This window comes from Perca fluviatilis, chromosome 13, assembly GCF_010015445.1.
Source record: "Perca fluviatilis chromosome 13, GENO_Pfluv_1.0, whole genome shotgun sequence".
Classification (NCBI taxonomy): domain Eukaryota; kingdom Metazoa; phylum Chordata; class Actinopteri; order Perciformes; family Percidae; genus Perca; species Perca fluviatilis.
The window spans coordinates 13859158-13931246 of NC_053124.1; the positions used below are offsets into that span (position 1 = coordinate 13859158).

Below are 72089 nucleotides of genomic sequence, written 5' to 3' on the forward strand. Positions count from 1 at the left end.
TAGGACTCTTTGAGTGTGCTTTTGTTAGGACGGCATCTAAATACAGAACAATCTAAGACAAATATGGATATTGTTTGTATTTTATTCTTTTTTGTTATCAATATGGACATACCAAGTAACTGACTAACCCACACTTGTTAACTAAGTGACCTGAAATGACAAGCAAAAGCCTGTCAATGCATCTCTGAGTTTAGCCTACGGGCAGATCAGACAAGGATCTTTGAAATCTAGAAGCCTGATACACTATTTTTACTATAACTCCCTCTAGTGTTCATTCCTTTACCTGCAACAGATTTCCACACTAAATATACTATTAATATAACTACTACTACTATACTACTACTAATGATACAAATAATTAAGATATGGCAGTGACTCCTATGTGTTCCAGTGACTTTACATTTTCTTCATAATGTCCACATGCAGATACAGTAGACTGAAAGAAAGGACGTGACACCAATATACAAGAAGGTTTTTTATTGATGTGGTATCAATACAATCAAGTACTGTAGATTTTGTATAAGCAGACAAACATTTTCAATCAAAAAGAGTGCATTTTATACCCAAATTCTATTGCATAGAGTGCACGCAATAGCCTTATATGAAAACAATCCTATAAGTTGATACATTGTACATTACGCAAATAGAAAATAAAAGTCCACAAATAATCCTTCACAAACAACTCTAGAATGCTAACTATATGTTGTAAATGCTCTTAACTCATCAATGCTGTTAAATACCATTTATACGTTCTAGGCTTCGGCGGTCAGTTTTGGCATCCCTATTAAATTATCATAAATGTATAAATACATCTTCATTAATTTCATGTGCAAATGGGAATGGCCGTTTGTATTTATTGAAACTAAAACAAACAAATATCCCTTAAGAACGGAAGCAAGGCTTTTTAAAATCTTTTTTTTTTTTTTTTTTTTTTAAGATTTGCACACAGGGCAAACTCTGCAAGCAAGTGACATTGCGTATGAAAACACAAGGACAGAGACTTATAGCCACATGTAACTCACATCACTATTTCCAAATGTCCAAAAATAGAAGGCAACAAAAAAAGGCAACATACAGTACATAACAAGCCTTGGACTGTCTCGAAGACTTACATAACAATAATGCTACGCAGCAGTTGTAGGTGTCTTTATGTTATGAGACGGAAAGGGCAAGAGCAAGTGCACTGATTGCATTGCATAGATTTAAAAAATACTGATTAGGCCTTATCCTAGCACTGCTTTTTCGGAAGAGTTACTGTTTATGTATAGTGACACAGCATGGTAGATGACTTATAGAAACTAGTGTAAATCAGTCCAACAGTATACATTCATTCTGATTGCAAAGCTCAATATTTGGCACAATCCTCCTGTACACTGACATCCCTCCATCAAGGTGTAAGGCTGGCTACACACTGGCTGCGTGGCGTGAGCGTGGCGTTTCTGTTGCGTGGCGTTTTCTATGTCTTTGCACACCAGAAACATTTCTGACGCGGCGCTGCTGCTGCTAGCCTTATCTGTAGACATGTATGTTTCCCATTGATAAAATGCACTCAAGCAGTGGTATACTTCATGTTAAACCTAAATATATACTGATTTGATTACAGCAAAGACAACGTCGGCAGTATTGACGGCAAAATAGGCTACAGAATATTGCGTGCAATATTTGAAAATCAATAATTATTTATTCACGCCACGCAGCCAGTGTGTAGCCGGCCTAAGGTAGTCCTAAATTCAGTGTAATGATAGCGTTTGGGTGTCATTAGTAAAGGCACAGAATCGGTAATATAAGCTAAGTTTCTCAATTTTGCCCAAACCTCCTCTTTTCTGCAACTGCAACCATTGATTAAAGATTGTGCACACTTCACCAGAATGTAACTTTTTGTTCATGACTTGGTGCAACACAAACGTTATTGCACTCCATTATTCCACTCATTGAACCAATATGCAAAATTGTCCAAAGTATTCAGTGTCAACCAGTAATTTGTGTAGTAAACGTTGTTTTCTTATCTCATGTACATTTTATTTCATTTTTCTCTGTCTACCATCTTAACATTTACCTGATTTATAACTTGTCTCCTTACTTTGCAAAGGCAACATTTGAGTATGTGAATTTCTCTTAAAAACCCAAAGCAGGCTAAAAGATTTTGAAGTCAGATTACTTGTGGAACATTAACAGGACTGTGTGGCAGCTCTTCCTAAGGTTTTGTAACTTCATTCAACTTTGGTATTATCCTCACAGAAGTTTTCATGACCTGAATTCCAGGGCGACAATGTGAACCACACACACACACACACACACACACACACACACACACACACACACACACACACACACACACACACACACACACACACACACACACACACACACACAGACACAGTGACAACAGAAGGGTACACCTACATACATACACATGCATACAGCATGTATTTTTAATGCCTCATCCAACAGAAATGAGTAAATACACCACTCTCACCTCTAGCCCAACACCTCTTCCAGAAATCTGGCATTTGTTAAATGTTACACAACCTGTATTTCACAACCCGTGGGCCTCAGTCAGTCCCTTTACTTATTCATGGAGTATATGCAGATTGATTCTCATTTCCGGCTGTATACTTCTGACATTATTCAGTTCTGAAACTTCTTGTCCTTGTAGCCACGAATGTTCCATTAGGCAAAACAATAATTCAGCTATTTTACAATGGTTTGGGGAATTAATAGAAACTCGTTTCATTCACAAATGATACAGAATTGCTCTTATTTCCACAGCAAAAAAAGTAACAAAGAAACTGGCATTGAAGAAAGAAGTGGATGTATTTTGTTTGTCATCCCTATTCTCCAAAACAATTATAGCATCTTCACAGCAATATGTGGTCAAAATGGGGCCTATTGTATGTAAGTACAGATTGCTTACTTGAAATGTTATTGTGATACATATTTGTTAATAGGTAGTATATCATTAGAAAGCAGTAATGTCATTGTTAGAGCATCTAAAGATAATTAATGTGACACTGTGATGAAATTTGCAGTGCACATGGGAAAAATCAGATTAATACAAGTAAACAGGCCATTGATCCAGCTAGAGTTGCGTCCTTACTGTCCATTTTGCAGTTGTTCTCAGTATCTATGTAAACATCAACTGTATGCATACATATCATCCTTAATTATTATTGTCCTAAAAGTAAAAAAAAAAAAAAAAGAAGGCATTTTCCTCTTTAAAAGGGTAGTTACATTTTAAAATGATAATACTGTGAGGTCATGTTTATTCTTGGATTGTATTTCTTGGATTGCATTTATGGACAGTTCAATAAATTATAAGAAAGATAAAGATCAGTTTTAATGGTCGCCTACTAAATTCAAAAAGAAGCAGAGAAATAAACATCCTACAGATGCCAACTAGTTGTCAAATCTAAAAACAAAGACTTTTGACAAGAAATTGCTAAGATAACCAAAAAGGCCAAACAAAAGAAACATGAAAATGAATGGTATTACAGCACAAAATGCCTTGTTTTGCTATTGTTTGTCTCTATTTTCTATGTTTTATTGTTGCTCAGTATTGCCATTCGGTTTAAATAAGAACACATTGGGGATGTGACTGCAGCCAGAGGAACCAATCACTCCCAAGGGTCTGGTGATGTCAGAGCATGTGGGCAGGATGTGCAGTCACATGGGAAGGTCTGTTACTAGCACATTACAAAGTAAGGCACTTAATAGTCTGAATCTGATAAACAACAACAACATTAATGACAAGGACCAAATAATAAAATTATGACAATATAATAATTAAAATAATATAAGCTAAAAACACCAACATAAAATACAACCCAAAACACACATTTAAAGTACATTGAAACAAAGAACACAGTATGAAATTCCTTCCCCTGCCTTTTAAAACTTTCCATATTTCATTCACAAAGTTTTATTTTTTTTCTGCTGATTGCTGAGGGTGAGACAGATAAAGATGATGGCAATAATATTGAGAATCCTATGGGTTTTGTGTTTCTGTTATGGCTGCAGGTATTTTAGGTTAAGGGCTCCTCTGAGGTGCCTATACAGGAACATGTTTGAATAAAAAGACAGGGTTATGTTGGACAGAGCAGGAATCCTGAGAAGGAGGAGTGGATGTACTCGGTAGAATAGAGGCCATTTGCCTGATCCGAGGGCATCTGAACCCATACCTGGTCACCCTCCTTCAGCTCTAGGACAGCACTACCAGATGCCTGGTCCATGTAGCCTTTCTTGTATTCATCATAGGTGTAAGTGGCTGGTACATTGTTCTTGTACAATGCCACCCACAGGCTTGTTCCCTTTACATGCATGTGGTACGCAAAATAGTAGACACCAGATAAAGGAGCAGTGAACATGCCAGTAGCAGTGCTGTAGGCATTTTGCCCATTGTACAGGGTCCTGTCAAATTTGATTGGCATGGCAGAGGGAGGGAACGGTGTGGTGAGGATGGCCGTGAAGGCTGGTGCCATATAGGCAGAGAGTGGGACTTGACTGTATACAGGCCCTTTCCTGTCCCCTGGTACTTCATCCCCTTCCAACTGTGAATCTGTTGGTCCTGCAACAACTGTTTGACCATTTCCTGGAGGACCGGGGGGCCCTGGAGGACCAGGAACACCGGGGTTACCATTAAGCCCAGGAGTGCCTGGTTTCCCTGGAGGACCCTGGGGACCTATTGTTCCCTTCTCTCCAAACTTACCCAGTCCTGGAGCCCCTGGAAGTCCGGGTTCACCCTTTAGGCCAGGGACACCCTGTGGCCCCATGGGACCCATAGGACCCTGTAGACCAGGAATGCCTGACTGGCCCCTGGGGCCTGGAGTCCCTATAAACCCTGTCTCACCTTTACACCCTGGAGCACCTGTTGCCCCTGGATTGCCAGGTAGGCCAATATGCCCTGCCTCACCTTTGGGTCCAGTTTTTCCAATAGGACCATTAAGCCCAGGGATGCCTTTCTCTCCAGGGATGCCAGGTTTTCCAAAGGATCCACTCGGTCCTTGGTCACCTCTGAGACCAGGCAGTCCTGGAGGGCCCTGGGGCCCCAGCTCTCCCTTCTGTCCTAGCATTCCATGTTTTCCAGGAAGTCCCATTGGGCCTTGAAGTCCTGGTGGTCCTTGTTGTCCATCAAGGCCTGGTTCCCCAATTGGGCCCACCATTCCTTGCTCTCCTTTGTCCCCTGGGACACCAGGCAACCCATCATAGCCCTTTTCTCCTTTTGGGCCACTCAGACCGGGTTTTCCATAGCCAGGAGTCCCAGGAAATCCAGGAGAACCCCTGGGCCCTGGCTCACCTTTTGGACCTAGTGGACCTGGTCCGCCAGGCAGTCCATCTAGCCCAGGCTTCCCTAACCCAACTGGCCCTGGTAGACCTTGTAGACCTGGAGCCCCAGCCTCTCCTGGTTCGCCTTGTTCCCCTGAGAGTCCTTGATCACCTTTAGGACCAGGCAGTCCAGGTAAACCTTTTAGTCCTGGTTTGCCTATACCTGGAAGACCAGGTGATCCTGAACCGCCTTTTAGCCCAGGAGGACCCCTTATACCTGAAGGCCCTGGCTTCCCGTTTCCATTCTCGCCTTTCAGCCCACGTTCACCTGGTGGGCCAGGAAGACCCTTTAGTCCCGGTTCACCCCGAGCCCCAGAGGGGCCTCTGATGCCTGGAAGTCCAGGTTTCCCATTCAGAGACAGGCCTGCTGGGCCAGGGAGGCCTGGCTGCCCTGGAGAACCTCTGGAACCTGGTTCACCACAAGGGCCAACCTCGCCATTAAGCCCTGGCATCCCCTTTGGGCCAATCTTTCCTGGGAGACCTGGAAGTCCAGGCTTACCCATTCCTGGAAAGCCAGGAGGCCCCTGAGGACCTGGCTGGCCATTGAGACCTGGCTTTCCCAGTCCAGGTTTACCTGGAAGTCCTGCTGGCCCAGGAGGGCCTCTTGGTCCAGGTTTCCCTTGGGGGCCTGGTTCCCCCTTCACTTCAACCATGGGTGGCATATCTAGAAAAAGAGAAGATCATGCTGTTAGTATAGTAATGTATTTTAAAACAAACAAAAAAGTAGAAAATTGAACAATACCAAGGTGTTTGTGTGTAGTGTACTGAATGCAGTATTAGCGAAACTAAAACAAATCTTTCAAACTGCTATAAAAAATAAATAGAGGATACAAGTCCTATCTACACTGCAGCCAACTGCATCCCGCACTGCTGCACTATTAGCGGTACATTCAGGTAACCACCTGTTTTCTACTCAGAATGCAACTACTTCATCCTCATGTATGAATGGGTGGAACACTGGACTTTACACATTACTGCCACTTAATGGTAAGGGTGTCATATGTATAGTGTCAGGCTTGTAAAATAAAAAAAATAAAAAAAAATAACCCTTCATGTGTTGTAGAAAATCATCAGTCATTTAAAGTCTGCACTAAGTTAAGCTATAGCGATCCAGACTGTTAAAAAGAATGTCTTTGTCAAGCAAGTTGATTAGATTAGCAGCAGAGCATGCACCAATGAACAGATTGACAGAGTAGATCCTAAAGATTTTTTTTTATTTTGTTTTGATATCAGTCATTTTAAAGCCACTGAAGTTTAAAATGTCATTGTCAATATAGAGACAGTACATTTAGCAGCTACAAAGGCACTAAAAGGGAAATATATAAAAATATACTTGGGGGTGTCTGCATTTCCATTGTCAAGGAAAAACAACAATGCATGGCAGAATAATAATGAATTAAGTTACATACAAGAAACATCTGACATCACAACATCATTGCCTGGGAAATTAAATAAAACAAAAACCTAGAAATTGTTGACACTTTGAATTTGAAAACATTATGTCAGAGGGCATCTAGTCTGTTGGAAAGACTCCTCTGAATTCACTTTTATATCTTTTTGTGATCTGATGGCCTTTTCTATCCATCAAAGGCATGTCATTTTCTGACTATTCAGGTCATTAATCAGTTATTTTTTTTAACTGCTTGTTCAGTGTCATGAAGGGCTAAAGCCTATCCTGGCTCAGATTGAGCAGACGGCCCAGGACACTCTGGACAGGTCTCTGATCCACATATAAAAGAGTATTCTATATATGCTCCTGAGTTTAGCTGTTATTGTGTAAAAGTACAATTGCACTTTTTTGTTTTCCAGCTGACTGACTTAGGGTTTAATATTGGGTTTGAGAGTGTCTGGAAAATATTCTGGTACAACCTCTAAATACAATTATGAACCTGAAAATGAGCATAATCTGAGCACTTACTTACCATCACTTACCAACCATATCTAAAGAAAGTGTTATGTGAAGCATGGCCTTCCAAATCTGGGATTTGTTAATACACCTGCCGCTTAAACAGCAATAAATGAGATAGGGGGAAACATACGCTTTCCCCTTCCTTGTAACAAGTATGCAAGGCACTTGGAATTCCATATGCTGTACATCCACTAATGTAACCATCGACCACTCCTTCCCCCTGCTGGCAGTTAACAAGAATGCAGCTTTTTAAGGTCAGTATTTGAAATAAAACACAATGATGAGAAAAAGCTTAATGATGCAAATAAGCATGGGTTATAGTATTGTATGATTCCAGTTATGCGTGTTGTAACAGTCATGTACATGGTGATTGTTCCAATGTTCAGCATATCATGCAATAGGCCTGCATCAACTAGTTTGTAGCCTGGGAAAGAGGTGTGTGTGTGTGTGTGTGTGTGTGTGTGTGTGTGTGTGTGTGTGTGTGTGTGTGTGTGTGTGTGTGTGTGTGTGTGTGTGTGTGTGTGTGTGTGTGTGTGTGTGTGTGTGTGTGTGTGTGTGTGTGTGTGTGCTAGAAGTCGCCCCAATGCTATGATATTGCTTACTGTCTGACTTCCAGGTATTTACCACACTGTACAGGTTTTGTACAACAGGAAGCTTTCAGGTGTGGTCAGTTTAGGTTTCAACCCCAAATAAATGGTTTAGATAATATCTCTAGTCTTGAGGTTTGTCAATGTCGGTAAGGGTGCCACCCCGTTCGGAACATTGCGTTCAGGTGTGTAATGAGCATTATAGCCCCAGCTTTGTTTGTTTAGCTACAGCTCTACTGTAGACGACCTTAATATATCACCCGGATAGATGAAATAAGGTGCTTCACGCTATAATGGCTTCTTCATTACTTGTTGCGATGTTTTCCAAGTTGTGCTTTCAAATACATTTGAACTGACAGAGTCAAGAAATGTATTGAACTCTGCTCTCGTAAGAGCAAACCTAAAGGAATATCCAACCAAGCTCGAGAGCAGTATAGACTCCTGTCCAGCTAAGATTGATACATAACCCAAAGCTCAATGCTTGTGAATGCACCAGATACTGTACATAACTGGTAGCCCCTTTGCACATTACATGTTTTGCATAGAAACATGACAAGTTCGTCTTTAACCTTATTTCTTTTACCTGAGCATCTATTTTTAATTCATTCTCCTCGCTGACCTACAGAAAGGACTCTTTTTTATTACACTCATGCTTAGTTGTGGGAATTTGTAGCTGTGGTCAGTTTTTTCTTGATATATTTAGTACTAAACCTTTATGTAATCTGTATAACAACATTGAAATTATTTTTAATTTCTTCACTATGATAATTATAGTATTTAGTTAATTAGTAATTGATACATTTTTACAATGGTGAGGCATTGTGGATGTATGACCACTGGGTGGCAGTAGAGGCATTGTATTCATGTGAGCAACAGGGAGCATTAGTTTCACTCCTCCAAATCTAAATCTTGTTTCTACTACTCTGTGAAAATTTCCATTTATAGAAAGCATAACCTCTTTTAGAAAGTCTTTGATGTTTCTGTCAGGGATTTAAATGCAACATTTCAACATGAAATTTGCTCTGAATCCAACTTCTGGAGTCTGTCTTTGTCGAACATTATATTATGGAACTGAAATGAAAATGTGCTCGGCATTTGCTTTGAAATTTACTTTGAAGAAGGGGCCTCTGTTAACACAAGGCACGTCTTATGTGATCCAGAACTTGTATTGGTAGTTCAATTCAAATGTGATAATGGTGGCAATGACAGCATGCACATTTTTTCAGGATGATTATCTCCCCCTCCCTTCCCAGTTCCCCTTGCCTGAGCCTTTTATATAATCTATTTTTATTTCCTTAACACTCTCTCCTTCATCCCACTGCTGGAGAATCTGTGATAAACAGTGGGGTAACAGCATCCAGATGGCAGGAGAAACAACTGGCCAGTGGAGCTCAGCAAACAGTGGGCAATCAGGCCTCCATTAGGCCCCAACTGAGGACCTGCCAAATGCTGCAGGACCCGCAGGGCAAGGAGACACACACACACACACACACACACACACACACACACACACACACACACACACACACACACACACACACACACACACACACACACACACACACACACACACACACACACACACACACACACACACACACACACACACACACACACGCACACACACACACTTCACTGAGCCCTTTAACTGCCTGAAGAGAGCCACTAAACAAGTGGCTTTAGTATACAGGTCTGTTCTGGGAGGGTCTCCATATCAATCACAGCTTTAACTGCAATGTTGGAGACTTGTTTTGTTTTGAGGGAGTTGTTGTTTATGTGTATGTCTCTGTTCTTTACGTGTGGGTTAGCTAGGCATGAAAAAAGTTCAAATTCTTAGTGCCAAGGAGATGTTGTAAAGGAAGTATACAGTCTGTAGAAAATAAGACTGAGTCAGGAACTATTTAATTTGAAACAACTGACACAAACATCAAGACTTTCCTAATGTTTTCATATTTGTGTAGGAGAATCATCTTTTCTGTTGCTAATTTGCAGTTTTAAACTGGCCTACCTGAGGAGTGTATATCAGTAATATAGAGTTACATCATGTCAAATCAGTTTAAAATTACCTATAGACCTGCTGAGTTGGTGAACAGCTTATTTACATACAAGTAAAAGAGACACACATATACCACACACACAGGGATTACTCACCAACGTAATGTCCCTTGCCTTCTCTGAATGGGGGTCCAATAGGCCCTTTCATCATGGGCTGCATGTACTTCATGTTGTGCATGGGGGGATAGCCTCCAGCAAGAGCATGCGTCCCCAGCATCAGTAGCACACAGGCAGGACCCAACAGCATGGTCACCAGCATCCCAGGCTTCAGACGTCACACACAAAGAACTGGAGGCATAAACAGAAGAGGAAAGAGGACAGAGTTCACAGCAACTCAAGAAGACATGGCAGTGCAATGATTTATTTTTATATTTTTATTTAAATCAATGAGCAGCATCATCACAAGATAATCATAAAGCAAAGGTGGTTTTACACCTACAGTGATAATGAGCAGACTCAAACGGAAGCTGTAGATTTTGTTTTACAGTTTTCAGCGGCGATGCAGAATGCGTTAAGTTTTATATTCATTTTTTGTCAAAAATCTGCAGGGAAATTCTGCGTAATTCTGCGTCTGCTGATTATGTGTTAGTGAGTTATGGAACTATACTGGTGTAAATGGGGAAATATTGCCATTACGCGTTACGCATCACAGCCTAATTTACTTAACACCTCACAGAAATACACATTTGAAATACTTGAAAGTCGCATGACACAGTAATTTACTATTGTGAAACATGCATTTACTGCTTATTGGCTGAAATTAGCAAATCACTCTATTACAAGCAAATTGAAGTAATGCACTGATATTAAATCGATTTTGCTGTGAAGATTAGTTTTTTGTCTGTCTACAAGCATCGTATGTCATGGTCAAGCCAGCCACAGACATTTTAGCCAAAGGAAACCAAGGAAGCCAGGGAAACATGTGTCTTGCTTAGAATTACAGAAAGCAGAGAGATACTAATGGCCAAATACAAACAGGGTAAAGGTTGGCTAACACCTACGAAAGCATACATTACTTTAGGTGCAGCTATGCACAAATATATTAAAGACAGACACTATCTCCAGCACTGGTAAAGGATAAGTTACACTAGAATGGTCCTATATATAAATGCACAAACATGAGGTTCAAACACGTACACATTTACTGTACCTTGTACGCATATGTTGCTTTCAGCTGCTGAACTATATGCGGTCAGTATTTGGTTGGGTTCATATTTGGCCTAGATGGCCCTCAGAACATGGGACAGGCAGATTTGTTGACTTTAATTCACTTCAGGAAGAAATGACCACATCGCCTTCTGCCAAATATTTTTACAACCGTGGTCAGGTGCGAACAGGAAACCACCAGAGGATGGTTAGTGTGTTTGTATGTCATAAGTGAGCAACTGCAGGGGTCCAGAACTGGTTAAATGATGTGTGATATGATCTATTTCCGTCAGCTATCTTTGGACTGATGACTGTCAGGGGTTATTTTGTGATAATGTAAGATGCAAAATGTAGTCTCAGGTTCATGCCAAATGCCAAAAATGCCACGTTTATAACAAGCATGGAAATTGTGTGAAGATGAGAGAAAATGGTGTGTAGTTGTGAAAAGCATTCTGCAAGTTTCTCTCTATTAGCCTGCCAGGATTTTGTTTTGATTTAATTAACATACAGTATTACACACTTCCAGGACCCTGCAGCAAAGCCACATCAGTAACAGGCATAGGTGACATTTGGCAAACCAAATGACACACAAGAGAGACACACTGCGGGCCCTATCTTGCACTCAGCGCAATTGCCTTTGGCGGAGGTTCAGCAAAAAGAGAAGGCGTGTTCAGGCGCAAAAGTTCCCTGGTGCTATTTTGCAGTTTCAGAAAACAATTCCGCCACTGACCAGGAAAAACCTGGTCTAAAGTCAGTGGCGTGTTATTCAGATGCTATTTTAGGGGCGCATGCTTGGCCATAATGTAGCGTGAAAAAGAAAAATATTACTGAAAATGCGCTTTAGGTGTTTGGATAGATCAGGAGGCACTTTACAGTACAGTCCTCAAAAAGCCGCAGCATTCTTTGTGGCTTGTTGTGTTTTACACATTTCCATGAATCATGGATGTGTTGATGACATAAATGAGGAAATATTAGAGGAATTAAGGAGACGTGATGTTGAACTACGGTGGGATTGGACACTCAATGCACTCCTGGTGGGGCGGGTGGACGGAGATGGAGTGGGGGGGGAGGAAGGGGCACAACAGGACCAGGTGGTGCGTTTGGAGGCCAACGCTCCATGGCTGCAGCAATCCTCTCCAGACTTGAGGAGACGCGCCCGAGAGGCCGCAGCAACATCGCCACCCGGCCAAGACGGGCATTTATTACTTTGCCGCATCTTGGACAGCTCCCGCTGGCGTGCGCCAGGCAAATCCACCGTTACAATAGCAATCCGCCATGGAACAAGCGCGCCTGCTCTTAAAGGGAATGTGAGATGACGCTCTGATTGGTTATTTTCACGTTATGCCCAAACCACACCTAGCTACTTCAGACCAACCCATTTAAGATTTGCGTCGGGCGCAAGAGTCATTTATCCCGCCGGTATAATAGCAACAGCGCCCGAGATCCGCCCACAAAGCTACTTGCGTTTCACGTTTGATACTTGCGTTTCAGATCGTTAAAATAGGACCCTTCATCACTCTGGCAAATGTAATTTGTGATTATCACTTCTTACTTATTTTGGGTCCTTAATATAAAGCAGCATTAGGTGCCACTCTTCAGTGCCAAAAGGGGTGGAAGAGGCTGTTGCAGTAGGTCTCCAGTTCCTCATATCTCTCCCAACATTATGCTGCTTCATATAATACTCATTTTAGCATTGTGGGTGTGTGAACGCTTGCTTTTCTCTGCAGACATGGACTCAGTTTACAGCGAGTAACAGCAGTTATTCAAACATGAGTTGACATTTTCTAATTCGAAAATGATCTGACATTTTTCTAATTTGGAAATTACATTCAATTATACACTGCAGTTAATTGGAAGCAGGGACTGGGAGTAATCTGGGAGTTCACAGCAGACTTCAACTCACACATACTTAGAAAAAGGCATGTTGCAGAGAGATGAGGTCTGTTTTACAGCTTTGCTTTAACCGACGTCTGTGATTGTTTAGCCACCACATAGCTGTGTAGTCAAATTCCTGTTTTACAGTCATTTACCAAAGTGTTTCTCTGGGTTTTTGAGGAAGTTTTTTTGTTATTAGTCATAAGTGCGTGTGTGTCTGCGGTATGTGTTTATGCTTGTTTATGGTGCCGTCGTGTGTCGTTGGAGTCTTTGCCAGGAAAAATCAAAGATCACCTCTCAAATATTCACACCAAAGCTTAATCTTTGAAAAATAAAGAAAGCGAAAAAGGCATACACAGGAGAAAGAGAGAGCAGTATTGGTAGGGCAGTGTTTGGTCGTTGGCTGACTTGCTGGCTGACTTGCTGGCTGGCTGGCAGCGAAGCTCGTCTGGTATGGGGGTCTGTGGTTTTGGTGCCATTCTACAGGCGTCAAACTCTCTCAAGAACCAGAGCGACACACCAGCAAACCCAGAATCCGTGCATGAACAGGGATCAGACACAGACAGGCAGGTCACAGACCTCCACAATCTGTTCATCAAATGTTTTTGTTCAAAAAGCTCTGCAGACGTTGTTAAAAAATCTCACGCAATCCTCTCTGGCTGGCCACCATGAGCCACTGCTGGACCGAGACTCGTGCATGCTCTCGCACACAAGAGCACCCACATAACAAAACACACACTCTTGGTATGCATGAGAACACAATATAGCTCTGGTAAGTGGTTACGCCGGGTGTCTTGAAATTGCAAAAACTCGTTAACTTTCCCCCATTTTCACATAAAATCGGTCCATTCAAAACAAACCATAACAAAACCCCGGAGTTTGAGAGGAGAGGAGAGGAGAGCTAATGGTGAATCAAAGCCTCCGTCATTAAACATGAGCAGCATCCAGAGTTACAGCAAAAAAACCTTGTCTGGCAGCCCGAGTGACACTTTATATAAAACAGATTTAGCCGAGAAAAGAAATCACCACACACATTACGGTTAAAAGATCCGAAAATACACAAAGAAAGAAAGAGCAGAACAGAAAAGTAGCATTATTGAGGAAGTAAGGGAGAGTCTGACCCTCAGGTGTAAAAGGGCACCGCCAACTCCATCATGATGTTCTTATTGTCATCACTATGCGGTTTCCACTTCCACACAGCTGTTAAATAACTGTGCTATGTCTGACAGCCACGTCCATGGACAGATGATGGTAAAATGGGCCCCTGGACAAAGACATGTAAGGCCCCCCACCCCTCCTACATAAGAACAAGACACCCAGACTGAAAGAAAGTCTCTCCTTGGACGTTTTGTCTGCTTAAAAGACAAGTTTTGTCTTGCTTATAAAAACATAAGCAAAACAAGTTGCTTATGTTTTTGGTCATTTTGCATCTTGTTGTAGTTGTTTTGTGTCTCTGTAGTCGTTTGTTATGATTTTGTGTCTCTTTTGGGTTGTTTTGCGTCTCTTTTGGGTTGTATTGTGTCTCTTTTGGGTTGTTTTGTAGTCAGCGTGTCTATGTACTTGCTTTGTGTCTCTTTTTGGTCACTTTGCGTGTCTTTGTAGTGATTTTGTGTCACTTTGTAGTCATTTAGTGCCTCTTTGTAGTTGTTTTGTGTCTCTTTGTAGTAATTTTGTGTCACTTTGAAGTTGTTTTTTGTCTCTTTGTAGTTGTTTTGCATCTCTTTCTTGCCGGTGAACCATATTCTCAGATACTGCTGTTGGTTAAAACGCTGCACCTGAACATCAGTATTTTATTCACACAGCACTTGAAGGCTGTCTTACACAAAGTGTCCTGCCACAAGAATTCCACAATGACACTACTCTGCACAGATATTTCACAAAATACTACAGCCCATTAAAGAAAATATTATAGGAAACCATCAAATACGGCCTGAGATGCAGGTTCTATTTTCTTAAAGCAGAGCTATTCTTCTAAAAAATGATTAAAATTGTTTACTGTATTTTAAAAACAAACACTAGATTGTATTTGATTTGCAGATACTCAATACTAAAAGACCCTGATGAAGATCTGGAGCAAAAAGGCCTACTGGTCCCATTCAGAGATGCATCCATTCCCACATCAAAGACAAATGTTGGCAAGTGAACATAGACAGACATCCCACTTTGCCATAACCAGTACACCTCACAGATCTGTCTCCAAACCACCTGGTAATCTGAGTCACAAACACATGCCCGAAGCTTTCAGTCTTTCTCAAACATATGCTGGATGCCAGTTTAACAGAGACAAAATGCTAATCTGCGAAGGCTTCGGGCCGCCAAAGCAGACTCAACAGCCTCCAAACCCAAACTCAGCAGCCTCTCAAGTGGCCCGCACAGACAGGCAGAAGAGACACAGACACCGCGGCTGAGTTCAAGCCAAGCACACACTTCCCTAACTGCTCCGTTTACCTGCTAATGCAATCAACAGCGCTGGGGAGGTGAAGTTGAAGGTGCTCTGCCTCCACTTCCCTTAAGCAGTACATGTGTGGATCCAGACTGCCAGGCATTTCCTAAACCATGTGCCACAGAGAGATTATAGGTACACCAATTGTGAGGATTCTGTGTCATGGAGAGAAGAGGGGGCGGTTGTTTTTCTGGTGAACATTTGAGCCGCTCCCTAAGTAAATTAATCATCACCTGAACATCATGTACCAGCTTTTATAAAAACACCAAATGGTTCAACAAAAAAACCCAAGGTCCATAATAGTTTGGTTAAGACCACAGGTCTCGCAGGGAACTGCACTTAAAACCTAAACCACATATTTTCGCTGATTCATACAATTCTGACAAACCTTAGCCACAACCATGACCATAACCATTCCTGACTGTTACCATGAACCCACATGGGTGGTCAGCTTTTATTTTTTATTTTATTCAACCACAAGCATCTTCCTTTATCAAACTCTCCTCTTGTAAATCCAACAAGCAAATGTTGGAAACTTCCCTTTCACAGCAAGAATGAATTTCCAGCATTAGAGAGGAAGAAAGGCACACTAAAAATGAAATAAATTTACACATCTGTGGTCTATTATTCAATCTGTAGTCTAGACATATGAGTATTAACGGATTTTACAGATTTGCAGTGAAAACACATGCACCTGCAAACATAAAGCAAACTCTTAAAACACACACAAACAGGTCCAAATGAGGCTAAGGTATCACTTCCAGACAACACAGAGGTCCATTGACCACTGACCTGTGTGAACGCCCTGTTCTATACCTACATAAGAGATGGAGGGAAAGACAGAGAAGAGGGAAAGTGAGCACAGCCGTGACACAACATGCTGGCGGCCAAAGCAACCCAGCTCTTACTGAGCCTGAGGGTGTGTGTGTGTGTGTGTGTGTGTGTGTGTGTGTGTGTGTGTGTGTGTGAGAGAGGGGGAGAGGACATTGAGTGTGTGGGGTTTTATTTAAAAGAAATCACCTTCTTTTGAATGAGGTAATCCCTCATTCAGTGGCACTTTGACCATTACGCCTTTCCGATGTCAGCTCACTGCGTAATATTTGAGAAGTGGTCACAGTTTTAGGTAGCTTTGAATGCACCCTGTATTACTCGACACTGTGCAAATAAGCACTGGGGAAACAGTATGGCTGTTGACATAACGTGTATGTGTGTGTGTGTGTGTGTATGTGTGTGTGTGTGTATATAAAAGTGGCCACAACGCTAATGCATATATAATGAGATGTTAACATCTGTTACTTCAGTTGCAACCAGCTGGAAAGTGTTTGTTGAAGGTTTTGTTTGGTTGCTTCTCAGGAAAATATTGTCACTTCTGCGCCGCCACAATAAAAGCCCCTGTGTTCTCTCAGTAGTGTTTGCACTGAGTCATTAGTCAATTATAGAACAGTCACTAGGAATACTGTAAATTATTATTTTTAATGCCGAGACGTGATGTACACTGTTTATATTTCTACTGTAACATGTTGACGCATACACGTTTGTGATTTACTCACATACAAATATACTATACGGTATATTAACTCACTTATATAGTATACACACCAAAATTTCCTAATTTTTTATTCAACTTCAAATGGGCTCTTACCACAAGTGTGACTCCAGCGTCTGAATTCAGTTGTTAAAAAAGTTTTTGTTTTGGTGGGGGGGGTTTTTTTTTTAATTAAAAAAAAAAAAAAAAAAAAAACGGGAAAGGTGTAGTGGGTGAAGAAAGGGCTGAGAGACAGTCGGAGAGGGGTGAGTTTATGCTGATGGAGTGATTTAACAGGAATCGAATGAGAGTAAAAAGGAAATTGGGGATGTAGGTAAGTGTGTGGGGGGGCTGAGACAGGTTGTGAAGAAAACATGGGGAGGGGAAATGAGTGAAGAGGTCAGCGGAGGGTTTCCATTTCTTGATGACTTCCTTCAGAGGAACACGTTTAATACCCCTGGGCACTTATCTAAGTGCAGAAGCAGACGTGCTAATCATAAGATGGGGGTTATGTATCGTGCATGTGGAAGCGTGTGTGTGTGTGTGTAGTCAGGGGCAAAGCGTAAAGCAGTGAGGCTAATTAGTCACAGAATTATTAACCTGTAGGACCTCACACATGTACAGTTGCATGTGAGTTTTAGATAGGACCTTTATTTGCTCTTGAGCCCCTAGCAGGAATAGTTTCAGGACAGAGAGAGGGCATTCATTAAAATATATTAGCCAGTCTGGCTCCCCAGCTGTTTTACAGAGTCATGCTCTATCACCTCATCTTTCAGTGAAGCATTTCAGATCAAGATATAGCCAAGGAAGATGGACTGAAAGTCATCAAAACATTCAGAGTAACCCCTGATCTGCCAAGAAGCCAGTTACAGTATGGGGAGGGGGAGCTGAGAAAGAGAGAGCGTCTAGGCAGACAGACACAGCTATACCTTTCCCGGCTGACCCTTCGGTGCACCTAACCTCAATATGAGTGGCTGACTAGGTAATCGAAAAGAAAGAGTAAAAAAAGTAATCTCATAAAAGGCGATCTGCTTCCACCTTTCCAGAGCAATACATGTTCAGCAAGACAGGTCATTGAAAGCACACATCTCAAAAAACTGACATTGCTGACTATCATTTACTCATCATGTGAAAAATGAGAAATTCAAACAAAGATAGAGATTTATGGATTGGAATATATAACCATAAGGGCACTCTGGAGATGACCTTTCCACAGAAGGAAAACTTTGAGGACACCCAGTAATAGAATCTCCTGCAAATCAGAACGATCACTCTGTCTCTCCCTGCCTCGTAGGGCTCCCCTGGCAACCTCGGCTCTTCTCTCTCCCTCTCCGGTTCCTCTTACTCTCTACTCCTTAAGCCTCCCGCTCTCCGCACTGCTCATTGCTGATGTGAATACTTTTATTGTGTGCTGCCAAGGCCTGACCAAGCAAGGCGTTTCTTTTTTCCCTGTAAGTCCACCAGTACTGACATATACTCAAGTCTCTGATATTCTTAATTAATATAACAGCAAATGTCTAGGGAGACGAACAGGAAAGAAAAAAATGGGAGAAAGGAGAAGTGAGGTACAGCAAAGGCAACAGGAAGTAAAACCTGACGCTTCGGTTTCCACGCTATCACAGTCAGAGGCGTAGCACAAAAATTCTGGCATTCTCTAGCACCACCACCCCCCCCCCCACCCAAGTTGGACATCCCTGAGCACAGTACATAGATAGTTTACAATAATAACTAATAACTAAATGACGAATATTCAATTTTACACAGAAAAAAACTAAAGCAGCTTGTTATATCTTACATGACTGAGGGCTTTGTCAGCTGAAATGACTACTGTTGCTGATAGATTTAATCAATTCAATCATCGTCAGTTGACGATTACCCGCGGTAACGTTAACCATCCTGACCAGGAGGCCAGCATCATCAGCGGGTAACCTTTGATGAGCACCGATCTCCTGCAGAAGCCCAGCCAGCGGGACATGAACACGAAGTGAGAGGCCAACAGTTTTAACAACCCATTCTTATTCCCAGGACATCAAAACGATGCCAAACGGAGGGGACTCACATGCACTAACGTTCACTAACGTGCATGTGCAGCCGGACCAGTGACCAAAACGAAGAACAGAGAAGCTCAGATTACAACACACAAAGGGAGTGTAAATTCATTCTTTGCTCAGAACGCCAGTACTCGACTTTACATAGCAAATATTTGTTTGCTGCTATATTTGTGTTCTGAATGGCGAGTACACAATCTTTAAAAAGACACCATACCCCAAACTCTTTGTATATTGATCTTATTATAGCCCCATGCATTTTGGCATTAGGAGATATCCAATGCTGATGACAGACCTGATGTGCCTTGATACCTTGTACAAAAGCTATGATGGGCCAATCCCTGTTCAGGGGCAGAGTTGGGGGTCATTTATTCAGGAGCTGGATTGGATGGTGCAGGATCAGGGATTGGATGCAGGACTTTGGATGCATGGCTCTAATGTGCTGGGTTGGGCTTGGTCTGTGTTATGTCTTGTGTTTCTGTGCCATGTCTCCAAGTAGCTGTTACCTTTCTTCTTTTCACTGGGTGGGTGGCTTTGCTTTTTCCAGAATGGGGCCCCTGAAATGTGCAGTAGACACACGGGCCAGAGAACACACAGAAAACTGACAAAAGTGAGACAAAGAATAGAGCTCAAAACAAGCCACCGCATAAATTAATTGTGTTTTTTTTTTTTCTGCAACATAGCTTTGTTAGTTCCTGACAGTGTGTCAAAATATTCATGGTGGCAGTTCATCCAAAGGCAAAGCTGGTTGTGGCGAGGAGTCAAACCCATGTGGAGAGTGAGTGCATGGGTCGATTTACGATTCAGTGCTCTGAAGGTGAGAAATGTTCCGGGGCGCTTAAATAAGGCGACTAAACCAGGAACAATTGCACACCATCAACTGTTCCATTCTTTTTTGCCAAGACTGGAAAAAATCCCAAGCTGCACGTAGCTGGGACTAACTTCCAGGAGGGAAAAGCCCAGAAAAGTCCTCTCGTAGTCTGTTTTTAACAAAGGATTCCACAGTTTGACACTCCATGAAAACACAAAGCTAATACAGATTACACTGTCAAAGGCTGCCACTGGTGGAGATGGAGGGAGATGGAAACTTGTGTCAAGGGATGGGGAGAAGAGGAAGAAAAAGAGGAAAGCACTTTATTGACCGTAAACGAAATTGAAGGGGAAGAGAAAGCAAGAACCCATGAAGGAGACGTGAAGTCATTACGACAGGCAAAAAGAAAGTCAGGGAGACGGATGGGGAAAAAATGAAAGGAGAGCTGAAAGTAAAAGCTTTAGCTCTTGATCTCCCTGTTGACCCACTTCAGATGCGTGCCCCGCCAATCATCTCTCACACTCCTTCCGCTGGCAGCCGAAACAGCTTCACACGTACATGCCGCGTCGTGCACACACAAACACACACATCAGTTGGCAGCAAAACAGAGAGGGAGGCCTTTTTTTCTGTCCGAAATGGAGAGAAGGGGAGAAAGAAAGAGAGGTAGAAGGGAGATTATAATTTAATAAGGGGCAGGAAATCTTGGTCAAATCCCCCTGAAGGAGCTGAAATGCCTCCGTGCTGGAGGCTACTGGACTATCCACTGACTGGGCTCCATCTGAATGGGCTTCTCTGGCACAGGCAGCAGGGCAGACAACCAAAAAAGCAGACATTAGACCAGGAAGAGAGAAATCCCACTATACAACGGTTTGGAGCTATATTCCTACATAAAATATTGAACCAGCAATTTGTTAATCCATAGTATCAGCTGCGGGATTTCTGCTGGATCCACGCTGATGAATTTTGCGGGTTAGCATGTAAGTCAATGAACCTCAATGCCCAAGGACTCATTCATATACTGTACATTAGTTTCTCTTCTCTCTATTTCTAATTTGATAAAATGAGGGGTGTGTGAGGGTGAGAAATAACAAGCTTCAGCTTCGTCCCGCTCCTTTTCGGACATGTTGAACATATTGTTATACAGATATTGTTTTTTTTTTATTTTGGTGTGTTGCAACACACTTATTGTGTTTTATATTTCATTTTCAAATTTTGCTCAAAAGAAAAGAAAGAAAGAAAGAAAGTGTGTATGAAAGACAAGTCATATGTCTTGTCTAGTGTTGCGTTTTGGTTAAAATATTTCTATAATGGCAAATATTCAGACACTATGACAAGATTATGACTTTAATTAAGAAATATATGCGATAAATATATGTTAACATGACCAGACAAAGCATTTGATGCTAACTTTAAGCACATGAAGTGTTTCGATACAGACACATTTTGGTCTGTATCAAAGACGCACTGAGGTCTGACATAAGTCCTAACCTTGTACATATAAAAACACCTGTTTTTATCAGGACAAATCTTTTGAGTGTGACACTTTTGAGATTATTTGTAAAAGTGTAGTTCATATATACAGCCATAGCCACCATGAAGAAACAAAATGACGTCACAACACAGGCCCACTGTTGGTTTGACTACTAAAACTCTATGTAAACTTTGTTGGCCACACGCAACCGTCACATACACCTAAACCTCGGCCGTAGCTGCCAGTCGCTGTTTGGACATGAAGCCTGAAACGATGGATTTTCGTGTGATCAGCTGGGGAGCCAGACTGGCTAATATATCGCAAGAATCCAGCTGCCGTGCAAGGTCAACACGTGATGGCAAATAAGCAAGAGTGCATCTTATTACTTATGAATTCTCCCTTTCATTTTTAAGATGAAGATTGTGTTTTGTGTCTTTCAAAAGTTACATAGCATTACTTCACAACCAGAAGAAAAAAAGACACAAAAATACACACTGAGGAAATTACTTAGTAAATGACACAAGAAAAGATTTGAGTAGCTGCAATTACTCAGGCCAATGTGAAGCCCGAAGCTTCCTCTTGACAGTCTACAATAAAAGGGATTGACTAAATGCAATATGGGCTTTAAACAAAACCACTACGAGGAAATGAGCTAGCAAGTGAGCTGTTGTTGCTCGAGGACTCAGACAGTGTGACGCAGGGCCATCAGAGGATGAGGATGTGGGATGGGATGACATAAAGTGATGCTGTGAGCTCTTATGTTGCTGTCTTTCCTAGTATGGTGTGTGAAGGCAGTGGTTAGTGTAGTGTGTGTATTTGTACTTGGGAGTCTTTATATAACACCTAACATAGTTGAGGTTATCAGGTCACACACGCAGCTCCATCACTCTTCTGCTTCCTTTTATCTCTGCTCTCGAGGGCAGAAGGAAATGTGCTGAATCCCTCTTTGCTCAGAAATCACTTGTCCCCCCTTCCACCTCACACTATGTCTTAAATGGAAATTCATTGGATGGTCTGAATCCCAGTTGAGGACCATTAACTGTTCATTGGCCCCTGTTTGATTGATCACTTACTTAAACCGCCGCTGACCCCAGCAGGGTGGTTCAGTCTCCAGACCTAACCAGCTGCAAAGAAACCACAAAGCACCTCAAACACACACACACACACACACACACACACACACACACACACACACACACACACACACACACACACACACACACACACACACACACACACACAGAAACACACACAAACGTGCCAGACCACCAGCATACAGTGCATAGCCCCCTCTGACTGTGGTCCTTGCTGAAGCCTACCCCACCCATCAGGATCAATGCAATTCTTTATAAACTGCTGGCTAAGAGCGCTGGCTGTGTAAGAGGACTCTGCCAGTTCGGGCCTCACACCTCCCAAATCCATCGCTGGGCTGTATAAACATGGCTCTGTGAGTGTGTGTGTGTCTATAAAATGTGTATGTCTGTCTATATAGCTGTAAATATGTAATAAAAATGTGGACAAACAAAACAACAAAAAAGAGTCACCAACACAACTTGCTGTGCAGGACAGGAAACACATGTACAGGACAGGAAACACATTCTTGATGTCCAGGCATCTCTCGCATATAATGCAATCATTTCCAAACAGTTTCTAGCACGGTTGTTGAAACAACGGCGCAGTGTTAGGGGAGCAAGCACGTGATAAGTGGGACTTTTACGATGGCTACATCTGTGCAGTCATAATCAGTCTGCTTTTCTAGTATGAAACACATAAAATAAGCTATTTGGCTGCTGACATGCACCCACGGGGCCATGTCAAAACTGTGAGAAAATCAAGTGAATACGTCCCGTTGGAGTAGTGTGCAGTGGGCCCACGCCAGGCCTTATGAAGGCTATAAGAGCCACCAGAGAGCAGCACAGGTCAGACCAGACCGTATTAGCTCTGGGAAGTGTGAAATACTCGGGAGGGAAGGATGACAAGTGGAGGGGCTGGGATCATTCCAATAGTCCTATTTCACACTCATGCTATAACTGCTACTAATGTTACTGGATATATATATTTTTACAACAGGGTGTTCTGTTTGAAAATGTCGACAATGACCGAAAACATGAACATCTCATCTAATATGACATAAAATATATTACATGGTTATATTAATGTAGCTTTTCATAGTACTAGCAATCCGTGGATGTTGCTACTCAGCCTCATGAGCATTTGTTCCTGCTGAAAACCTAAATCCTTTAAAAAACAGGTCACAAAAATATACTTTCATTTTTAAAAAAGCTCAAAAATGTAATAGAAAAGCTGGGCACTGTAGTTTCACCAAGCATCACTCAAACAGGAGGAACCTATGCATTTGTTGGGGACTATTTTTAGTTGCGGATTAATACATATTTGGTGCAGTGGTAAGTATTTACCGCAGCAGGACGGTGTATGTGGGACTGACTCAAAGTCACCAAGTGCAACTGCCCAATGATTAATAAAAAAAATTAATAAAATAAAAGTACAATCTTAAAAAAAAGAATAACCAAACAAAGGCTCATGAGGTTTTGGGCTCATTCAATAACCCCTGCACACAAAAAATGCCACGAGTAGCTACCTCACAGAAGTAATAAAGACATTTCCATGTGGAAGTAAAACACAATCTCCAGGTTAGTCAATTAGAAACAGAAAGACATGTTATCTTGGCAATATCGTGACAATAATCCTCCAGAAGAAAATTTGACAAAACGCGAGCAACAGCCAACTTATTCATTAAAATATCTGAAATCACATTTGGATTATTTATATTCATTAGCTGAGATATTCCTGATTTTAGACAGAAGACAAATTGGGCGTGCTGTTTGCTAATTTACTTGTGATCCAGTACAGAAACATGTTGGTTTGCCAAAAGCACCGCGTCTTGTTTCAATAATCACACTTTGTACACTGAAGAGGAGGAAACAAAAAAAGAAAAGTAAAGGAATGAGATGCTGCAGATCTGTGGCCGGGCCAAGACAGCAGAAAGACCAGCGCCAGTATAATGGACTCACTGTTGTAAAAAATAAAGGCAGCGATACAACTCACATTGGCGAACACAGGCCATAATAATGAAGTTTACTTGCACGTTTTACCACACAATATATGTTATATCAACTCCACACAATGGTGTAAAGTTAAAACAACTGCAGCAACTGTCTTGGCTGTCCCTCCCATCTTTCCGTTGTGTCCTGTGCATTATCTGGTTTGTTAAACCACACCTGGAGGAATGAGAGACTGAGGACAAAGCATAGCGATTGGACAGTGGAGTGTGCGAGGTGAGGCGGAGAAAAAGAAGACAAATAAATCAGTTCAAGCTTGGAGCAGGACAGGAGAAGCGTGCCTTGTAGATACAGGGGTTTACTCTATATTTCCTCCCTAAAAACTTGTCTCTCTCTCTCTCTCTCTCTCTCTCTCTCTCTCTCTCTCTCTCTCTCTCCCTCTCTGACACTGTATCTCCCTCTGACCTTCTCCCTCCCGTCCTGTCAACACCCCTCCGCTCTCTTGACACTAATCGTGATCGGGGTGACTCCCTGCTCAGTTCCCCTGTGTGTGATTGATTTTCATCGGGCTCCTTTTTATATTAAAACCAGATCTGCTCATTCCCTGTCTCTTATCTCCATAGTGCAGTCATCAGGAGGTGATCAGAGACACGCGATGGAATGTTCCAGTTGCTACGAGACAAGATATAACGTGACGATCAAAGGCGGCGGGAGTTGACATGGTCAATCTGGGACAGTTTATGAGGACCGAAAGGGGGCTGCATAACAATATTTAAAACTTATATAATAGGAATATAACTTATGAAGTCCTCTGAAATGCCTGCATGCTACATGAGCGACTGTATATCCTAAGTATGATTCAATTCAGTGAAAAGGAATTATTTGCACATCTGTTAGTGCTGTAAACACCAAAAAATCAGGACGCATTTATGGTTAATGGGCTGTAAAAGTGTCTGGTCTGCTCCCCGGAATGTCGAGTTTGAGCGCTGTTCATCAGGAAGGAGAAAAAAAAAAAAGGGAGCTTTTAATGACAACAAACATTCCGATAATTGTGTAGTGTTGAATGAACTCCATTTCCTTGTTCACCTGCCTCATGGAATTCCTGCAGTGCTGCCAAGAGCCAATAAAACGGCACATTCAACCTTTGCAGGGCCAGACGCAATAATAACCTTCTCATTATGCATTATGTGGCAAATGGCTGAAATTAAGTGGAAATGAAAAAACACTAAAGAATTATTTTTTTTCTGTTTTTTGAATGGTGGGATCTGTGCTCGCTGCTGTAATCAGATCATAGCAGTTTATCTAGCATGATGGAGCAGCAGTTTAGAAGGTTATGATAAGACTGAGGGAGGCTACATCAGTCTGTATGCATCTAATGGTTCATTAAGGGCTGATTCTCAAGATCTGATATGTGTTTATCTCCAACCTGGCAGCCAGAAGAAGGGGACATTCTTGAGAGTCTGGAGTTAGTTTAGATTGATGGGCCCTCGCTTAGATAATCACCCGACCAAAGGAAGGCTGAAGCAGCTTCTTTGTCTCCACTTGGCAGCTGGAGGGGACGGGAGGATTGGTGGGAGGAATATGAGAGTTAGAGAGGAATAAAACTTACACCACAGACATGAGAATGAGACACATCCTTGGACACTAGAGGAGCTGTGGGGGAGGATGGAGCGATGCTGAGAGGCGGTGGAGACCGGGCTCCTTAAACGAGAGCGTTCTCCAGGGCAAATAAATCAAAACAGTCGCAGAGACTGACGCTGTTGTCTTTACAGGCACAAGGTGCAAGAGTTCTTCAAAACATAGTTTGACCTTTGAAACATCTGTGTGATGCAGCTGTTGTTCTTAACTTTACAAGTTTTCATATTTACAGCTGCTGTACACCCAACTCCGGAATTACCCTCAGTTCCACAGAACAAAATTTAATGCCTAAATTTACCAGGTGCCAGAAACACAATTTTCGAATGAATGCTAATGCTGGTTAGCCAAGTTAGCCAAATTTAAAAGCGAAGTAATATGTCACTGTTGTGTTCACAGCTTGGTCCGCTGCCCCCAAGTGGCCAAAAATCTGTTATTGCAGGTTTAAGATGTCAGAAAAAGCGTAATTACTCCAGCACAAGTAAACTTCTGTGTAGTGTGACACGTAACGGGTCTAATATGGAACATTAATAAAGAGTGAAAGGTATACCTCCATGAAGTCATATTCAGTCCTTCCAATGAACTAAACCTCTCCAAGGGAGGGAGTCTCTGCTGTGTTATTACTCCAAACAAACCTGAAGGACCCGCCAAAATAAGGAATGACAGGGATGAAGAGGGGATTTGAGAAGGAGAAGTGGGTGTTGAGCGAACTCTTTCACAGAGTTTGTTTACAAGTTATCATTTAGCAAATAAGCGCAAAGTGGAGTGAAGGGACAACAGGCCAAATGCGGTCAGAACAGTTGGTAACGGTGACTCAGATTAGGTCGACTATGTGATTTTGCAGATGCCTCCGATCTACGTGCAAATGTGCGAGTGAGATCATAGATGAGAACATGTGTCATTTCCTCTGGGATACACCCATGTTAATGATCTGTCAAATTTTACACACAGCAGACTTTATGTTCTGTTAAACACCTGATACTTTAACAGCTACAGAATACGACTCAGTCAGTTTTTCAGTGATTCATCTGATGCTTCCTGGAGGCAGTCTTTTTATTTTATTCTGAAATAAAAAGGTACAGACCTACATGGTAGACAGGTTTTAACAGTGTGCCATTTTAACCGTCACAGCAAAAGATATCCTCTGCAGGCCGATTAAGGGACTTGAACGGCTTCGACTGAACCAAGCGAAGTCCAGACTGACTTCCAACAACTGGCGCAGCAGCTTGATGGCAAGAGTGGGAGAGACAGTAGAGAGAAAGAAGAAAAAGAGAGGTAGACAGAGAGAGGGAAAGCTGTTTGAGTTCCTCGTGTGACACAGAGCAGGCCGCTGCGGGAAACCTCAGCTCCTTCATTCACTGTGGTCTGAGAACATAAAAAGCACCACACCGTTTGATCTCCAGACTTGAATACGTCTCTCAGCTTCATAAAAAAATAACACAGCTTTGGAAACCATATTCCCCAATTATTCCCCCATTACCCCCCCATCCCCTCTTTCTACCTCTCTCCTTCCATTCCTCCCACATTAGCAATTCTTTCTTTGATATCAAAGTGGAATGAAGATTAAAGTCTGGGTGAGGGGAAGAGTTGCGTGGTATGGGGCAGCTCGGCACTTTGCCACAGCTTTAGACGGGGCTTGATCCACAGAGTTATTCGCCCTCTGTCTGCCCACCGTGCGCTCTGTTCTAGTGACCGAAGATGGCTGGGAAATGAAGGAGGGCTTTTGTTTCCTCTCATCCAATCTGACATACTCAACACATACGCGGCATACTCCGTTATCCAGTCCCACCTCGCACTCCAGAAGGATTTAAAAGTCTGTGTCTGGGAGGAATGTGACCCTGTAGCGCTGTAAAAGCAAGCAACAGCTAAGCTTCCCTTTGAACCTCCAGCCTGCTCTCCATTTTTACATTTATCAACCAGCATCTGCCCACCAGCTAAGCACCTGTCAGTCAAAACCCCACCAGACACATCATTACATTCTCACTACCAACTGAGCAGGCACTGTGACCACACGTGACCTAGGAAATGTCACCAATTATAAAGCAGTTGGAACGGTCAGAGAGTCAAATCCCACATCGGTCATTTTTAAGGATGTTTGTTACCCTTGCCACTCAGCTTGTCTATGCAGGCTCTATATCACATAGTACAAGACTGGTGTTTACAGTAGGATCTGCCTGCTGAGAGTTTTACATATTTTAGAATAGTTTTGTATGACTATGATGGAGACTGTGAAGCTTTCATGTCAGTGCTTAAGTGCATTTGACAATACAAGTGAAGTGACAATAAACAAATCCTCATCCTTTATCTTTATTGAGTCTCTTCTGGTTGCAAGATCGCAAGTTTAAACCATTGCACCATTGTCTTTTGGATAAAGGTTGCATGTTTGGCCTTAAGTAAGTTTTTCTTAGTCATATGATTTGATGTTCTGTCACCAAAAAATGGATGTACACAGCATTCCCATTTCCATTTATGGTATGTTTTTAGTGGCCTAACACTAATAAGGGATTGGAATTTTAAAAGTGGGGATAATTAACATACAACCACTCCTTAAAGCTGACACCCAGAGAATACACAACATGCCCTAATGGTTGTTTATTGTTGTGGAAAATCTGTTAATGTTTTAATTCTTCACACAGTAGGCAAATGTTAAAGTTTCTTCCCGTTCCTTCCCTTTTTACTGCAGTTTTCCTCAATGCCAGGGCTGGAGGATTCAAAATGGGTTCCAGAAAATCCATACAAATTGAGAAAAGGTCCTAAACTGTGTAACTTTAGAAGGTACTTTTCCACACGTAAAAAAATCCCAAGTAGGTGTAATAATTCTGCAGAATGCACAATAACATCACTGGCTTCAACAAAGTGACGTGACAAAGTATATTTGCACTTGAACAAGGCTATAAGAGTCTACAGCCAGGCGATGGTGGATGGATCACCAACGCTATTGTCGAGACATATCACATATGTCAAAACTACAAAAGTCAATCCCACGGTGGCGCTAGAGGGAAAAGTCAGCAGATCACTAAAGTCATAAGGATTCAACGACTGGGCAACTTGGATATATGTACTTTGTACTAAATGTCATGGCAATCCATCCGATAGTTGTTGAGATTTTATCTGGACCAAATTGGTGGACCGAACTACCAACCAACATTGCCATCCCTAGAGCTATGTTGCTAGCATGGCTTAAAAGGCAGATTATCTGACACCACTGGCTTCAATGAAATGACATCTGATCAAAGAATCTTCTTCAAAACAGCTAAAAATGCACATGAAAAATATCTCACCGCACTGGCAGATATTTAGAAGAATAAATAATAGCACGTGTGTTTTGCACTGAAAAAGACCCAGGGTAACCACTAAAACTCACTCCTCAGTTGCAAAAGAGACTTGGGGACATCATCATTTGTGATAACTACTGCCATCACTGACTTCAAATACAGAAGAAAGGAGCAACAGGGGGAGTGTTTGCATCAGTGGAAAGCCTCAACCAATCCTTTAATACTACCAGGACTATTTCCATACCGCATTCTGGCTTCTTATCCTCACTGACCTCATACAACTTTTGTAACAGTTGTCGGGTGAAAACAAAAAGAAGAAAATAAGTTTTTTAGCCTGAAATCTTTGCATTTATATTGATCTGGCTATAAAACGGAGGACACATATTGCTCAATCAAGTGCTTTGAAGTTAAAATATGTTATTTGGAATATTGACGTTTTTGTCTGACAGTGACAACATTGCCCACATCAAAATGACTAGACATGTGGTTTCCATAAACACACACATAAGAATGGCCATATCTCAAAAGTGTGCAACATCAAAACAGTAACAGCATGCAGACACATAAACACAGTGTTTTCCTCTAAGAGATTCTGCAGCACATGGGCAAGAGTGCATCTATGAGAAACAGGGATGGAGAAGGAGATGGGGTTCAGGCTGTAGACTCTGGCAGAGCAATTATCTTGTTCCTCAAACCTGCTTTTTAATGGAAACCCTAGGCGCTAGCCAAACTACACGCCTGCCTTTAGGTATGAACCTTCCAACTGATCCACACCCCCTTCGCCCCCTCTCTTATTCCACTAAATATTTTCATAGGACATCTGACTTCAGTGGCTGGCTATTAGTTCCACAGGTGTGGAGAGACAAACTCCATTAAAACACCCTGGGACATTCCACCACTGCACTTGCCATGGGCCCAATACATGTCATACTTTTTCTCCCTCTGTTTCATCATACAGTTCATCATTTTAACGTCTTTCCATCACCTGTCCATTCTGCCATTTCCTTGAATGAAATCAGTCACCAGATTTCAGAATTATATCAGTTTAATAGTTACTTGCTTGGGTCTATCTGTTTATATGAATATGTGTGTGAGTGTGTTTATTGCTACAGTAGCTGGAAATATGCAACCAGCCTTCTCGACTGCGAGTTGTTGTTTTAAGCCCCTTGGAGGTCTCTATCACTCCCACTCAAACTGGCACGGGACACAAACTGCAACCAGATGGAGGACTTCTGCCATTGTTTTCCAGTTAAGCAGCACCATGCTAGCAGGCAAGGCAGAGGGAGGGAGCGTGGTGGATGAGAGCGTCATCAACCAAATCTGAAATCTGTGCTCTGAAGGCAATGGATTGTATGTCTAGTCTTTCTGTCTATTGTCTCCCCTCTTCGCTCCTCTTGCAAATGAGAAACACCAAACACATTTCTCTCATTTTCCCCTTTTAAAAGTGTGAGATTTTGCTTGAACGTTACTAAAAGAACATGTGTGAATAAAGTCCATCAAACAGAGATATGATGGTCTGTCCAGAGCTAAAGGCATGGCTGCCTGCAGCCCACAAACGGCCCCAAAATGACTCAAAGTCCCACGTATGTAAATTACCCACAAAATCTCTCCTTCCTCATCACTCATCTGCTGCTGAGAAAGCATTTCCCCAGGCCCAGTCTGACGCGTCTCTTTAGCGTGACGCTGTATGGTTTGGAAGCCAGCATGTTTACTTAGGTTTGGAGAGGTAGGACTGAAAACCCCAACATATTTTTTTTACTATGCAAAACAAAATGAGATGGGGACAGGAGACATCAACTCCAGCTCAAAGCATGAGTTCATAAAAACGTTGGTATGTTGTAGGTGGAGGTTGTGCGTGTTGAGAGTGAGGTTTGTGGTAAATGGGTTCAAAGGAGAACAAGATTATATGTCTTCTGTAAATCAAAGGTATTGGCTTTTAAATGGTCTGTAAAAATGTTCTGTGGTCGGAGCCTCAGAACATTTGTGAGGGTGGGTTTGTATACATGCATGTAGGTGTATGCTGTCTGTATGTGTGTGTATGTGTGTGCATATATATATATATATATATATATATATATATATATATATCATTACGCAGATCTGCATACAAAACTGTTGCTACGGGGCACGAAAAGCATCAAAAAGCCCATCGTAATACAGTACAATCAATGGGGCATGGCTGTTTAAAGGGTAAGTTCACCCATATTACCAAAAACACATTTTCTCACGTATATGTGTGGTGGATTTTAGCTATGTAGACAGTAAATGTGGTGGATTATTGCTGTGAACACCACAAAAACAGTAACATTATATTCACCAGTATTGTATTTTTAAAGAGGAGGCAAAAATCTCAGAGATGGATATCTCAAAACATTGACAAATGAAACCATTACTATCTGCATGGCTAGATACTGTACCACTAGAAGTAAGTAAGTAAGTAAGTATTTTGTAATTTGGGTGAAGAGATATGAGGATTTGCATTCTTCACATGCTGCTGCCTTGGGGGAAACGAAAAAGGATTAAGGACACGAAAAAGAAGAACATAACATGAAGTCAAGGAGCACAGATTATCCGATATCTCACCCAGCAACAACTCGCTCCGCTGTGCTAACATTGGCCAGGATCGCGTGGTATGAGAGAGCTGTGTTTAGATGGCTTTTCACAGACCTTCAGTTGAGAACAGTGCAAATAGACATAATGCCGAAAATAACAGTCGTAGGAATGCAACGCTGCATGTGCGGCTGTTGGTCCTGGATGGAGATTTAAGGTTGTGAGGCAGACACAACATGTCAGCCTGGTCTGTTATGTTTTTTGGATGAGGATCTCTGTGTCTGAGGGTAGTCGGTCAGTCGCAAGTGGATATTAGCACTAGCAAAAGGTGGCAAGGTGCATCACAGGGGTCAAACGTCCCATGAAATGTTTCCTGACAACAAGTTGTCAACAGTGGGGTCAGAATTTGGGAACAGTGGACAAAGTTGGATCAGTGTTGCATCACTACCTTCAAGGCTAAAGAACTACACCAGTAGGAAATATCACAAGTTTAGCTGCGGGAAGAACTGAACTGGTTACTGATAAGACTGACAGGAATATAAACCCTTTGCACCTTCCTGCTGTCACTAAATCATTTTCCCAGACAGGAAAACTCACCTCCCTCTCATAGAGAAAAGCAGGGAGGGAGAATGACATTAAAAAGATTGCAGACTTAAAAACAAACACTGTCTGACTAACTTTCCCATTTTCTTTCTACCACCCCTTACCCTGAGCCTGCCCATGCCATAACTTTCCTTTCCCTCTGTCTCCCCTGGACAACGTATTATAATGGCTGCAGTTTTTATTGGAATGACTTAAATGGCCCTTAAAATGCTGTTTGAATGATGATTGCTGGTGTCTGTCCTCTGCGTGTGTGTGTTTATGCGCAAGTGTGTGCGGGCTCCAGGCCCCGTTTCCATCAGCCATGCCAAATTTCTTTCACCCACCCACTCCCCTCCCATCCCTCCACCCCCACTTCTTGATTTTCACCACATCTCGTACAGTGGTAACCCTCATTTTTGCTTGTGCGCGAGAGTCCCCTACACACACACACACACACACACACACACACACACACACACACACACACACACACACACACACACACACACACACACACACACACACACACACACAACAACAACAACACAATTGCCCTCTCACACTCATAAGGTAATGGCTACAATTTGCTTATCGCACAAGCACAGATGTGAAAATAAATACAGTCTAGACTGACAGTGGAGACAAAACCCTTCCATCTGGGTGTAAAAGTGGGTTTCCCAAAGCATCGTAGGTCATCAGAACAAAGATGTTTTTTGTTCCAAGACACTTTTGAAATAAAAGGTCCAGTCCTGGCCAGTCTTAATTTCTTTATCTGTAGATCAGATAATTTTCTCAGCCAACAAATGCCACCATCCATTACTTTGTCTGCCTGTCTGCATCTCTGCATATGCATCCACCCACCGTAGACACTTTGTGTTACTGTCTGAGCTCCCCTCTTGTTGCAGAAAAATGCAGTGAAAGTGATTACAGACACATTCCAGACGCCCTCTAAGGAGTGAATGATGGACCAGTGGAGAAACATAGAGAGAGAAGACGCGGGGACGACATAGAATGAAGTGCAGCTGAGGTTACAGATCAGGCATTACAACAGTCCTTCCTCCCCTTAGACTATCTATAAGAAAGAGGAGACATACGGTTTCAGCTCCTGAGCAGAGAGCAGGGCTTATATGTGTTTTGCAGACGACGAACAACCGCACTGCGATGCCGACTCTTGACAATAGACAAAAAAGACATGTAGGCAGTATCTTAGCAAAATGCCAAAACTGCTAAAGAACACAACAGAGGATGGGATCAAAATGTGCCAGACTGAATTTAATCTGCAGACAGGCAAGACTGTGAATATGCTGTTGTGTCTGGCAGGGCTGAGAACTATTTGGACAATGTTGGACCCTGGCAGCATTGCAACTAATGCTTTTCTTTTTCCCCCTCCTCGCTGAACAATCACATTGAGAGCAATGTAATGGGTACGATGCAGGAGGAGTGTCACATGGAGGAGATTTGCAGATTAATCAATGCAGACTCCATGCGGTGCATTCCTTAACGTTCACACATTTGTTTGATTTTGTATCACTGAACAAGAAGGAAAGCCACAGTGAGAACCCCCCCCCCCTCCCCAGCTCAGCTCCTGTTTTTTGGAGTTTCGGTCAACGTAGATTCACCGAACAGTAGTTCTTTGACAACCAGTGGTGTTTGTGTGAAAAGATAACAGCAACCTTATTTCTTAACAAACCTGCCAATCATATTCTTGAACTAATTCCCATTTTCTTCCAACCCTAACACCAGACAAAAACCTCAATAATGGATGATTCTGCAAAACCACGTACTCTCAGCCTCGGCCTCTACATAAAGGGCACACCACTTCTTTGGCAATGAATGTTGGAGAGGGACATAAATCGTGAGGTGTGGAATTGTTCAAAACGGACGCAATTCCTTGGGATACTGGGCTGTTTCTTTCTTAACATAGTTGCTGCAAACAAAAACGCGTCTAGTTTGATTCCAGGAAAGAAATATATCTGTCCAATAACTGCAGCTTTAGAGTTTTAAACTACTTCGGAGTAACCAAGTCAGTGACACAACATAGCCCATAGTCTTCACAATATCAATCTTAATTGCTTATCTAAGACAAATAAAATGCATTTCTCTCATTTTACACTCTTTCCATCATCAAAATGGACCACTTCCTGTTTACAAAATCTCTGCAGGTAGAGCGTTTCTGAGGTCTGGGTCTTAATATAATGTTACATTTAACATTCCTTATTATCAGGAGCAACTGGACCACAGTAGTAACATATTAGCATTATCTTTCTTTTGGAAGAGTTCTGCGATCAGGCTATCTGTCTATCTTCACTTTCTGCTCGCTGGGAGAAGCCTTTCAACAAGCAAAACTCTAGAGGAAACCGCAAGCCACTTGTGATCAACAGAATTCTGCATAGGAACAGAAAGAGATACAACACAGAGAGAAACGTTAGCGAACCTGGTTTTCGGATCACACACGTATACAGCCCACCAGGGAAAGGCCCTCAATTCATTAGGGCGTTGTTAGTGTGTACTGCACTGACTTGGAGGGGGTATCTCCGCACATTCCCCATAAGTGTTGATGGGGTCTGGATTTGTCATTGTCTCCACATGAGAGTGGATGGCTGCTTGTGCGTTTCCCTGCTGTGTTATGCCTGGCTTGTCTGAGCTGGCCTTTCCAAGCATCCCTCAAGACGAGATGTCCTGACTGATTCACTCCCAGAGAGAGATTAAGCACACAGATCTATGGTTCTGCTTATGTTTTGGATATTTTAACCATTTCCACACGCAGATGTCTGTTTTTATACAGCAAATGAAGACAAGGTTCAAGATTTGAAATTGAATTTCTACACATCTGCATGTCTACCTGCTAGCAGGTTTCACAGAATAATGCCCATCATAAGTCATCTGTAAAGTCATTTGTAAAAGAGTAATTTACATATACCCTCTTAATCTGGGTATGTAATATAGCCTTTCCCATTGAGAGTCCAACTTTCTATTTTGTTTGTATAGTATTCTATCTAATATTGTAAAATACACAATATTATTAAAGAGGTTCTAAAGGTGGGGACTTGCAAGAGATTGCGATTAAAAAAAGAATATTCAAATTCATGTTAAAATATTGTTAAAAGCCCTTTAGTAGCGGGACATCTTTTGCAGTCTAACCATGAACAAGCCTCCAAACATGAGGTTTGAATCAGCAAGCTGTCATAAGGCAGAGACACAGCATTCAGGACACATCCTCTCACTTTAACGATCATGTCTGCATCCTCATATCCCTCCTCCGCCTCCTTGTTATCCCTCCCTCTTCCTTCCAGACTACCAGGGATACAGAACATGCCTCGTCCCGATGATGGAAGACAGCGACTGGAGTAGAATGAATGGATTATAGGACTAAATGAGAAATGACTCTGTTACTGAATAACCTACAGAATATAAAGGCAGCACTGTTTGACTCAAATGTATCTTTTAAATCTTCAAAACTACCCAGATTTCGGCTTCCCTCTAGAGATTAACGGCATAGAAAGTTTAGCTGATTGCAGGAGTTTTGGGGTATTACTGAGCTTGTTGCTCAAGTTGAGGAATGGGCCGGGTGTTCCCGACAGGGTAAACAAACATTGGAGTAGTAAAGAGGTTGCGGCGAACTGAGGCAGAGTAATTCATGGAGGAATGATCTGTGTCTGGGAGCAAACAGGCGGCCCCTGCATGTTTCTGTTGACACCGGTTCAAATCCTCGGCCAGATCAAAGCCGCCACATGGTTGCTACAAGCTGAGTGCTCCTCAGACCAAGCTTATTTTCTCTTTTCTGCTTCTTCTACCTTCAAATCTTTTCTTGTCATTTCACCTCTCCTTGCCTCTTTCCCACAAATAACGCCCCTTTCCACTTTCTCCTATCCCCATTTTCATCATGTCCCACTTCGATCTTTCTTTCTCTTCCAAACAGATCCATCGCCATCCCTCTTTCCTAACCCTTCACAATGTTTCCCATATCCATATCACACTTTCACCACATGTCAGGAAGACTTGGGTTTGTGTGGTTTCTGCCCTACTTTGGGAGCGGTCCAGCTCAGGCCCTGGGGGGGGGGGGGGGGGGGGGGGGGGGGGGAGAGGGGGGGGGGCGTTGGAGAAAAAACCACTTCTCTGGTTCAAATTAGCAATGTGGTTTTTGTTTTTTTTTTTTCTGGGGGCGGGCCGGGCTTAAAGAAAAGCAACGCAAAGCAAAAGGCCCTTTTTGCTGGCGGCTCACAAAGGAAAGAGAAGGAAAAGTGGAGAGGGAGAGTGCGTGGCCATCTGCAAACCACATGAAAGTGAGTGGTAATTGATTCAAAACCCTCCGTAATTAAGTATTTTGTTAGTTGGCCAAAGAACATCCTCCCAGAAGTGGTTGTACTTCTGTAGCTTTCGCTGTCCAACCAATCGCAGACTTGCATGGTTAACGTCAGGTAGAAGATTTTTTATTTCCGTCAGCTCATTCTGCAATCTCTCATCTATGGAACATCCAGATTTCAACTTAGGTCATGTAAATCTTTGACCTTTTAATAAAACAGTTCACTTCTGTGTTGCTTTATGCAACTACAGATGTGTTCCTACAGCCAACAGCAGCTCCCTGATCTCCCTAATCTTGTTCTTATACATGGAAAAGGGCGACATACTGTATATGGGTAAATTAGCAGCTGAATATTGTATTTGATCTGCAGAAATATGCACTGTACATATGTCTCGTGATGGGGCACACGTACTAAAATGGCAGTTTTTATAAAGAAAATCTGTCCATACATGCTTGCATGCTTGCTTCTGTTACCCACAAAACTGAGCAAATGCGTGATGAAGAGGCAAACAGTGAGGCTGTCATCCAATTAGTAGTGTTTGTTTATCTTAGTCTTCACTGTGCAGCATCTCAAATGTTCTCCATGAAACCCTACTCCGCTTTTATCCCTCCTAAATTGTCAGGCAAAGCAACAACCCTTCCTGTCTTGTGAGCATGAAATAATTCTTCTTCAACAGTTTCTTTAAGCACTTAGGCATGCTGCCAAACTGCATTGCTTTTCCTGTCTAACTCCAGGAAGTATTACATATATTGTACACATAAACAGAAACAAGAGAACTGTAGACCATGTACACACACATACACACAACGTGGAACGCACACAGTAAAGCAACGCTCACACAGCGTTCACCTCAAACGAGCTGGAATGAGCACAAAGTCGCTTTTTTCATTTTATCGTTCCATTGCTTTGCTGCTGATTACGAAAATGAAAAGCTTTGAAGGGATGGTTGTGTTTGGGCTGCCTAATGCCTCTCAGCGTTTCATTATAAAACATGTTACTCAATGGGCTCAAAGTCTGAACAGAAAGGATTAAGTCTCTAAGCCAAGGCCATTTAAACACAAAGTCTGAGAGAACCAGCACTTGGGACAATGTAATTGCTCAAGCTACATTTGTGTGTTTTTTATTTTTTATTTGTTGTCTTTGCATGACATTAGAGCCATGGTAAATATATATCAGTGTACAGCAAAGACTGTATGAACTACTGGAGGCTTAATTTGTGCTCTTGAGATGAATAATACAGTGTGATATGAAAATAAATTAAAAAAAGAAACAACTCAGAAGCCTTGGTTGGTCCACTGTATGTCTTAAACCCATCTCTTTGAAGAACACAATGAGCCGAGCCAAATTTGAGGCGTTTATCCAGGCAGAAAGTGGCAACTGTGCCGGTTTGTTTAAGGCTGGAAGAATGAGGGCTCACAGATGTTTGTGGCCATGTGGTGGGCACCTGTAGTCACCTGCTATTGAAAGGCTGCAGAGTGATTTATATATGAAAGGACATCAGAAACACTGACAGTGCTGTGTGCTTTCATTTCATATTATGCTCACTCGCATTTACATTATCATGTGCTACAGTAAAATGTCAAAACAACTGTCTTTATAATGTTTTTCATAGCCTCCCACTGATAACTTTTAGAGCATATGTTGGATTAAGTTCTAGTTCTAACATTTAGCAGCTAAAGAACCTGATATTTCCCTTAAGGAAAACCAAGCTAAAAAGAAAGTGAATATTGGACTTCAAGAAGTCCAGGTGGCCAGAAACACAAAGCTAGAATGAATTCTAAACTGTTTCCTTGTTCACCACATCAACTTTATAAGGTGATAATACATCAATGTTGTGTTTACAGCTTGTTCTGCTACCCCCAAGTGGCCAAAAATATGAATGCTGCTTTAAATATGCCATGTTTAGAAATATCAGAATTAAAATGTACTAGTGCAGTGCCCGTTGAAAATGTGCCTGTTTGAAACGGACGATTGCTTGTCCTGTGGTATTGTTGTTTTAGAATTCTTAAAAACCAAAATGTACCCCAAAATTACTTACAGAAGGACCCCAAACCACTTCATATGCAACTCCACTGTATAGCCTACCACTAACTTAGTGATTTACCTGACAGAGAACGTTGCAGATTCAGAATGTAATCACAAAATATCACAATGAAAATGTGGAGTAATCAGACATTAGCGACATGGACTCATGGCAGTGTGCTACCCACCTGGCCAAATTATGAGAGCTAATCAGCACATATCTGCGTTCACCGACCACCAGAACCGGACCGTGTGTGTGCGCACGCAGAGAGAGAGAGAGAGAGAGAGAGAGAGAGAGAGAGAGAGAGAGAAAAAAAAAAAAAAAAAAAAGAGTTGTCTCGTGTCGTATGATCACTTGTGTCTGTTTTGCATGTGTGGGATTCTGAAAGGTCCTTAAATTCGGGAACCGTCGTTTGTTTATTCAAAGACAGAAAGACAGACATTCCTGCAATTTATAGATAGATGTTGCAGTTCTTTTATATTGACCAACTTCCATTTTCTGCAACAACATAATTAGCATAAAGGAAGCATAACAGGTTTTTGTTGGTACATACCACATTTTGGGAAATACAGTTATTCGCTTTCTTGCCAAGTTAGATGAGATATGAATATGATGAATATGAAGCTACCAATAGCAGTCGATTAGCTTATCACAAAAACAGCGTGGCTCTGTTGAAACATTAGCACCTCTAAACCTCACCAATTGTCACATTATATCTTGTTTGATTAATTAGTACAACATTTGAAAGGTGCTCTAAGCGATGTTGGGTGATGTCACTTCTTGGTGACGCTCAAAGTATTGTCCCTCCTCCTCCTCCTCATCCCGTACCCTCCCCCTCCCTTCCACGCACTAACCCCCCATCCCCACCCCCAAATCCTTCTTGTCGGTTAATGGCTGTAACTCTGTTTGTTATGTTTGGTGGTGCAGGTTGGCGCAGTTTGTTTTTGTTGCCGTTTGTGGAGCCTGGGCTGTTACAGTGTGTTCAGGGGACAGGCCGCTAGCGGATAGTGAGGAGAGGTTTACTGTATGTGACAAAAAATGTAGCCTAAAAAACGCGTGACATCGCTTAGAGCACCTTCAAGTGTTAAAGCTTCAAATGTGTCGGACTATCTCTTATATATTAGTGAGATTAGGAGGTGCTGGAAGGCTGGAATGGATCTTCTCTTCACACTCTTGGCAAAAAAAAAGGGCATTAGCTTATTTCTTTAAAAAAGTGGATCTATTCCTTGTTGCAAGTTTAACTATGAGGTAACTGGTGGAACAAAACTCGTTGATAGATGGTAGATATTAGGTTGCTGTCTGCTACTGAAGAGTGTGTGTGTGTGTGTGTGGGGGGGGGAACTCCACTGTGTGTGAGCACACAGCACAATACATTTGTCACTTAGTAAGCATCCATTTCCTACTCCAGAAAATCTGGCCCTGGGAAATAAAATGCTTTTTATTATCCTGCTCCGAGGGATCCATAACGCCACAATAACCCCAGTCTCTTTTCTCTTTTTACGAACACCTACGCACACGTCTAAATCAAGCTCAGACTGAACAATAACAAAGTCTGGAGCTTTTCAAATGGTCTCAGAAGAGCTGTTTCTAATCCCTTACTCAATATTGACCCATCAGAGAGAGATATATCCATCCTGCATCTGAAATGAAATAATAAAAATAAACAGTTGGCTTGGGAAGTATGTCTGTAACAAGATGAAAAGAGGGATAATATGAGTTTTATACAGAGGAGGTGACCCCTGTTAAGAGTTGGCCCAAATGTCCTGCTTTTGGAAGCCCCAAACAATGTTCTTGCCAGACGGTGAACTGAGGGGCAATGAATGAGGGGGAGCGGAGGAAAAAAAACAAAAGGCAAATAAACGTTCCTGCATGTACTCTACAATCATGCTCATTTGTACAGCTACCTTGACCAACCAAACATCAAACAATCTTCATTTAGCTTCGCTCAGTGTTATGGATTTAACTCCCCCCACCCCCAAAAAAAAATAACAACTGAGGACACACACATCCTCAGGACACAAGGGGAAACTCTTGCTTCCTTATATCCAGCATTAAAGCAGGGAAAACTCAAGATGTCACATCCCATTAACTAGGAACAGCGCTGTTGCTGGATGAGCACTGAGGCTCTCATTCCCATTTGTTCCCGTCTCTTTGAAAACACGCACTGCCGTCCCAAAAAAGCTCCGGCACACCATTGGAAAAATATAGATTTGACTCCAGGAAGCATTGCTCAATACATGTTTTGTCCATGGCTTGGTTATTGTGCCTTGTTCAGGCCTCACTGACTGAAAGCAATGTCTGATGTTGGAGAACAAGGTCCGCTTTACCTCAGGGGTTTTAGTTTGAGCCCAGTAAAGAGTCAGGGTTTGAGTCAAGAGGCTTTGCAGTCTGTAACAGTAAAAGAATGATGGAGACATGATGATGGACAACTGGAACAAAGTCAAGAAGGTAAACGTAAAAGAGGGGAAAAAGTAGCAATGCGATAAAAGTGCGTCTGTCTCCTAAGTGTGCCTGTGATATGTTCCTTTCCCTGATAGCTGAAGAGGCACGTTGTCGAGCCCTTCTGAGCTTGGAGGCGCTGCTAAGACTGAGCCACTGCTGACAGAGTCAATGGGAGGCGCAGGAAAAATAACAAGGGGCGTCTGCCAAGCCTCCCCACTGCTTGCTCTCCCTGTCTCTCTTTCTCTGTCCCCCTGTTGCTGCCAGCCCAGTGGAAAAACTCCCTCTGGTCCAGACAAAGTTATGAGAGAACGAAAGAGCAAGTGGGAGACAGATAAACACAGATAAAGGAAGGGAGACAGACAAACGAATTAGAAAGTGACAGAGAAAAATAAATAAGTTGAGTTTGAATACACTTGAAACAGAATTAGAATAATAGAAAGCTCTCTACTGTTTTTTGTTTTCCTCCTCCTCCTTTAGTCCTCCGATCTGCTTATGCAGTGCTGAGAGCCAAACCAATGTCCTTCAATACAAGGGGCTGATTAATAACAAGGGGCTGCTCTATCCATTCTGGAGGGCTGTATGTATGTACAGATTCACAATCTACCATATGAGTGACTTTCACATTTACTAAGCTGTGTGTCCAGGCCAAGATGGCTACTGGTGATGAGGCAAAGGCAAGTAAAGGGAGACACAATGCAAATCTTCATACAGCTGCACACAGCAATGTTTCTGTCTCATAATGTCTGTCTTTTTCTTCTCTTGCTTTTAGCTGTAAAACAAATGCAGCCTATTAATCTTGAATGTTATGGTCCAGGCTGTGATTAAGACCAGGGCCTGTATTCTGTTTCCACCGCCCTTCATTGCAATTCTTCATTCATTATATCAGCAGCATCAGTTAGCATGCCTTATAATAGGTGCTGAAGAGTGTGTGCACGTACAGTATGTCTGTGTGTGTGTACTGCTGTAATTACAGACATGGTCTTCTGGCTGAAAAGAAAACACACTTTTTGTTGGTGAAGCCATTAAAGGAGTGCCCTGTTTTCACACTCTTTCCTCTTTATGCTGAAGTAGCTATGAAACAAAAGGGGAAATCTGTGTGTGTGTGTGTGTGTGTGTGTGTGTGTGTGTGTGTGTGTGTGTATGCGTGTGTGTTCTGGTGTTTGGGTTCCATGGAAGTAAAGGAATAAGTGGGCGTTTACTATTCCTTGAGAATGATTGGCATTCTCCTTCATTTCCTCCTAGCACGGGCATTAGACTGAGAGAAATAGAAGCACACACTCATAAACACGCGCACACACACACACACACACACACACACACACACACACACACACACACACACACACACGCAAAAGCAAACATGCAGGGAGTACAATTCAGGGAAGTATCACACACATGCAAGTGACAGATGAATGTGTTTTGAGAAATTTGAAAGTGATTTGGCTTTATTAAATAAGACTACAGACACAGACGTCTTTGGCTACGTTTGTAGATACTGAATCTCTATGATGATCAGAGATTAATAAGAGGAATAAGAAACTACTTTTAATATATTGGGTGTTATGAGATCATTTGTTGTAGGATTAGAATTGTGAGATTTTTGAGAGACTCAAAATTATTCAACAAAGCAGTCGGAGCAAAGTAACAGGTTTTCTCTTTACTACAAGATGCCGTGTGTTTGTGTCTGTGTGCGACAGTGAACTGCCTGGTATCCTGCCCCCTTGTGGAAACAAAGTGTAAAAGAAATGTAGAAGCCATGAGGGGTGAGAAACAGAGAAGGCATCAAGGCAGAGACAGCTCCTATTACTTTTCATTCTTTAAAAAAAGGAAAAGTTTTTCTCTTTTGCTCTCTGCTCTCAGAAAAAAAATCATCTTAAATCCCCGGTGAGAGTATGCATCCACTCTACCTGTGTCTCTTCGATGAAGCAGGAGTGAGAGATGTTTCGTGCTGCTCTAATGAGGATGAAATCTCACCAAAAAGCTTACAGAGAAGACCCTGTTCCTTTACACTTGACATCAGAACAAGAATTATTAAAAAAAAGGAAAAGGCTGATGTTGAGTTTAGAGTCTTAAAAGTCCCAACTTCAACACATTCTGGCCTATAAAGTAACTGCAGTGGGGCGTGAGAGTCTCAGCGCTATACGAGCAGGCGGTTTGGCAGCGGACAGCGTGAGTATGTTTGAAATGTGTGTGCGTTGATTCCATGTAGGTGTTTGTATTGCACAGGGCATAAAATGTGCTGTGTGTGCCGCAGTGCATTCAGCGTGACTGTTGTTGGTGTATGGTTGGTTGCGCTTCGGCACTTTGTATCAAAAGCCTGAGTGGGCAGCGGGTTGGAGGCTGTTAGTTGTGGTTGAACAATGTACCACAAACACACTTGAACCGCTCGTAGCCACCAGTGACAAAGTAAGTGACCAGTTGCCACCCACTGGAGAACGGTCCCAGTCAGTGGCACGTGGTTTCCATGGTTACAGCACAATATTGTCACCATGGATGTGCCAGGCATGGAAGTACATGCCAAGAAAAAAAAGGCTAGTGAAGCAAGGAGGGGCATATATCCCCTGACCTACAGGTACTTTAGAAACAGAAACAAAGGAGAGGGTGGGAAGCTGACTGGAAACCACTAAATCTATGAGAGGCCCTGAACTTTATGAGCAAATACTACTTTAAACAGTTAAGCAGACACTGCTGCTGCTGCTGCTGCTACGCACCAGCAGCTTTGCAGACCTGACAACTCCTGTTGTACCTCACTGCCAGGAGGGAGACTTCACACCTTAGTGTGTATTCATTCACCCACTCCCCGTGAAGGATTGTGTACCAAACTTTGATACTCACACAGATTTGGTCACCTAGGAGCATGCATGTGTGGTTGCACGTGCACCAACAAACACACACACACACACACACACACACACACACACACACACACACACACACACACACACACACACACACAACACACAAGTGCGTGGCACTATCTTTGTGGGGACCCGTCATTGACATAATGCATTCCCTAGCCCCTTACCCTAACCTTAACCATCACAACTAAATGCCTAACCTTAACCCTTACCCTCACCCTAACCATAACCGAATTCTAACCCTAATCCTAAAACCAAGTCTTAACCCTCAAACAGCCCTTTAAAGTTGTGGGGTCCAGCATTTTGGCCCCACAAAGCTGTCCGGACCCCAAAAGTATACTCTATTCCCAGTTTTTGGACCCCACGAATGTAGTTAAACAAGAACACACACACACACACACACACACACACACACACACAGGTACATTGACCTTTCTTGTCGTAAGCCAACGCAATATACAAATGCTGCCAAATGTTTTTTGGATTTCATAACTATAGCACACTGTCTTTTCCAGACTCTCTCTCCCCCCTCTCTCTTTCTCTGACTCTCTCTCTACACCTCTCTCTCAGTGTCTCCCTCCTTCCTTTGCTTAGAAAGCCTGCTGTTGGTGCATTGAAACACATGTGATCGAAAAATGTATCTCCTCAGCAAAGCATGCATTTTGGAATCTTCTCTAATGTGTTCCTCTTGGTCTTTTCCCTTTTCATTTTTGCTCATCTTTTCCCTTTCTCTCTGTCAGTTTTTCATGCGGGATACCTGGAGACTCAGAGTCACGGCTATCTGTCCTCTTTCTGTGTGCGACGGAGGGATGTCGTTACAATGGAATGCAGCGTCGCTTGCCAGAGGCGTCACAGTGGATGGACAGAGTGAAGCAACAGGGGGACGAGGAGAAGAGAGAAGAGAAGATGAAAAATGATAGGACCATATGTCCATTTGCAGTATTCCTTTACCTTAATACATTACACTCACAATATGACCTTAACCTCCCAGACTAACACATCTATCAAAAACCATCAAACAACCTGCAGTCCATGCCAACAGAACGTAGGATATGATTAGCAGTTACATTCACAAACACAAACACAAGAACCATCAACATGGAGGACACTCCTCTTAAGACGATAATCAGAATATCTGTTATTGAGCCAAACCCAGTGTACATATTCCACTACCACACTGCCCAACCCCTATACACACTCCGTATACACACCACGCCCACTTCAACATCATCATAAAAAGTCCCAGATGTACTGTATGTGGGTATGGATGCATCAACAATGTCTTAGCCTTACACCTGAATCAATAATCAATACCATCGCTCATCAGTGCAAAAATACACAGAAAATTGCTAATATGACTACAGTAAAAGTGAGGACACTCAAAGTAGATTAATATATGGTGCACCGCTACAACTTAAATTTTGTAATTTTTGTCCATTTAGTTAGTATTATTGGAGCTTGTTGAACAAACTGCACCGGTTCCTTTTAATCTGCAAGCCATTACTCTGTGAACTAGTTTAGGACTGAAGAGAAATATGCAAGTCCCATGACTAAGTTATTGCTCCGTCTGTTTTTTTTTTTTTTTCCTTTTGTGTTTCTTTTGGCCACGGCCACTGCAGCCACATGTGAGAGAAGTGAGAAAAACAAGAGATGGCAGGACATGAGGATGCTAACAGAGCCCAGAGAAACGTGAGGGCAGGTATGGCTTACCTTTCTCTCCTCAGAGCGATGAGGGGCTGGGGGGGGTGGGGGGTCGCACTGGGTAAGGGCAGCGGTAGGTGTGAGCTTCAGGTGGGTCTCTCTTCTACCTCCCTCCTTGCTTCAGCCACGCGTGTCTCCCATAGGATGCGATGGCATCAGATATTCAATGAACATGCAGCCAAAAAAGAGGAATGGTGTCCTCCTGGGCAAGGAGCTTGCACCCTGGTCCAGTGCTGCTCCCAAGTGCAGGGGGGGGGGGAGAAACAAAAAAAAAAAAAAAAAAAAAGATATTTTCAACTGCAGGTGAAGTAAATAGTCTGTTTAACTTTTATCTTTCTGCCTCTGGCAAAAAACAAAAAAGTCCATCCAAGTGCTTTGTGGCAGAGATGGCGAAACTAAGAGGGAGGATGAAAGAGCAAGTGAGAGAAGAGTGAAACGTCCTCTCTGTGCCGTCTTCAAGCTGTCCAGAAGCAGGTCTGAGGAGCACCTTCCCGATCTGTGTGCTCTCGCTCTGCAGGGTGGGAAGTAGGAGGGAAGGAGCGAGGGAGCAGGACAGGAGAGGGAGAGAGAGTGAGACTCTCAGTCAGTCAGTCAAGTCAGTCAGGCAGTCAGGCAGGCAGCAAGGCAGTGTATATTGAGCTAAAGGCTGTGGGTCCAAGCAGCACTCCCAGGACTTATAACCAGGGGCTGTGCACCTCGCTGCTCCAATCTCCCTGGCTTACTCTGCGATCCCTCTCCTACTGGCTTATTTTGGGAAAGACAGACCGAATTGTTCATTGGGTTAAACCCCTTCATACAAACAGCAAGTGTCTGTGGCTGGCTGCACTGAGGAAGGAGGGGAGTGAGCAGGATGGGGTGGGGTGGCAACCGCGCACAGAGGGGTGGGTTAGGATGAAGAGGAGGGAAGGGAACGAAAAGAGACGAGAAGAGGGGAATTCGGAGGCGTCTCTTCTTGCTCATGTTCTGCCTCCCTCCAACCCTCCTCTCCCTCCAAAACTTAACTTCCAAGAAATCACACTGCCCTTTATCATTCTGCTATTCAAACACACAAATCATATCAAATAAAATCAATCTCAACATGTAGACATTGGGATTAACAGGGTTTCTGCAGGTTTTACTAAGTCAAATTTAAGACTTTTTAAGAATGAAATTTAAGACCTATATCACAACATTATACAAAAAAAAAAGTCAGATGTCAGAGTCCTGAAACATCGTCTGAAACGTTTCTTCAAGACAAGTATCGCTAAATTTACACTTCCCCATAGCTGAAGAATAAAATCCATTTTATGTCTGTGGTACAGTCTCGCAATAATACCACGAAAGCTGACCCGCCTGCAATATAAGTTGCATGTTCGTTTCATTTGTAGTCGTAATACAGCAGATTACTGTTTGAATAGCGAAAGAAAGAACTACAACACAACGGAATCAAAATAAAAAAAAACATTCTAAAGCGCTGCGGGAGCATGTCAATGAGCATTAGATGTAGCGTTACATGGAAGTAGGAAAATTAAGACCTAGAAAACCATACTCCATTAAATTTAAGACTTTTAAGGCCTTAAATTGTGATTTTTAAATTTTAGACTTTTTAAGACCCCGCGGAAACCCTGGATTAAACACACCCAGAGATTTTAATACCATAAAACATCTCTCTTAGCTCCAACGGCCAATTAATAATCTCTATGCAAGACATAACACTGGATAAGTGTAATTCATAAAGGGGCATTGTGTTGCCGCTTAAAACCTGCTGCTCTTAGGGTATAATCATTACATGATAGCACTCTCTTGGGGTTAATCACGGTTCCCATTTCGCTACTACAGCACGGCTATTCATTGCTACAAGATGTATTCCGAGTATCAAATAGACCTTACATTTAAAACGTGCCAAGCATTTGCAGGGAGAATGCATAAATACTCATAAACATGGGTACTTGGAAATCATGGTTTGGATGTTAGCTAACAATCTGGATGAACTATATTTGTTCCTTATCGTTCACCAGGCGACTTCCAACAGAGGTTTAGTAAGAACAGTACAGGCTTAGCATTCAGGGTTTAATTGGCACGGTTTTGGCTGGCCCTGTGCTATGCTAGTGGACCTTGAAGAGAAAACTGCTCCGTGCTTGTGATTGGATGAGCCAGAGAAAAGCTGGCCTAGCCTTTTCCTGAAAGACCTTCTGGGACTAAGCCATTGGCTGAGTAAGATATCAGATAAAGACTCCAAAGATTCCAAGTCGATCTTGAAACGCTACAGCGAGAGGAAAGAGAATCAAGAAAACCCTGTTTTCCAACATTTGTCCAAGTATTTTTTGTGTGGTTTTATTCATCATCACGTCGTGCCAGTTGGGATTGATTTATTAAAAGGCCCGTCATTTCAGCAACATCAACTCATTTATTACTTCAATCACTGTTTAAATTCCATCTATTTACCAAAAGCTGGCAGTCCTGCTGCACTTCTGCCATTCATGTTTCGCTCATGTAGAGTAATAAACGTCCCCAGACTGTGTAATCTTCCAAACATTAGAACCAAATTCAGACTGAACTCAGCCTTTCCTTGCATGAGAAACTATAGGCAACGTCTCAACAAGGGCATATTTGGGTAATGTCTATTATATTAAATTGGAGCCGCTGTTTGAAGATTGTCAATATAGTGAAATTTATGACGCAGATGGGGTTTAATGTGTTTCTTTTTCTCTCTTTTGGCAAATTCCCTCAATATCAAGATAGCAAAATGATTAAATATGCATTGGAGGAATCAACTTCATTTCTTTCTATTCAGAGACGAGTGTACTGATGGAAGGGCATAAACTGGCCAATTGTTGATTGTGCCATCAGAAAAGTATTTTGTTCACGACTGGAGCCGGCTAAATTGAATAATTACTTGAAAATAAGCAATAGGCGTCACGTCTGTGAAAGAGCCATGGTGCAGTTGACGCTGACTGAATGGCTCTCTGAAACATGGAAAGGGTGGAGTGACCAGATGCCCAGCAATGATGTCATCAATAGGAGCCCTGTGTGGTAGTCAGGGCCTGCCATTCATTCATTCATCCCCCAGGTGTGTGTGTTTCTGCATGAGCATGCGTGCATGTGTGTTGTTGATCACACCCTACCACAAAAGCAATAGCTTTCTGTAGCTCAATGAGGCAAAAAATTGGTCGGTGGAGACTCGCACACAAACACGAGAAAGACCCCGCCTCTTCCAGTCATGGCTATGCTACAGTTCCACTGAAGAATTTTGCCTAAGGCTCCTAAAAAATCTCAGCTCACCCTCTGATACTCACTCACACAACGCACAATCATTCTCACTCGTAAGGCTTTTGGTCAGCGGCACACACCCCTTGAAAAATCCCCAAACCATTCACTTCAGCAAGGTACACAAGTCCCCTCCCACTCGCTTGCTTTTACAAGGTGAAACATTCCCGAGAAGAGGGAAAAAACACCTGGTCGTCATAAGTTTCTCTTTTTTTCACTCCACTTTTCCCCTTCGCTCCGTTCCATTAGTAAGACTAAAAACAAACAGTGGCCGTTAAGTGACTGGAAAACTGTTGCATTGCATCACACAGACCTGCTTTGCCCTTGATGTTCGTCAAAAGCCCAAAAATAAGCCGTGAAGGGCAGGTTGGCGTCACCGATACACTTCACCCTACACCACACCCAGCGTCACCACACATCAACCCACTATGTGTTAACGTATGGGGTCTGTTCTACTCAAAGGTGGTGTGTTTAGGGTGGGGTGAGTTCATTGAGCATGTAGCCTATGTTCCTTGAGTGGGTTGTGTGAATGGTCAGAGTGTGTTGAAGGGTGGAGTTGTTTGTGTTTGTGAGCTTGATTGGAATTAACTTTTGGGCTGCAATATGAGCTTGTTTATTCCAGTTAGTGGTCACTCTCTGAGTAAAGTATTGTATGGTGGTAATTGAGTTGATAGCATAAGCTAATGTGGTTTTTACAGTGTTTAATCTCATTACTCTGAGGCACAAAAAAAGCCTTTAAAAGCTCCCACTTTTCAATACTGGATTGAAGGTTTGCACCTACACCTAATGCACTTTCCTTCAGCTAAGCCCCTTTTATTCAAACAAGGCATCACTATCAAGTAACAAAGGCCAGAGTTGAAGGTTCACGCGAGGACAGCAGAGGACAGGTGTTCCTCTCTTCCATCTCTCGCTTTTCTCCTCTACTTTTATAGTCCCTCTTTTCTTCGCTATCAGCCTCTCTTTCCCTCGGGTGATGATTCAAAAGGGCCGTTTTCTCTCAGGTGATGTGGTCCACCTTGGTCTGTCTAACCTTACAAAGGAATGCCTGGCATTCACCAGGCTGTGCCGACACAGGGCCGTTAAGGAGAGCAGAAAAAAAAAAGTGCGGTGAGGGAAGTAGGTAAAGGAGAGGGGGAAAAGGCAAAAGGAAAGGGAATTTGAAGAGATACATAGTTGAGGAGCGGGACAAAAGTGAAGAAAAGGGGAAGGTTGTGGAGAGGACAGTCAGAGAAAGGAACAGAGAGACACATTTAAAGAAGAGGAAGGAATGGAAAGTGAATGCTAGAGAGAGAGGGGCGTTTCAGACTTTTCACACGCTGTGGATAAAACTTTAGGCCTCTGAAATTGATACGAATTTCAACAGGGAAATTCCTCTGTGATGGGCTTGGGGCTCTGCCACCGCCCTCAGCTGGCACAGGGGCGGAGAGTGTGGGTGGGGTGATGGGAGGACATGAGAGGAGAGGGTAGTTAGATGGATGGATGGATGGATGGATGGATGGAGCAGGTAGAGGAGGAGATGTGTTTTGGCCGGACTCCCCCTGGCTAACGTGGCACATATTGTTGCCGAGCTCAGTTTCCCCTCGGGTAATCATTTGACACTGATAAAAGGGGGAAGGGGGGGGATAGTGGAGAGAAAAAGGATGGCAGTGTTTCCACCCTGGGAAAAAGCTCTCCGGAGAGATTAGAGGACAGCCGGGGTAATTCTTCCATCTGTTGGACCGGGGTAAGAGAAGATTGGGGAAAAGAGAAAGGAAGAAAGGGGGGTGGGGGGGGGGAATAGAAGAAGAAGAGTTGCAGGAAAGAATAACAGGAGGGCGGTTGTGCATTTTTTAAAGGTGTTAGCGCTGTAATTCCCTCCACTTTCTTCACACACACACATGCACAAATGATTGAAGACAGGAGGAGGGGGCTGCACATTGTTTTAAGTGTTTCCACAGTGACTAGTCCACCTTTTGTTGCTCTGGCACACACTTACGTGCACGCACACACGTACACATGCGAGACGCTGTAGCACGTGTAAATAGAAGAGTGGCGACTGAATGGTATTTTACTGCTTCTGTATTTGTGGCAGGTTATTTTGACCCTGGGTGGTCCCTGCTGAAAGACTTGGAGGCTCATTAATCATCAGTCTGGAATCAGATGTCAGGTGGGTGGGTGAGAAATAGGAGAGGGTTGGTCCGTAACCAAAGAGGGAGCGAGAGCACCTACTGTACTGTACAGTGAATGTGAGTGAGCGTGTTTGAGGTTTGCCTCGCGTACCAGTGGATATCCTAATCAGCTGGGCTGGTGGTGGGATGAAAGAATGTGAAGATTATTGCCTGGTAATTGTTTCCAGAGTGCAACATTGCTGCTATATCTCAAACAAAAAGACTTCCATTGCAGTGTGTGTGTGTGTGTGTGTGTGTGTGTGTGTGTGTGTGTGTGTGTGTGTGCGCACGCGCGAATACGCATCTATGTACTGTGTCACAAGTCAAGTTTCTTGGATATGTGCAAGAAACCAACAAGAGGGTCTGCTTTGAGTTAAAGCCAAGCTTCCAGATTATGAAGCTAATGCAAGTTTTTAGTGAGTCCCAGAAACAAACTTTATTATTCCTCTTTGTCTTTCATTTACGATCTCAAAGGTGCAAAGACCCCCTAACCCTAACTGCAATTTCCTTGGCCACTAACTAAACCAATATCCTGCCAATCTTCCGTACGCAAACAGTAAAAAAACAACACACCCAGAGATCTGTACTCCACTGATAAGCTCATCACTATACCAGCTATTCAACGATTCAGATTCTATTTTTCTTCTCCTTTTCGTTGACAGACTCGTCCCGGGCCAGCCAGCCCTGACCGGGCAATGGGAACGGCGATCTTTCGAAAACACAGAGAAATGTTTAGGTTTGTTTTGTTACACTTTAAAAAAAAAAAAAACATTTTCCGTTTCAGAACCAGCAGGCAAGAGAGCAATTTCCTTCACAGCAGGAGCAACAGAATCCTCAAACCCAAACAATCAGGTTAGAATAAATAAAGTCAACTGCCGGAGTTTAGAGATCTCAGCGGTACATCCAAAAACTCCACCCCGGTGAGATATGTGAGGCGGCCCTGTGTCACAAGGATAGGCAGAGTTCATTCGTGGGTGTCTAAACCCTCAAGAGTACTGAAAAGTACAGCACAGGAGTTCTAATATTTAACGTCCAATGTTTTAAAGCCCAGAGCAACACAATGTGTTTAGGACCTTTATCTCAAGATCACATCATTCATTCTTAACATAGCAAACTGTTTTCTCATAATCATTGCTTACTTATCTCATTATCTGGATATAAGAGATAGCATTGTTGCGGTGCCAAGAGTTACATTTTAAACCCATAAGGGATATGATTTTAGTTATACTGTTAATGAGATGTCAGACATGTTGACAAGATGTTTTCTTGTGATGATTTGCATAATTCATTGTGACTTCAGTGTTTTGTCATAGTGAAATAATGTAATTAACTGCATTTGGCTATTTTCCTCTTTACAGAGACTTGACAGTAAGACACAATGTAATTTCTACTGATGTAAGATCTCAGTTATTAAGATGTGTTCATCGGTCATCTCGCTGTGATAGTGTCAATTCTGTAAGTCTGATAGATAGACTTTAAAACGACTATTAGGATCTTGAGAAATATGAATATAAACATCTCAAAATAATGTAAGCCATAATAATGAGGAAAAACAATGTTTGATATGTCACAAGAATATATGGTTATCTTAGGATAACTGGCAGCACAATATACACATTTGTTATCCTTGGACAGTGAGATAAATAGTTTTGATTTTCAGATATCACGCCAAACAAACATGCTAAGCAACTATGGCCGACTGAAAACAAAAGAAGTTTCAGTAAACTGAGTTATGATTGGGTGAGATGTGCTTACCCTGTCACTTCTTACTTTAATATGACATACATTTCAATGAAAAGTTGTGATGATTATGATTAATGTAACTTGCAAAAATGAACCATTCATTTTCTGTCGGTCAACTAAAGAATTTGACTAATTGTTTCTGCTCTACTTTTATCCATATCACATCAAATTAAGTGTACCAACCATAGGGTATCGACTTGATAGTTCTTAATTTGGAGCACCAGCATTTGGAGCAAGTGGCTCATGACAAATAAGGTGGTCAAACTAAAGCAGGGAATACCTGTGTTCACTACATATTTCTCATGCTGCTCATCTAATTTTCAGTTTGTGAAAAGGTTAACTCAAAACTGGAGTGTTATCTTGGCTAAACAAAAAGTACAGCTCTCAGTTGAATTTATAACCTTTAGTTATTTATAACTTGATTTAGAAATGTTAAAAGCTACAAGCTTCCCAGCAACATTGTGTTTGTAGGTCTTGCTCTCCAGGCACTACAACAACCTCTTAAATGGCAGCAATCCTCTCCCAGACCTTTACCCTCTGTGTTCACACTAAGTAGCTTCTGTGTTCCCACTGCAAATGCCTCACTGCGGTCCTCTCAAACCTGCTGCTGAACATTTAGTCCTATTATAACAAACTCATTTACTCACTTGACCCCTTGCTGACCCTGCAGAACCTTCTAGCACTGTTTGTTTTGTGTTACAGCCAAATATCCCCACTGTGCAGTAGTGTCTGCAAAAAAACAAAAAAAGACACATGCATTTACACACATATATCCTGCTAAATAGGCACACATTCAAATTCATATAAAGTTTGTAGGTGTCCTGTCCCACCTTGCTTCCTGTCTAGATTTGTGAATGGGTCCTGAACTCGATGCTCACAGGAACCTCCTCCCTAAACAGCTGTTTCCACGTTTTCCACCACCCAACGTCCTCCAAATACAAGGAAATGGAGAAGTTGTGCTGTTGTCGCGGTTTCAGAGCTCAGGTCACACACAATCTGTGGATATCACATCATGAATTTCCAATTCTGAATGGGTTATATGTCCAAATAAATGGATCTGGGAGAACAGTTTGAATAACACAAAATTGGCTCTTGGCAAGACATGTAGAAATATTAACTGTCGGAAGGGATTGTTTTTCACCTTTGATCATTCTGGGAGTATAAATAGGGAACAATATGACCTTGTTCCGAGTGGGGGGAATTAGCCATAAAGCGCTGGTGACTGAGTGACTGTTTGATCCATAACACACCCTTAGGGGAAGCACTGTTGTTTCATACAAAATTCATTAAGTTGACTTATTCCTGTGAAACTGAGAAGACAGGGCGGCGCGAGAATGGAAATAAGTGTGTGTATATTACACAAAACAAGCTGTCAAGATGGCGTATAAATAATGAGGCTGTCAACATGTGTGCCAGGCCTTTGCCAACAAACCACAGTTTATGTCAGAATAGCGGGGCTAACACTAACTCTCACATACGCCTACGGGGAGAAAGTGGCATCTCGGGTTTTGAAGGCAGAGTGTTCGTGTTTCTCTGCCTTCCTGCTTCTACACCCTGCTTGTGTTGTTCTGCTTTTTGCCCAGTTTCTCCTCAAAAGCCTGCAGATGTGTGGCTATGCGAAAGAAAACAGGCAGCAGGCCTCCGGCTTTGGTTAGCATGGAGAGAGACATGCCAGAAAAACAAAGACCTCTGAACTGTACAAACACCACAGCATACAAAAAAAACTGCAGCAAGGACCACCCATGGAGGTGGCAAGTGAGTATCCAAGAGCAAAACCAGCCTCTTGGATCAGTGTGCTACTAGATAAAGAGCACAACATGCATGGATGGATAAAGAGTCAGAGACAGATGTGCCGCATACACAGTTGTATGAGAAACGAGGAGGACAGAATAGGGAGTAAATGGAGAGGCCACGGTTAAATGAAAAAAAGAAAAATGTTTACCTACTTTACATCAAATACTAATGTTACAAGTGTGGTAGAAGTGTGTCCTTTATGTAGTAGGCGGGAAGTAAGGGTGTGGAGATTAGGTGTTGGATGGGCGTGTAGTGCATCCATCCTTGTTAGGGTTTACATCCTGAAACCTGCAATTTTTGTTTGCTTTTATTAACAAAAGTGTTTTAGCCACTAACCTTAATCAGTACCTAATGATAGTTTATTTGCCTATACCCACAGTCTTTGCCTAACCTTAGCCGTACTGCAGCTGCCATGTGAAGATATTGCAGGAAGAAATAATTCTTGGTGTTGTAATGTTGGTGCTGAACTTTCTCCTTGAATGTAATCCCGGGTTTTTCAGAATTGTCCAATATCAACATTTTTTGTCTAATGATAGGGTTGCATATTGTAGCTGAGATCTGGTAAAGGTTCTGCAGTTTTTTTCATTAACATGCCTCCAAATCCTGCACAGGGCCCAGCCACTCACCAACACTTAACCAATTAGCACCTTCCTCAATTACAGCTTCCTGCTGCAGGCCCGGGGCAACAGCCTGTCACTCTGCACGTCTGTGTCTGTCTGTTTGCACACCTATGGGTGTGTTCATGTGCGAGAGATGTGAGCTTGGACGTGTGCAGGACATCTACATTTTCTGTCATAGATTTCCTGCTTTGACTAGCTGCTAGCGGAAGGCATGTCTTTTCTTTCCTGAGACAGACAAATAAACATTATTGTTGGAGCTCACGCCAGCGGCTTGTATAGGAAAAGGTTGTGACTTCTGTCAGTTGTGCCTGTGTGTGTGTGTGTGTGTGTGTGTGTGTGTGTGTGTGTGTGTGTGTGTGTGTGATTAGGAAAGACACAAAGAGGGTGGGCTGTCTAAATGCATCGAACAGAAAAAAGAAAATAAGTGAGAGGGATTAAGAGACACATGAGAAAAGCAGACATTATTAACAGCGTTGAAAGTTATGTCTGATGCTGCGCATTCGTTTTAAATAGCACATAATTGTTCAATGTTCAAATAAATGTACTTTACAACAATTTTTTCCTGTTGGTAATTGCTGCCTTTCCATGCACAGCATGCTCAGAGACTGCAGCCGACCCCAACAAAAACCACTGTTATCACTTTGTTACACGTGGCCAAAATCACCAGGAGAGTAGTCCAGCGCAGTTACAATTCCAGAACAAACAACTGTCCACACTTTGCATCCAACATCGTGCTACTCTCGGGCTGTAAAATGCAAATAACTTTTGTTCTCTCCAGGCCAATTTCTTGTGGGAAGAGAAGCAGAATGTGAACTACAGAGAGCTAGAACATTTTGAAAAGCATATGAATGATTTGTTAGTGTTGCAATTACAGTCCAATTGTGTAAAATTGTCACAAATGCAGTCGGTGGAATTTACGAAGTCTCAGACTTAAACACAGGCAGTGTGCTGGGCTTTTATGATGTTGTTTAACGTCTGAGTATGTTTTAGTGCCGAGATGTCGAGGTGATGGAGGGCTATGCAATGAAAAATCCAACAAAATATCTGTGTATGCACTGCATGATCTTTGGATCTGATTTATATAGATGCTGCAGAATATCCAATGATATTTATCTATAAAAAGCCAAAACATTTTATATAAATATGCTTTTCTTCGATTGGGGCTACTCTCTCTTTCTTCTCCACTTTTTGCCTTATAAAGTTGAAGTCATGCAATCCTGGAAAATATATTAGCCTGTGTTTTGTATGAAAGCTAAAGCCACATCACTAACTTTATTCGAATCCCCACCACCACTTAATATCGTGTAACTCTGCGTTCCATGTACTTTTATGTCCACGGCAGCTGGAGTGGATAGTAGTATGGGAAAAAAGCTAGGAACAAATTAGACTGTACATAAAGAGCAGTACGTATGTGCATTTGGTATACACTTTTCTGACCTTTTGTTCATCATCTTTGTCCCTCTTGTTCTCCCTCCTCACCATCCTCTTGCCCTCCATCCTTATATTTCTTCCTTGGTGTGTGTTTTTAAAGGCTGAGCCCTCAACCCAACCAGTGGGCTGTGGTTCCCTCATAAACCATTCACATGGAACTGGTTAGGAAGACATTCCTTCCATGGAGGGAATGTCTGGCACCAAGCGCCTGTAATACAGAAATCATAAACGGGAGGTCCAGCCTAATCACATCCCGTGGCACTCCTCACCCTCTCTGAGCTCCCTCTTCCTTCTTCCTTCTTCCTCTTGTCCTCTCTGAGGAGCTATTATTAAGAAGGGGTTGGGGAGACCGAGAGCATTAGCTGATCCTATCTTTTCCTTTCCTGTGTAATATAAGGGTGTAAATCACTTGTGGAAATCGAGCGGATCAGATTCTGGTGGTTGGCAAATATTCTTGCTTATCTGATCCTCTGAATTCAATCCCTGAGATGAAGTGTTTTATGTTTCCATAAATAAATAAAGACTAAATAATACATGTTATGGATTAGGTGCATAGAAAGGCTGTTGTGTTGTTTTGTTTTGCAGTTGCTATAACACACACCCGCAATTTCTCTCAACAACAGGGTTGAAATGCCATGTTCAACAGGCTATGGTTAAAGTTTGATTAATCAAAGTTGGCCGAATGTCTGCAATGCATTACATATGGGAGAGAAATCTGTTTCTGAGCTGTAAATGCACTGAACAGAAAAATCCACAAGTACAACATAAAATGAAAACACACTATCCCTTAAAGCAAATGCATATGTGATGTTTCTAACACGAGTCAGGTGTTGGAAAGATCACTTTCATCCCCATGAATGTTTGCTTCTTTTTGTCACAATGTCAAGCAAGCAAAGTATATATATATATATATATATATATATATATATATATATATATATATATATATATATATATATATATATCGTGAATTCACACAGATTAGTACAATTTAAAGCTGCACTAATGAAAATTTTGATTTAACAATGTTGCAAATAACCAATATTGTAGTGTAATATAAGTGGGTTCACTTGTAGTGATGGACCCACAGGTAATTATCACCTGACTGTAGTTCCCCTCAGCTTTATGGATCATTTTAGCTTCTTTCTGCTCTTCATTTTGGTTTTATGGCCCGCAACTTTACCGTTTTGGTTCACTTCTCAACCAAAGGCCGCTGTTTTTCAGCAAAAAGTTTCTGACAAACCGGCTCTACACTACCTCCCCAGCACCAAACTATACAGCCAGACAAAGTTAACAACTAGCTGGTGAGCGTTTAGCAGCTACCAAAACAGAGCTAAAACAATACTGAATATTGGACTTGCATGTGTTCGGTGGCCAGAAACACGACTTCAAATGAATGATAATGTTGCTCCATGTCTGCTAGAGTTGTTAATAGGCAATTGTTAGCAAAACTTTCGATATATAATGACAGTGGTGATATGTCAGTGTTGTGTTTCCAGCTTGAATCATTGCCCCCAAGTGGCCAAAATCAATTAATACTGCTTAAGGAGAAGCTTTTTACAGTCCTTCCAGAAAAATGCTGAGTTTTTTTGTGATTGTTGCGGGCAAAAATCCTTGATTATGCGGCATGTTTTCTTAAAAAATGCGATGGAATATGCCTGCAATGAAATTGCAGGAACTTGCAAAAATTGTGGGAATTTGCAAAAACTGCAGTTTGATGAAAAAGAGAAAAAAAGTGATTCCCCCAACACCCTGCTTTTCGATGATGTTCACGTCACGTAATTACGTCACTTCATAACGTTCACATGGTAACAGGGGAAAATGGCTGGTCTTGTGTGAAGTAAACGCAACATTTTTCAACTTTCTGCTAAGATATAGTACAGGCCAAAAGTTTGGACACACCTTCTCATTCAATGTGTTTCCTTTTTATTTTCATGACTATTTACATTGTAGATTCTCACTGAAGGCATCAAAACTATGAATGAACACATATGGAATTATGTACTTAACAAAAAAGTGTGAAATAACTGAAAACATGTCTTATATGTAGCCACCCTTTGCATTTTTATTAATAAGGGAAAAAATTCCACTAATTAACCCTGACAAAGCACACCTGTGAAGTGAAAACCATTTCAGGTGACTACCTCAGGAAGCTCATTTAGAGAACACCAAGGGTTTGCAGAGTTATCAAAAAAAGCAAAGGGTGTCTACTTTGAAGAACCTAAAATATAATACATGTTTTCAGTTATTTCACACTTTTTTGTTAAGTACATAATTCCATATGTGTTCATTCATAGTTTTGATGCCTTCAGTGAGAATCTACAATGTAAATAGTCATGAAAATAAAGAAACACATTGAATGAGAAGGTGTGTCCAAACTTTTGCCCTGTACTGTATATGTGACTTTTTTGCAAAGAAAATGCGGGGATTATGAAATCATGCAAGCCCCGCATATTTTGTGTGGAAATCGGCAATTTATGCGGCGAAAGTGCGGCATATTTGAAAAAAAGCGGCCCCCGCATTAATATGCGGACTTTCGCTGATTATGCATTGAATTATGCGATCGCATAATCACGTTTTTCTGGAGGGACTGTTTTTAGCTGAAAGTCAAGATTGGAGGCTCTTGATAGACCGCTGTGACATGTAAAACTAGGGGCAAGTCACTGACATAGGTGGCTAAGCAAGAGCTAGTGCTAACGAGTTACAATCTATGATTTCCACTCTTAAATATTATCTTTATCTTAATGATATTATGTCTGTTGTCTTTTAATCAAAGCAGCATAACGTTATGGCTGTGTCCTCTACCTGATTAGATACTTTTCCTGCAAAGCTGACGACTATGGTGTAAACATAAGTTATCATGTTTAGGTGTGGCTAGTGTTAAACCATTGTCTAATTGATTATAGCATCTCTCAAACCTTTCAAATCTGTGGCGAAATGTCTTTGTCAAAAATATGTGCAGTTTATGTGTTGTAGGGAGTTTTGTCAACATTGCGCATGGCTGCCTGCCAGGGTGTCTTTCTGGATACTACCACCGAGAGTCGCCAAAGTCAGATATTTTCTGATTCTCCACACAATAGCAATAAAGGAAAATCTTTGTGACAATTATATAAGAATTTGTCTTTTGATGAGTTGCGTTAATATGAGACATACAGGCAAATATACAGAGTAAACACCTGCAGCTTTGCAACTATATTACCAATGAGTCACCTCCGATAAAAAAAAACAATAATATATTTTCCAAAATATGTGTTGATTTAAAAATCTTTTAATATCTCTGTCCAACAGGGTGAATGGGCGGTTGGTCCTTACCATGCTCTCCTCAACACGCTGTTTCATCAGTCTTTCTGGCTGAATTTGGAGAACCATACAGATGTCCCTGCCTCTGTTTCCTCCTGCTGTTTCTCCACTGCTGCACTTGGCCCTGCTTCATCCTCTTGGATGGAGGCGATGAGAAACGGGGCGGCAGAGGATTGCCTCTGTCCCAGTGCCTCGTCCATGAGGACAAACCAGCGCCAAGTGGAAGCAGTGGGTTTTCCACTTCACGTTCCCTCTCCTGACCTTTGGTAGCTGAAATCCTACAAAAGAAAAAAATCTGGCCCAGGCTCATTTTTAGCTGACTGCTTTTGAATTTTGTGGCTGAAACTCACAACTCACTAATCACAGGTGGACTTTATTAGCTGTAGGTAATTAAAATGAATTACGTAAGATTTTTTGGAGGTAGCACATTTCTTCCCCATTGATTAATTAGCCCATGGACCTTCTGATCTAATTCCCAGCAAGAAAGCAAAATAAGTGGATTCCTAAAAAAGTGGAGTATTCACTTTAAGCCATGTTGTAATTTAGACATTAGTTTTGCACAGTAGGGGGCAAAAATAGCAATGATTAACTTGTTAACTTGCACTAAAAGACACACATGCTGTCACCGCATGTATGAAAGAGCTATGTCGAAGGCAACTGATGATTGTTTTAATTTAAAGTGTTCACCTTTCCTGTCTCACCCTCTCCCTGCTGTCTGTCTGATTCTAGGTCTCTCTCTTCATTTTGCTGAACACTATAAGTGGCACCTCCACATCTCTCCTGGTTTGGGTTTCTAAAAGAAACACTCCTCATTGGAACCCCTAAAAAAACTGGCCGAGGGAAACAATGGTGCCCTTGAATTTCTCCCGCTCATTTTGCATGTAATGATATCTAGATTAAACACAATATTATTGTTGGCCCATGCAAGCCAATCACGATTTTCTCTCACCCGTGCATCAGAGTATGGTGCATGTGGAAATAGTCCTTATTTCAAAACACCAGTTTTACTTACAGCTTCCTGATGGTAGGATGGTTTGGGAAAGGGGTAAGGAGGAGGGAGAGGGTAACACAGTGTAGAGAGGGAAGGAATACTGAAGCAGTGAGGGAACAAAAAATGTATCTCTAAAATCAACTGTTGCACTGCAGAGGGAAACAAAAAGCCAAGACTTTATGTTGGAACCCCAAAAAGGTTCTGCATCAACAGTGACTTTGATGCCAGGGGCACAGTTTGTGGTTAAAGAAATAGTTCAGAATTTTAGGAAATGCAGTTGTTTGCTTTCTTGCCAAGAGTTAAATGAGAAGATCCATATCAATCTCATGTCTGTGTGTTTACCATAGAGCTATATAGCCAGGAGGTGATTAGCTTAGTTTAGCATAAAGAGTGGAAGCAGGAGGAAACAGCTAGCCTGACTAAGATGAACTGGGTTTTTCAAATCATTAGTGTCAGAAACCAAATCAGTAGCTTTTAGCATTTGTGCGCCCATCACTGGTCACTGCTGCTCAGCCATGACATACAGTATGCTACTGTCTGTTTAAAGCTTATTGATTGACATTACTGATGCAATAGTCTATATCCTTGATGTTCCACTTCCGGGATTGCTCCGTTGCTGCCGGAAAATCCGCTGGATTTCACTCATTTAGGCTAGATAGTCGTTGCTTTGGGCTTCCTTTGTGTTGGCATTTTAAACTCCGGTTTTATTTATGAGGACTATGGTTAACTGCTCCTCAGATCTCTGCAGGGTAAATCCAGGAAGCTAGCAAGACTATCTGTCCAATCTGAGATTTCTGTTGCATGACTAAAACCATTTTTAAACATACACATGTTCCACCAAAACAAGTTCCTTCAAAGCCTATTTTGCAGCAGCACCGCGGCTTTTCTCCGGTGCTTAGCACCGCCCAAGACGATTGTGATTGGTTTGAAGAAATGCCAATAAACCAGAGCACGTTTTCCTCCCATCCCCGAATGCTATGTGTAGTAGCCAGACTCTCCTCCAGCGCGCTTTGGAGGAGGGTCTGGCAAAGCGGGACTAATGATGCAATAACTGTTGCAGATAGGTGCATGGTTGCTTAGGTTAAACCTTATAAACAGTGCTTTTATAGGCCTACTTTTGTAGTGAAGAGAATAAAGAGATATCCCACCTCTATCTATCTTGAGACATGGTCAGACCAGGAATCAGCTCTAGTACAACAGACATTTTGGAATCCAGCAGAATCACCTGCACTACTAAGAGAAGAGCCATAAAGCACAAAAGCATAATTTCAAGACAAACCATTTCAATACAATAAGCATCTAAACTTTCATTCTCCCTCTCTACCACCACCACCACCAAGCCACCAACATTCTTCAACTTAATTTCTCCCCTCTCATCTATCTCTTCACCTCGGTCCCCTAAACAACAGGAGCACACAGGAATATTTGGTAATCTGTCTGGGCCAGTGTGCTGGGCTATGCACGGGCTCATGTTGAGGCCAGCCTAATCACCTTTCGGATCAGCATGAAGAACAGAGGAGGCTGTACCTTTTATCCCAAACCAAAGTCAACAAGGCAGGATTCCTGGGAAGCATTGCAGACATTCTTGAAAGCAGAAAAGAGGGGTAAAAAATAGCCTTTGACCCCTCTCTCCCAAATTTAAGAGTAGAAAGTGAAGAAGGAGAGATTGAAAAAACTTGTTTGGGTGTGTGTTGTAGTGGACTTAAGAATATGTGCTCCAAATTCTCCAATTAATTTCATAACTTACTTTCTCATATGTTCATAATGTAAAAGAACTAGAACTAAAAGAATAAGGTCTAATAATTTCAATAAAAAGTCACATTTTGGCAGCTACTATTTCACTAACCCCACCCCTGCTTCTTTCTTCTATCTCTTTGTAATTTACCTTCACCTCTCCCCTTTTCTGCACTACAAAAGTTTGGCTAGTGACCCGGGATAATTAATAACTCCCTAATCTAGGTGCTGTTTGCACAGATGGACCTTCTTCTTCAGAACTTGCCACTCTTTTTGTCGAGGCTATTTCCTCCCTCCTGTTAGCCTGAGCTATTGCATGCTGTGTAAACACTGACGCTCGCTGAACATGCCAAACACAGCAGCGCTCCTGTACGAGTTTGAAAGCGTTAGTCAGTTTGCCTGAGTGTTGCCCATTTAGGATTTGCGACCTTACATCCTCCATTTGTGTGTCTCATATCCTTGTTAATAGAAGAGTATGTGTTCTCTGAGTCATAACATAACAACTTCAACCACATTTAAAAAGAGAAAATAAGAGACATCTAGTGAAAAAGAACAAAAAAGAGAAAGATGACGGTAAGTGGTAGAGAGAAAGTGGCAGTAGGAGGATGGGATTGTAGACATTTTGGCCAGGCATGTCAGAAAGGAATCAGTGAATAACTTGGCTTGTTTCTTTGTGGTGAGAACAGCATGGGATGGCGGCTTGAGCCAGAGCCCACAATGTCTAGCCTGGAAGGTTCTCTCATTAGAGAGATTGGAGCACGCAACCTCCTGGGAACCGCAGCGCCAGAGCGCAGCACTCATCAGAGCCATGGGAACGCACACTCTCAAGGCCATCTCAGGTATAAAGCTATAGAGATTTGAGTGTTTTATTTTTCCCTGTAATGGCTTATCACTCTCGTCTTTTGTCTCCCTCCTCCATGTGTCTTAAGTTTGTGGTGATGCTTGAAATTGCCATGTGAATATCCCACCCCTCTGTGTTTGTCAATTGAGAATGTGTCTGAGAATATCCAATGAGACATGAGCAGAGTCTCTGTACTGTCTCAAATGCCAGAAAAGTCCCCTTTGAAGGAGCGCAAAAAGGCATGCCAGTGTTTTTTGTTAAAACACCCATTTTATGGCTTTCAGAGAGCGAAGCTTTGCTGGTTGGCAGGAGAAATGACAAAATACAGAAAAGGAGCAAGAGAGGGAACAGGGAAAAAAAAGGCTCAAATATTCTAGTGTGGGGTCCTTGGCGTACAGATCATCCAACCATCTGTGACAAGGCCTCAGAGGTGGCCTTTAATGTTCCCCCTTAAATTAGGAGAAAAAATATTTGAACCTGTGTACTCAGCCGGAAACCATAAACGGTCGAGAGCCTTAACAAGAGCCATGCACATGTAATTATGACAATCAAAAAGTCATATAGATACACATGTAGAAGTGTGCTCTCTCCTAAATTACCCCTGGCATGTGGATTCAATAGCAGGCAGTAAAATACATGTATATTTGACTTTACAGAATCTAATTTAACTTTTTTTTTTTGCAGGGATGCCGGTTTACTTTAGGGATAATGAGAATACTTTTAAAGGGCATTATTGAGTTAGCTAGTGAGTTTAAGCTGTGTGTGTGTGTGCATGCATGTGCATAGGTTTGGCTTGTCAGTGGCTATGTTCAAAAATCTGTTCTGGATTAATTTATATGACTATGACCTCAACTAAAGAGCTGGTTCACTGTACATACATGTGCATGTGGCTATTAAAAGTCCTCAAGTGGAACGGACAAAAATCTGGAAAAAGGTCAAGAGAAACATTTCCAACTGACATAGGTTCAAAACGATGAAGACGTGAACAGTAACCGACATGTACAGAAGTCAGAGAACTCTTGTCCTTAATCTACATGTTACTACTATATATTTCAGGAGCATCAATCCCATTGGTTAGTTGAATGCATTGTAATTGCATTTTAGATCAGCCAGTGTCTGTCTCTGTATTTATTAGGGCTGTTTCCCAATTCCATACAACTCTTAGACATTTACAGTATTAAGTGTCAATGCTGACAGTGCACTATTTGGGCAAATATACCATCTATCAGTCCATTTTCTATTCTTGGTTATCCTGCACAGAGTCGCAATGGGCTGCTGCCTATCCTGTCACACTCATTTTTGGAAGTTTATCCTTGATAAATCATTTGCAGGTTGATACAATGGTGGTCAACATGTAAAACAATTAGCAGGTATACTATAGATATATCTATACTGTCATCTGTTTGTGCATCCAGGCAAGACATACTGTATACTCATGGTGCTGTTGGGGCTCACCATGATGATTAATGGAAGTTGAAAACGTATTCTGTTCTCCAACATAATGCAGTGCTCAACCGTGCCATTTCAATCTGAATGAATAAATAGATTTCCAAAAATGTAGATTGATAAAACTCAACATTTCAACATTAGACCACACAAGACCTTGCTGTTTTTACATATCTTCTTTATACATTTGACTCATAAATAATAAGATTAGAAGCAGTACTTTAGTTTTGCAAAAAGCACCATCTAAGTGTGGACTACAAGGCCTCAGAGGAGCACTCTCTCCTGAAAGCCGCAGGTGTTTCAGGACTGGCTCAGGTCCTCGGCTAAAACAGCAGGCAGCTAATACATCTGGGGGGTTTTAAATCAGGTTTGCTCTTTATTTTAACAAACTTGTGTGGCTTAGTGTGTGCTTTCAGACATGTGGACAGCTGGTTGTGATTGAGTAAAAGTGCTGGGTTTGGGACCTGGGTACCACAGGTGCACTTCTACTCCTACTTTCACTCTGGAGGCGGAAAAACAACACTAACCATGATGAAACTGTCGAATAGGGCATGTGTTCAACAGTCAAAACTGTCATTGACATTAAAAGCAAAACACAAGCAAATTTTGCAGAGCACCACATATGACTCTCTGCTCAAGCCACTTCTCCCTAATGTTACTGTTTTTCAAAATAACAGCTCGGCAAAGCGCACAGTTGCTACCCTCATCATTTTCTTCTACGTCAATCCCGAAAGGTTAAGAGCTTGCTCTTTCCCAAAACACCCAGCCAGAACCTTTTCGACATTTACCTCATGACTTGTATGAATGAAAGGGCTTCCTGTATGGAAAACTCAGTGATTAATTTTGCCCCCAGCATCATAACTGTTGATTGTATTCGCCCTGCAGGGACAAATATCTAAGTTGGTCCAGGTCTAAATGGTTTGACATTCCCACTTTCTGAAAAATGACATGCCCTCCTGAACAAATTGCTAAGACAATACTGAAACAATTTATTTTCAAATAAATGGTTTTGAAGTGGGAGAGGACAAGTGCTGTACTCGGGCCATGTGCTAAAAAAAAAAGTAAGAAAGATTTAAAGGAAGATCTACTGTTTAAATATCCAATTCACAACCTCTTACATAATTCTATTCATGAAATCTATCTCTGTCTGAGCTTAATTTCCTGGACACTCCTTAATGTTTTATTATATACTTTGATATCAAACAGTGTAACATGTGTATTAGTGTGTAAACTAATCTTCACATGGCCAGTCTATCAGTTTGAAACGACCCTGTGAAGAACATCATTAGTTGGGCGATCTTGGCACAAATTGGGCACTATTGCCTTATTCTGGACCAAGCCTTTAAACATACATCTCAAAGTGATCATGCTTCTGGAAGCACTTAACTCAAATGAACTGCATCTGGCAGAACTAATCTAAAGAAATAATCAGCTAAAATCACATATCATTACCCTGCATATACAGTATGTTTATGAATCAATCTATAGTAGAGCGTAATAGTCAAAGGCCTTTTTCAACCTGGAACCCTATTTTCCTATGTTTTTGTGTCTAAGTGACTGATGGGAACAACAATCTTTGACATTGGTCCAGTAAGTTAATAGGGCAATTGTCCAGCTTCTATTTACCTTCACAAAAGTGCTTGTTTTGCCACTGACAGGCTCAGATTAATATTCTAAATTCTAATCTGAGCCTGTCAGTATTTTGTAATATATTCACCCTGATGCAGATTATGTATGCTGACCACACTGATTGGCTCATGTGCTGTATTTTTGGGTGGACCAATGTTTGGGCCTGAACAAAATCCTACTGTAAATCCACAATGTGTCACATGAAGAAAAACACTGCAAGGTCGTCAGGGAACAAGGCAGGAATATTTGATACAGTTAGTTGCGTCATTGCAGGAGTGGAGGGATACGTGTTATACAGAAGGAGACTAACACAGTTATGGGAGACACTCATGGCACATTATACCTAATTTGCACAGACACATCCAAAAACACATTACTGACAGGTTCATCTCTCTCCATCCTTATGTATGAGGTTTGTTCAGCCCTGAGAAAACTGCAGCGTTGAGTAAATGCAAAAGGCTACATTGGTGGGAGTGTGTAGTTTTAGGTACCATGGAGACATCAAATACAATCTAGAAAGTCCAGTTTGAGTAATAGATCCACAAGTTTGAATTCTTATTAAATGCCAAAACACTGTGCACCCGTTTGCAGTCTTAAAATGAAGAATTTGACATCTCTGGAAAGTGATCAAAGCAGCGACTATCTCATCTGTCTTTGTGATGATCGGCAGGTAAGCATTAGAAATACGACTTTCGTAACCCAAACCCTACTTTTCCTCGGAATCTTAACCCCTAAACCATGGGGTGCTCCTTGGACCGAGTCTATTGCTTGCTTGTTTAGAGCAGAGTTCTCTCTCCTCTTTATTTTGGTGTACAGCGCACTTGAGGTGTAAACATGTAATCATAAATCCAGATAGTGACCCCATTGATGCCAGAAAACCCTGTTTCTGACACTTACCAAATCAGTGACAGAGGCTTTGCTCCGGTTCACACTTAACTGTGTGTGTGCAGGTGTGCCTGCACTGTTATCTGAGTTTCCCCAACCATGCACACAACTTACAGAGAGTACATCCAGATAAATCAAAGCCTCTGATCTCCCAGCCAGGAATTCCAGACTGCCTGGGCCACACCATTCAGATCCGTAAAATACGGAAACAGCGGCTCCACGCACCAAGAATTCAAAGAATGCCATTAGACTCCATTTGTATTCTGCTGAGGTGACAAGGACAGGGAGGGCTAAGGGGGATGAAGACATTTTCAGATTTTTGAACAACTGGAATAATCCACTTTTAACCACAGCCTCATGTAGTGCTTTGGGTAGACCACACACAAACTCTGAGACATTCATCAATTAGTGCTAAGCCACATGCAAAAGAACCCATAGAGTACAGAACACAAAGCCCAAAAATATGAATAAATCACACAAAGATACACAGCCAAAGGTGCACATACATTACACTTTTTGCAATTCAAATTCGCAGATGACACAGCTGTGGTGGGGCTGGTAACCAAGATCGAGGAGAGGCCTACAGGGAGGAGGTCCAATCACTGGTATCATGGTGCAGCACAAACTACTTAATCCTCAACACAAGACAAAGAAAACAAAAGAAATCATAATTGACTTTAGGAAATGCAAAAACAAAAGCCACAACAGTCTTGTGATACATGGAGAGGAGGTGGAACAGGTCCCAAGCTTCAGATACCTAGGGTTGCATCTAGCAGAGGATCTGACCTGGGGAGTGAACACCAAGGAGATAGATTTTTTTTCCTGCGAACCCTAAGAAGCACTGGGCTCCCACAGGAACGCCTCAAAAATGTCTACAGGTGCACAATAGAAAGTGTGCTGTACAGTATGGTTCTCCAGCTGCACCACTGAGGAGAGAAAAGACCTGCAGCGGGTAAATAAAACAGCCCAGAGAATCATTGGTGCACCTCTCCCAAGCCTGGAGGACACATACTCCAGTAGGCTGCAGAGAAGAGCAGCAAGCATCAGAGCGGACCCTACACACCCTGGCCATACCCTGTTTGACACCCTACCCTCAGGCAGGCTCAGGGTCATGAGGGCGCGGACAAACCGCATGAGAAACAGCTTTTTTCCAAGGGCCATAAATGAGCTGCTGAAAGGTTGAAAGACTAAGCTCAGCTGGACTTGAACCATACCGTGTTTGAAAATGCACGGGTTTTTAATACTTTTATTTATTTTTTATATTTATCTATTAATTGTTGCTGACATTTTCACTTTTTATCCTTCTGTCTTTATGCTGCTAAGTGAGTGATTGATTTCATCTTAATTTTGTTGTGTAGAGATATGCAATGACTATCTATCTATCTATCTATCTATCTATCTATCTATCTATCTATCTATCTATCTATCTATCTATCTATCTATCTATCTATCTATCTATCTATCTATCTATCTATCTATCTTTATATCATGGGAATCAAAACAGGGAATGTCCCACTCAAGTTTTATGACTCATCAGAAGTGATTTTTCTCCAGCAGCTTCCATCCCATCATGCTGTCTTCAGCAAGCACAATAGTGGGATTGGTGTATGGTTACATAGGAAAAGACAAGGTGGATGGAACACGGAAAACCACGCAGTATACTGTATTAGCAGGCGAAACAGCATGCAGCTGCAGCCTCAAACGTTACCTTTGTACCTTCTTCCTGTCTTCTGTGAATGCATAGTTTCTGAGGAATGTTCCAGGTGAAATCACAAAGAAGATGTCAAGTGTTCGTGATGAAGATATGCCGAAAAAAAAACATGGGTTGAGTTTGTTTGGATGTGGCCACCAAAGCTGCACAGGCTGCAGTAGTGGAGAAACCATTTCACACCAAAGTGGCAAGATTTTCCTCTTTGTGTGATTTAGGCATCAGTTCTGATTAGCAGTAAAACGAACAAAAGACACACTAAACTGTAGAAAATACAAAGCCAAACGTGTCCAAATATCTGCTGATGTTTCTTTAATTGGCTATGTGTGTTCGAGAGAGTGTGTGTGGGTGCATGTATGTGTGGAAATATTAAAGGAGAAACTGTGGGCAGAGTCACACAACTGGAATTTGCAATAAGAGGAGCTGAAAGTATAACCTAATGCTCCTGATCAAAAGCCACAAAGAGGACACTTGACATCATAATTTGAGTTTGAAGCGCACATTTTTGGGCTTGATTCTTTGTTGTGGTGTGGGTCCTCTGCTTACATCTCTTTATATCCTTTTGGGCGTTCAAAACAACCCCATTTACACATGACAAACTGCGAAGCACTTCCGAATCTCAGGCTCTCATGAGAAAAAAGCCTTATCATCGATTCAAAATGTAACAGGAAACAGTCCGAGTGCCAAGGACAGATTGGTTTCGGTGTCTTTCTGTATTTTGGGTGAGTTCCCTTTCTAAGAAGAAAATAAAAGTCATATGTGTGACTTCCATGACTGACAGTTAAGCTTGTCCTGAACAATTTGAACTTGATATGAGGCAAAAGACTGAGAGCAGCTTTGTTGATGTTTTGGATGCCAAGTCCCAATAAAGGAAAATGGGATTCTCATCATACATCCTCCTTTACTTTTTCTGAACATGTCTTTCATTACAAAAGTGGAACAACAAAATATCTTCAAATTGCATTTAAAAATCAGAATCTAAAGTAAAACTTCCAATTCTTATTTTCATACATATTCACCATTGCAATGTATCATTGCATCAAAACATGAGAATGAGCTAGAAACTTATCAAACTGCAGCTCTTGTGAAAGGGAGAGAAAACATTTCCAAGCATGTCACATTTTACTGACACACATATCACCACCTCAGCCTCAGAAAAAGGTAATTTCTGAAAAGACTTTGGATGGACCTTTGGTAGTCAAAAGGTGGTGGGTCATTTAGAGGGCTCAAGTTAAAGTGGACAGCTAGCAACCCCTGTTAATCAAATTATATGTTTTATCAGCTTCTTAGAAATGGAAAAATACATTTTTCATGAAGATTTAGACTTACATTTGGTTGAGCAGCACTTTAAGAGTCAACAATCATTAGTGTTTGGGTTAGTTTGATTTCAAAACGATTTCACACAGCAAAAACTGTTTGGTCTAAAACCTTTTTTTCCATTTTGTAGCACAAAATGAATCTCTCCCCATATACAACTGAACAAACTGTGATAAAGGCCACACAATATGGTTGAAAGCTCCAGAGGAACACTTGTTGAGTGGACCCTGAGTTGAGAATTTACTGGCGCACTAATTTTGTGTTTGTGATGCTGACAGAATTTGCTTTTTGGTTTTAAGGAAATTTCCTTCGCAAAGAATGTGTGGGAATGAAGAACTGGAGGAAGTGACCTGCAATTCTGAGTGGGGCATTCAGGCCTGGAATTACAGCTCTGTTCCTGGGAGCTGAGTTGTATTACTTAGTTATACCAATATTCAGTTTCTTTCTCAAACCATAGGAATTTGGAAACTTTTACATATCACACATTTTAAATTTTTAGTTTTATTGGGGCATTCTGGAAATAAAGAAAGAGAAAGATGGGGAATAACATCCAACTTGGGGACATCGTGATTACATGGTCAGCGTCTTAAAACCTTCGGCCACCAGGTTGCCTTGGATACCATTTTTTTGTTTTGTTTTGTAATGTATTTCTGTATTTATGCTCTGAAAATTGCAATTGTTTTGTCTATAGCAGGCACACAGGACTACTTTTTTTTAGTCTTGCTTGTAATTAGGGTGTGGCTTTAAGTGAAATGTTTGGAAAAGATCTGCCATTTTATCTTTTTGGAGCTTTTAACCTTGCTTCGTTGGAAAGGTTGAGTTTAAACTACAGTGTCCTGTGAACTTCAGTGAAGTTTTGACTAGCTATTGCCATAATGCTATTTTAATGAAGTGTGGCTAGGAGCCTGGTCTCAGTAAGAGGTGATTAGTTTTAATGTCAAAATGTCAAAGCTGAGACTAAACTGACACCGCGCCTTGACTTAGCCATTCAACCAGCAGCTCAGATACAACCAAAATGAAGAAATTCACAAAGCATGTTAACTGTATTATGCACACAGACACACACACACACACACACACAAACACACACACACACACACACACACACACACACACACACACACATTGGCATGAACATATGCAAAGGCTCAGCCAGGTGTACCCAGACAGGAGGTATAATACACCTCAGGCCACGTTTTATAGGCCCTTGTAGCTAATATAAGCTGTGAACCCTTCTATGGCAAATACCTGCCTGCTCAGAGGCATAAAATTACATGCATTAGATCATTTTGAAACAATGTCCATATTTTTATACTTTTTTATTTGATGTCAGTGGCCTATATGTCTGAGCCTGTGCATCAGGGGTCTCGTATAACCTGCGTTTTAACACGCCATTATGTTGTAACATTCAGACGCCCTGCTCCTGTTGAATATCATGCTTATCCCTCCAAACTCTGGTTGACCACTTTTTTGGCTTTTCCCCTCGCTGTCTGTGTTAAAAGGGAAGTTTCATGAGCTATGCCAGTGTGGGCAAAGAATGCTGAAAATGTGCAGGAATTGCTAAGATTGGATCGGAGAGAGTGCAGGGGGTGAGGTTGGAATTTGTTGCCGTTGATAGCATCCTGCTCGAGGCACTGCGGAAGATTACACTTAATGTAACACAGATAGGAAGGGC

At 41.9% G+C, this 72089-nt stretch overlaps 1 protein-coding gene across 3 annotated transcripts; it reads right to left on the minus strand.

Moving 5' to 3' along the window:
• Nucleotides 1-2394: 2394 nt before the first annotated feature.
• Nucleotides 2395-53433, minus strand: col8a2 (collagen, type VIII, alpha 2). 3 transcript variants are annotated; one of them, XM_039819256.1, is made up of 3 exons: nucleotides 53366-53433; nucleotides 9970-10161; nucleotides 2395-5986 (listed from the first exon to the last, which is right to left on the minus strand). In XM_039819256.1, exons 2-3 carry the CDS (start codon nucleotides 10130-10132, stop codon nucleotides 4083-4085), a joined length of 2067 nt encoding a protein of 688 aa, XP_039675190.1. In that variant the 5' UTR covers nucleotides 10133-10161; nucleotides 53366-53433; the 3' UTR covers nucleotides 2395-4082. The 3 variants fall into 3 exon arrangements, with proteins under 3 accessions (XP_039675190.1, XP_039675191.1, XP_039675188.1); XM_039819257.1 differs by lacking the exon at nucleotides 53366-53433 and adding an exon at nucleotides 45592-45841 and having other exon boundaries at nucleotides 2395-5965; XM_039819254.1 differs by lacking the exon at nucleotides 53366-53433 and adding an exon at nucleotides 45592-45841.
• Nucleotides 53434-72089: the final 18656 nt, after the last annotated feature.

Coding starts and splice junctions, on each gene's coding strand:
- col8a2 (XM_039819256.1), bottom strand. CDS start 10,132: ATGCTGGTGACCATGCTGTTGGGTCCTGCCTGTGTGCTACTGATGCTG. Junction 5,987..9,969: donor AGGCAAGGGACATTACGTTG/GTGAGTAATCCC, acceptor CTCTTTTTCTAG/ATATGCCACCCATGGTTGAA.